This window comes from Pteronotus mesoamericanus, unplaced genomic scaffold (assembly GCF_021234165.1).
Source record: "Pteronotus mesoamericanus isolate MK-2021 breed Mesoamerican mustached bat unplaced genomic scaffold, CSHL_Meso_final scaffold_85, whole genome shotgun sequence".
NCBI lineage: Eukaryota > Metazoa > Chordata > Mammalia > Chiroptera > Mormoopidae > Pteronotus > Pteronotus mesoamericanus.
This window is the reverse complement of record NW_026555329.1, coordinates 19,477,788-19,549,876: the sequence shown is the minus strand read 5'-3', so window position 1 is coordinate 19,549,876 and position 72,089 is coordinate 19,477,788. Positions and strand designations below refer to the sequence as shown.

The 72,089-nt window shown below is 35.6% G+C and overlaps 1 protein-coding gene across 2 annotated transcripts; it reads left to right on the top strand.

Moving 5' to 3' along the window:
• The first annotated feature begins 27,113 nt into the window (after positions 1 to 27,113).
• Positions 27,114 to 71,795, top strand: CASD1 (CAS1 domain containing 1). Of its 2 annotated transcripts, none has more exons than XM_054564618.1 (18): positions 27,114 to 27,510; positions 34,880 to 34,976; positions 35,508 to 35,628; positions 43,158 to 43,202; positions 44,650 to 44,712; positions 49,479 to 49,523; positions 49,959 to 50,082; positions 51,236 to 51,450; positions 53,313 to 53,735; positions 54,787 to 54,876; positions 60,085 to 60,204; positions 61,198 to 61,354; positions 62,651 to 62,730; positions 64,920 to 65,021; positions 66,340 to 66,480; positions 66,994 to 67,071; positions 68,349 to 68,441; positions 70,190 to 71,795. In XM_054564618.1, exons 1-18 carry the CDS (start codon positions 27,378 to 27,380, stop codon positions 70,457 to 70,459), a joined length of 2,397 nt encoding a protein of 798 aa, XP_054420593.1. In that variant the 5' UTR covers positions 27,114 to 27,377; the 3' UTR covers positions 70,460 to 71,795. The 2 variants fall into 2 exon arrangements, with proteins under 2 accessions (XP_054420593.1, XP_054420594.1); XM_054564619.1 differs by lacking the exon at positions 27,114 to 27,510 and adding an exon at positions 27,809 to 27,876.
• Positions 71,796 to 72,089: the final 294 nt, after the last annotated feature.

Sequence of the window (72,089 nt, the reverse complement as noted above, 5' to 3'; positions counted from 1 at the left end):
AGGAAATCTCAGCAAAGATGTTGAAACTGTGCAAAAGAAACTAAAAAATCCTAAAACTGAAAAATGAAATCTCTGAAATTAAAAAAAAAATCCTTGGATAGGTGTAGCACAAAGTAGAGATAACAGAGGATACAATGAAATTGATGATATAAAAATAGAAAATATTGAATTGAGTGAAAGACCCCACCCCCAATATTAGAAGAAAATGAACAGGTTTCAACACTCTACTAGTCAGAATTTCTGATTAACCAGAACATCCATTCCCCAGCCTTGATGAATCATGTGTCATATAACTTCACCATGTTATGAAAGCTTCCATATTTTCAAAACATTTGTTCTATGTCCACAAATGAAAAACAAGATTGGCTCTACTATCCTATCAGATGAAGTAATTTCAACACAGACCAAGAATCCCTTTGGGGCTTGGTTGTTTTTTTTGTTTTTTGTTTTTTGTTTTCTCTTGATGTCTTTTAGAACACAACCTCTTGGATTTAAAAAAAATTGAAGATATCTTATGTAGCAACTTCAGGGTGGTTTGGCAGTAGCTGTTAATCACGCATATTAATATTTCTTCAATCATACATATGACTATTCACACAAAGAGGGATAAAGTATACAAATTGCCACAGATCAGTTCATGTCAGATCTTATCACTTAATGGGTTTGCTACAATATGTCACTTTTTCCCCAGCTTTTTAACTTTAGAATTGCAAATAAAGGGTTGGAGTGTGAACCCAGATAGCAAACACGTAAATTACATTTATCATAAGCCAGGCATGTTCTAAAAGCTTTACATATTAACATATTTGAATCACAAAAAGCCTAACAGGTAGACACTATGATTAGCCTCATTTTACAAATGAGGAGACTGAGGCACAAAGAGGTTACGTAATTTACCCAAAATTACATAATTAATGAAGATATAAAATCAGGATTCTGTTCCAGAGTCTATCCCTTAACCGTATTGCTATGCTGGCTGTCTGAAATCTCATTTAAATCCCAATTATCTGTAAAGCAACACTTTTAAAGGTTATCCTAAACAACAGTTTCTAAATTCAGCAGGATATCAGTCAGCTTCCGGCCAAAGGGACCATTAGGGCTGTAGGAGAACGCCCCTGCTCTGCTCAATGCGCGTTCTTGCACTTTGCACAGAAATAGAAAACCTTACTCTAAGCCCCAATATGTGCAATATCTACCAATATGTACCAATAACCACATTTTTTTTTCTCTGCTATGCCAGCAGTTGAAGAAATAGCAGGGAGTGAGAAACTGGTGGGGGAGGCAAGCAGAAGGGAAAATAACGTGTGAAAATCAATAGAATCCCAGTGGGTAGTCTTTTGTCATTCCCATGTGTTCATCCTTTCTCTTGAGAGAACAGCAGGGCAAGTTGTCTGGGCTTGACTAGAAGTCACATTTGCTTTGAGTCCCCTAGATCTCCTCGTGAGGGATTATATGAGTCACATTCGAATGCTGGTTATTGATTTAGAACATTTTTCTATTGCTCACTTACTCAATATATTAAATACAACTCAAAAATCTTCAGCAGAATTTTCTATAACTTAAATCCAACTACAATGACTTTTTGAGGTCTCTATAGTAACTATAGCAAATTGTTACCTTTTTCTGAAACTCAAAGGATGAGTTTTTACAAATTAGATTTCTTCATCATTATATAGTAACCATACTCTGTCCCAATATCTTCTGTTTAGGTGATTGGCTTTGCAATCTAGGACGTTAGTGTTGAAAATGTATTTTTTTAATGAAATGTTTTTATTTTTAGTCAAATAAACAAGGTATTCATTGTGTCCCTTGCCGTCCTGGGTACAATCAAATCTAGGCAGTGTCTGTAGGTTGAAAATCATCTTAATTATATGTCTATATTCCTGTTGGAAAACAATCTGCCTTATTTTATACCCTTGTTTTTCTATTCTGATTTCGTGCCCTGGGACCCCCAGGTAATCACAGTGTTGGCTCTTGGATCTGAAAAACAAGTTTAGTAAGATTAGATTTGATTCTCCTTGGTGAAAATGTTGGTCCACTTTAATGTTGTATTTATGGTATTCAGAGTACAGACAGAATGTAAAGGAGCCTAAGAATCAAAGGGTTCAAGAAGTTACATAGTTCTAAAGAAATGACAAACTAAGTTAGCTGGATTTATCGTGAAAGATCTGAAAAATAAATGAGGATATAACAGTAAATGAATGATCAGCAGACCACACAGCCTTGGATGCCATCAAGTAGTGTTTTTTCCCTAAATGAAAAATGGTTTATTTTACCAGAAGATTTTAATTAATAAAATCCAGTTAACTTATTCCTAAGTCTCAAACAGAATCTCCCAAATTCTCTTTTCTTTTCATCCAACGAGAATTTTTAATGTGTACAATACAATCACCACTCAAAACTAAATACAGATTATTCCCTCAATCCAAACCCATGTCTATGCATAGTTTCAGTCAATCCCTTCTCAAGTAGTATTTAAAAACAAACAAAAGCTTAAGATCAAATGGGCAGAAGTGGAAAAGGACCAAACTATACAGATGAAACTTTCAAATAGCTCAGTAGCCCGTATTATCTCTCCCCTGAGGGCAGAAGCACCATTACTGCTGTTGTGGGACAGTGAAATATTCTTCTCATTGCTGAACTGAACCAGTCTCCTCTCTAATGGGCCATCACCGCAAGGGTGAGGACACTAAGTGAATCAGGAGAAGAGATTGCCCATGGGCTGGGGTTGTCTGCACGAAGGCGGGAGGCTCTTCTCTGGGTTTTAGCACAGCAATCACATTAGGGGAAGAGAAACTTCAATCAACTAAGAGGGAAAGGTTATTATCCCTGAAGTCGCCTTTTTCATCTGGTTGCAATTAGACATCATGGGTTAAGAAGAAGAAAGAAACCAGCATTTGAACATCACACTGGTCTAGGCACCTTGATGGGGACTTTGTTCATGTAATCACATTTGATAGTATAATAAATTCTGTGACTTAGTTGTCTTCTTCCCTCACTATACTGATGAGACTAAAACAGAAGCTGGGTGACTTGTTCATCTGTGTATTAATAAATAAAATGGGATTCGAACATAGGTCTCCGTGACTCCGCAGCATGTGCTCTTCCCACTGCATTTGGTAAACTCTGCCTAGCAACAAGCAGCTTATCTCCTTGGCTCACTTCTCAGGAATGTAAGCTCATTCCTTTCTCCCTTATCTGAGGCAGGAATGCTCCTTCAGACTGTACTGTCCTTGCTTCCTCTCAAACAGAGACTCCTTGAAATCTTCAGGAATCCCATCCAAAATCCGGACAAAAGGACAAAATCTTTTTAAAATGTGTTTGTTGAAATGGAGGGAATGGACATTGTTTTTATTTCTGATATAAATAAATCCTGGCAGTTGGGTTTAGGTCTATTCTAGATCACCCCTCAAAATGGCACCCGTGTACCCAAGTGTCCGTGTTGGCCCAGGATACCTAGACTACAGACTCTCAGTGGGCACGTCCCACAAGGCTCTCTGCATTTGGGACGTGGAAGGTGGAGATGAACACTGAGAAATCTCCCAGTCCTTTGCTTTTTTCATTTATCTTCACACCCGATTTTACTGAACAGGTAAAGGGAAATTAAAGTGAGTGTGAGGAAAGGAATTTAAAACTGCCTACTAAATACAAGTTTTCTAACAGTCCAGAGGCCAACCAGACCTGACCTGTAGCATTTTACCTGCACATGAGTCCCATCATAGTCTGCACAATTCAGGTCCTCCTCTGCAGTGACTAAGACATGGGGGAGGGGCAGGACTGGACTCCAAAGAGGTCACATGGACAGTGTTTATGAATGTTTTGTCCAGCTTATATTGAAGCTTAACAAATTAGTCTCACCAGAGCCCTTCTTGAGAGACCAAAATTTTTCTGCCCTTCAGAGTGGGTATCTCCCTTCTGGTCCGACACTCCTGAGCAGTCTTAGCCATGGATAACAGACACTTTTCTTCCCCCTGAAATTCAGCATTACTCAAATTGATTAAACCCTCAGCCTTCTGAAAATACTTGTGACTTCTATGTGTTGCCTATACACATATTTTTAAAACTGCAGTCGTAATCTTAATTTACACATTATAAATGATAACCTATGAGAGTAAAAGTTAAAAGTAAAATTCTCCTTGGTGGCAGGTAAATGGAGATGAATGTATTGGAACAATAAACAAAAAAAAAAGCCAACTTGAGATTTCTTGGTTTTCTTCAGTTTGTATTCTGTGAAATGATAAAATATTAGAGCATCAGTCAGACGTGCCTGCCACAGGATTTTGTTCCTGTTGAGTAGTCACTCACTAATAGCATGTGATGTATTTTCTAATGGTATCCCTTTGGTTTTGAAATGCATCTTCACAGCTGATGGTGCCATAGGGAAGAATAAATAAACCTCTGTCCATGATCAGCAGAAAGGTCATGGGGAAGTGAAATAGTGGTTAAGGTCAAGGGTTTGACGTTGAATGGACATAACTTCAGATCCCAAGTTTTATTGTGTGACCCTGAGCAGGCTTTAGGAAAAAAAAAAAGGTAAAATTCTCCTGAAGTCAGTACATGAAGGGTTACAGTTCTCCCTAAAATTGGGCAATGAGGGAAGATAGACCTTAAAATGGTTAAGATTAGCACACAATGACTAATAACAAGAAACATAAAAGAGAAAAGAAAAACTCTCAGGCCAGTCCTGAATACATTAAGTGTTAAAGAATGTTTATTTAATCCATTCCCTTTGTACTGATCTCTCCTTCATCAAGTAAGCTTCAGGTTATAATTTTTTAAAAAGATTTTATTTATTCATCCTTAGAGGAAGAGGAAGGGAGGAAAAAAGAGAGGGAGAGAAACATCCATGTGCGGTTGCCTCTTGTGTGCCCCGCACTGGGGACCTGGCCTACAACCCAGGCATGTGTCCTGACTGGGAATCGAGCCAGTGACCCTTTGCTTTACAGGCCGGCACTCAGCCACACCAGCCAGGGCTTCAAGTTATAATTTGACATCTCATGTTCAACTATCTACGGAAAGAAAATGGACTGGTCATAGATTATAGTTTTCTAGTTGGTGTGACAACTACATTTCCCATTAAAAAAGTAATAAACTGGCACTCAATTTTGTATATCAACCTTGCGAGCATGGTTTACATGAAACTGTGACTGAGAAATGTATCCATTCTTATGAGTTGACTAAAATTTCAAGTCTTCAAGCCTAGACAAGCTTGGGGCCAGATCATGAGCTGTGCTAAATTCACCAAAAAAAGGCTCCTCACAGGGTTCTGTGAGGGGCCTAGAAAACCAGCTGCTGGCTTGGCTCCGACAACACACCTCCCAGACTGGGTCTGTCTTCACATTTCTATTACTTCTGTGCACCCGTGTTAACCAGAGCAGCTCAGCCATTGTTGGCATCCTAGTCAGCCTTACGCATGGGAATTCACCGCAAACAGAACATATTCTCCCCATCTAACAGGGGCGGGGGTGGGGGCGGAGTCGGTGTGCACTTTTGTTGTCTTCTCATCCACTTAGGTCAATTTTCAATTGTCACTTTTAGCAAAAAGAAAAATGAAATTAAAGAAGAGACAGTCAGTAATCACTGTCCTCCCCTCACCACTGAGAATACCAAGTTATACTTTAAAAAATAAATGCTGGACTTACAGGCTTTTTCCAATTTACTATACATGTTTACTTTCACCAGTTCTGATTTTTTAAAAAATACTCAAGTTTTTTCCTGTGCAATTTTTCTCTGTCTTGAACATCTGAAAGCAGACAGGTTTGTACATCCATCATCAAGGTAGGATACTATAAATGCATTTTATTCATGTTTACCCATGTTATCTAGAGAATTGTTTGCTTTTCCCACTGTTTCTGGGGAAAAGTGAGAGCTCTACTTTATAGGACTCCCACAAATAATAGTAATGTAATTTCATGGCAGAGCACATGAAGAAACATTTCTCTATCAATTTCCATGTGTATTTTGAATTAAATTGACCAATATTTAGGGTCCTTAATATGGGCATTCATCATAGGGGAATCCCCAAATTTATATTCATGAAAATGTTGTATTGAAATAGGTTTTATGTATTTATTTGAAATTGTGTTGAGACAGAGACAGGTGGGGTGGACTTCATTTGTTTTCACGCCACCATAACGAAAAACTTTCTTTCCTTTGAAAAATGAAATAAGATCTGCAAGCTTCAGCTATAACTATACATAGGCAGAGGAAAATTAAAATTAAACTTGAAAATCTCAGCCATGGATTTATTAGGCATAGTCCTGTTGATCACTAATAGCCTTTGAGACTGGCTGATCAAAGGTGGCTGTTGCCATGCACAGCCACCCAGTCCAGGGGGAAGACAGCACACTTCTCTGGCTGGAAATAATAAGTAATATCACAATATAAACCAACTTATTCCAATTCATCAATAGAACCCTGGTGAAAGGGAGAAGAAAACCATCCATAACAAAAGAACGATTTGTTACCTTTTATATTAGCTCTTTTTAAATATATTCCATGCTTACTGTTTTTATAATGTAGGGGATGATATATCAATATCTTCTGAATGGGTAGAGACAGTGAAGAACCATAAATTCCTCAGTGTCCTGGGAATGTGACTATGCATTTTCAGGATGACTTCAGAAAAAGAATAAGTGATTGTTGATAAGCAACTGCAATTTGCTTGGCTTAGAGCATAAACTATGCCAAGAGTTACATGTTCTCTTTCTCATGAGTGACCATAAAACCTTTCTGAGAATGAAAAGGTTCAGTGTAACTAGTTAGAAACAATAATGAAAAGTCCCACAGACTGAATTTTGGTGGCTTAGGTATTTAGTTAGTTAGTTAGTAAGTTAGTTTCCTTCTTTCTTTGCTGTAGCATTTTTAATCTTCCTTCATCAACCTCATCTCAACCCCTATTTATTCCATTTTTTTAATTTAAGTCTCTCAATAGTTCCAGTGAAAACCCAACTGGCTCCTCTAGCCTCCATTATGTACTATATAGTGGACATTTGTCATTAGCCATTCTATTTCTTAATAGCTCTAACGTCCTTTTAGGGAATGGTTTCACCCCTTTTCACATACAAAAGTTAGAGCCTCGTTAGAGAGTAATTGTAAGTGCCTGCCTTATTAGGCTCCCATCTTTAAATACAGCCAAAGGGGAGGCACAGGACGCAACATCAGCACACTGAAGGCTTTCATTCTACACCATGAATCTGAGCGAGTGAGGCAAAAACAAAATAAATGACCGACAGTCATCACAGCAGTGTCAGCAGAAGAGCAGAACCCTGGCCAGACTGTGCCGGCCATGCTATGGTGTCTGTGCTTCCTGCTTCTTTGCCCCTCCAAGCTCCCTGGAATCCCCATTCTCAAGTTTGGCCTCCTATGTAGAAGCCAGCTGGTTTTGAGAGCCCCTGACATCTTTTGAAATAACTTCATTTTTGCTTCATTTAGTCAGTGGATTTCTTTTGTTTGTAACCAATATCCCTTACCAACATACAAATAAGTCAGCACAGATGCTCATCAACTTATTATGGGGTTACATCCTGATAAACCTATTGTAAGTTGAAAATATCACAAATCAAAAATGCATTTAATACACCTAAGCTACTGAACATCATGGCTTAGCTTAGCCTATCTTTACCTTTCTCAGAACACTTTTATTAGCCTACATTTGGGTAAAATCATCTGACACAATGAAGTGTCGAATATCTTATGTAATTTACTGAATACCATACTGAAAGTGAAAAGCAGAATGGTTGTGTGGGTAATCACCGTTAACGTCCACAGCTAAAAGCACAGGGGGCCTGAAGAATGTTTGAGGCATTGAACTAAAATTAATTGCTGGATGATGCGGATGCTACAGCAACTGTTTCATCAATTTCTCTCTCTTCTAATGAGGCTTGAGAATAGCCAACAGAAAGCACTGGGGCATCAGCCCTTGTTGAAGGTTTAGCAGGCATGTGAGTGCTCTTCAGCAGATTGCTTTTGCAGAATCGTAAAGTCAAAAAGTCCTAAATCAAACCATTGTAGGTCAGGGACCGTCTGTACTTAATTATAAAATTTTCCATAATTTTCATACCTCGATTTTGTCTCCCCAACAGGATTTTAAGTTACAGAGTTAATTTTTACTAAATGCTGAAAACCTTAGGATAATAGAAAACATAAACTGAGGAGAGTTATTTTTAAAAATAAGTTACAGAAAATAGAAACAGACTGATAAATATAGAGAATAGTCTGATGGTTGCCAGAGGGAAGGAGGTTTGGGGGACGAGGTAAAAGAGGTGATGGGATTACGAAGTACAAATTAGTAGCTATAGAATGAATAGTCACAAAGATGTCAATTATAACATAGGCAACATAGTCAATAATATTGTAATAGCTACGTGTGGGACCAGGTGAGTACTTGAAATATTGGGGGAACTACTCTGTGAGGTACATGACTGTCTAACCACTATGCTGTACACCTAAAACCAATACAGAATAATATTGAATGCAAACTGTAATTTTTAAAAAAGATTCAATTTAACAGTGCTATTGCAGGTTTTTTCACATATGTGTACAGACACATATTAGAAATAATTATAAAATTCTAATAAAAGAGATAAAGGACTTAAATGTTTAAAAGAAGAAAAAAATAAGTTATAGTTGAAGAAACAGACACTACAGTTAAAGTAACTTGCCACAGGTCACATATTCAGCAGTGAAATCAGGATTACAACAAGAATTTCCTGCTCTGCTGTTTATTATTCTTTCTACTACAACAAGTTTCCTCCTTGTTCATTAAGTGATTTTTTTTGGGGGGGGGGGAATGTTAAGACTAAACTATGACTCACAATCTCAGATAATATTCAAAGAGAATATAATATGCATTCAAACAAGGGGCCTTAAGAGCAGTTACAGAGTACTCTTGCAAAACAACAGAGCTGCACTCGTCATTTTAGGATGTCGTCCGCAGAGCTAATGGCACACAGAAGCTAATTCCCAAGGATGTGCCACAAAATGTAATTTCCCATAAGAACCTAAGGAAATACACTGCTCTAATGATGACTGCAATAACTGATATACTTTTCATAGACCTTCATTCATCATGAGCTTAATAGAGTTATTTTCATACCAAACAGAAATTTCTCTCTGAACAGGGCTTCTGGAATTTGGAGTGAAAAAGAAAAAAAATGGGAGATAGCCAAGAGTTAACTGGCTGCCTGTTTATGGTTCCCTCTTGCTCATAGAAGCTTCTCTGGGTAACACCACCCAGCCTTAGATGGTCTCCTTGCAGCGAGCCTCCAGTGGCTGGTTCTTCAGAAAACCGTGTGGGATTGTCCCTGACGTAGACAACCCCACTCCAGCTGGCTCCTCCGAAGAACCCTTTCCACAGCAGCAGCCCTGTGGGCACATCACCATGCTCTTGGTGTTAAGACCTCAGGGGAGGTGCCAGGAGGTCAGCTCACATCCACCTACACTTTATAGTGTCTATTTGAATTGCAGAACTCTCACATCTTTGCCATGCAAAGGTTTGAGGACAGGACATCTCCTCTCTGTTCCACCATTTGTTTCTGACTACTTCCTCTATATTAAAACAGCAAAGAGGCAGATCAGAAAATATACCATGAGCAGGTGATCCAATAGAAAATGAGATGCAGTCTCATGTCTTTACACATACCCTCCATCTCTATGGAGGATTCTCTAGCCGTTCCCCTCACCTGGCTTTTGGGGTTAACAAACACTCCCTTGACTTTTAGTGGACACCTCCCCAACTCCACCAAGAAGATAGAGGAGAAGAAAATGCCAGGCACTCTCAACTGTAGATTGTTGTTTCTTTTTCTCCCTATCCCCTCTCTAATCTCTTCTAACAGAAACTGCAGGGGAATGAAGTCATTGAAAATGGCCTGAAGTATGGAAGAGCCAGTTAAAAAACCTGAAGCCTTGAGGGAGTGACTGTTTCCAGTTCTTTCCTGTTACCTTTAGAATCTGCAGCACCCAGCATATTTTTCACCACAGACTTTGGTTTCTAGTCATGAATTTACAAATAACAAAAAAAAATTTGTTTTGACTGATCACCCTGTATTAAATTTTATTTTATTTAAGTGTGTTTATATTTTAGCATGTCCACCAGAGCACAAGGTTAAAGAGGGCAACAATGCCTTAAGTCCCTACAACATCCCCAGCCTATAGTGTGAGGCTTGGCACATACAAGGTGCTGAATAATGTTTATTGATTGACGGTATTCTTGAAAGAATATGAAATTTAAGAAAAGTTGTAGTTTGAGGGGTGTACTACTACCCAGCATTCAGAACAAGAAATGGGGATCCCAGGCTTACAGTAGTGAACAGACTAACTCTTCTGTAACAAGCTACTGACCAAACTGGAACTTTCATTCTCTCTCTCCCTTCCCTTCTTCCTCCATTCCCACATTCCTCCCTTCTTTCTCCTTTCCTCTGCCCCCTTCCCCCCTTCCCTCTCCTCCTTTCTTGCATTCCTTCCTCCCTTTCTCCCTTCCTTGCCTCTTTTCTTTCTTAAACAAGGAACAAAAAAATGTAGTACTTTATATCCATATATGGAATAAACGGAGAAGATTATACTAATTTAAGGTGAAATGGTGAAATGTTGGGAAACCAGAACAGCAAGTTGACTAGTTCGGAGTAGATCCTCGATATAAAACTGAGTTTCAAAGGACCTTAAGCGAAGCAAACAGTAATATAGCTATAAACAAAGAGCCTAGTGTTCTTCGTATCTTTAATATGAAAAAGATCCCTCGTCCTATAATTGCCTTTTCACCCACACTTTTAGAAGAGCGAGTATTTCTTCAGTTCCTCCTCCTACTTTTTTTTTTAAACACAAGAATATTCTCATATCAAATTCACACTGGGAAAAGTACTGAGTAATGTCTACCTTGGTTCACTGCACAACTCTCTTAAATTCCCTCCAGAATTTTGTCTGTAGGTCCAAGAATGATCCCTGATCAAGTGCATCAAAAAAAGGTGACACATTCTAAGCCAATTTCAAAAGGGCAATTCAAAGGAACTTACCCAGGCGCTACCAAACAGTACAAACACACTGTTTCCCTTAGATTGCATGATTATTTGAGGTGGCTTCAAATTGGAGGGGTTAATGATAAAGGAGTGGATGGCAATCCTGCCCCCCTACCCTGTCCCAAAGGACCTCTTTTTACTGTCATAGAGCTTAAGTTTCTAAAATGATCCCTTCTTAATTGCTTCCTTGCTTTTCCCTTCGTTACCTCCACCACCTTGCAGGTCATTATCTGAGGCCACGTGAAGCAACCACTAAACACTTTGGCAATTGCCACACTTGCAGTGAATGATCTTTGAATCCTTCTTCCCACTTAATACATCTAAGTAATTACCGAAATCTGTACTTTCTACCCCTACAGCAATTTTCAAATCTATCCCAGCAGTTTCCTATTTGAGCAAGCCAAGCATTGTAAGGAAAAAATAATGCATCAATGTAAAAAGGTATGTATCATTTAGCTCACACCATTCTAGGTATCTGATTCTAGTCTTTCATTGGCCTTTGCATATTTTATAACTCCATAAATTTTAGATACCTGATAACAATGCAAAAAAAATTATTATCTATAATTGTGTAAATTCTTTCTGGTGAAGAGTCAATTAAATATCCTCTCTTTCTCTCCACTCTGATGAGGCCATTTTTACCTCCATTTGCACACTTACTTCAACATTCCAATGTATAAGTGTCCCTTTTTAAAATACTCCTTTGAGTTAAAGAAAATTATTAATCTCTATTTTTTGTTATAGTTTTCTTATAGAAGTACATTTTAACATAGTCAGCAATGATAGACTAACACTTCCTGACATTCAAGGTCATCAATAATATGGCCTTTGGCCAGCCTACCCCGCATAAAGTCTCTGACAATAAAGTCTCTGTACTGCATAGGAGCTTTTATTTCTTTTTTCTGGTTCTTGAACAAGACTGTTTATCTGTTCATGTCTTGTCTAACTCCACAGCTGGAACCATAGACCAGTGGGTACATTGGACCACTAGGACAGCCTTGATTTCATTGTCAAGAAAATGACCTATTCCCTGGCTGGTGTGGCTTGGTTGATCGGAGCGTCATCCTATAATCAAAAGGCTATGGGTTCGATCCCGGGTTAGGGCACATACCTAGGTTGTGGGTTCAATCCCCAGTCCTGGTGCATACTCTCCCCAGCCTAGACACATATAGGAGGCAATCAATCAATGTTTCTCTCTCTCCCTTTCTCTTTCCTGTTCTGTTTCTTTAAAAGCAATGAAAAAAAGTCCTCAGGTAAGGATTTTAAAAAAAGAAAAGAAAGAAAGCGCCCTATGTATATAGAAATTTGGTTGTGCATTGCCAAAAAGTTATTCTTCATTGGTAGCAGTATTTGAGAATCTGGGTTAATCCTTCAGTGATATCTGTCAGGATATAATGGGGGTCTGTTAGGTGAGAGATGATAAAGAATCTGGTTTGTTAGACTTTGTTGTTTTTCTGTTTACTATATGTAAAGTCAGCTCAGCCAAGAAAACATTATATGCTCACTGAAAGTAGAACATCGCTTTGAAATTTGCTTTTGTGAGTTTTTATGGTTCTGTGTCTACTATTAATCTGTGATTAAGGTTATAGAACTAGAGCTACAAGCTCTCAGCAAGTCTTTGTATCTGTAATTAAGGAAAACCTTTACCTCTCAATATGTGTTCGATGTTTTACTACCTCTGGAATATATAAGTAAATTAACTTATGAAGTATCTCAAATCCAAATACCTCCATTCTAATTGGTTCTTAAAGAAAAATAAGTAGTACTTATATAACTCCAATATTCTCAAATTTCTCAGGAAATAAAATCAGACATGTAAAATTAGGCTTAAAAAATTCTTAAACAAGTTCACATAATAAAATTGACTCTTTTACAAACTAGGCTGGTTTTTAACTTTTGATATGAATAACAACTATTCTCTCCTGGCTTTATTAATATGGTTGTATTGGTTTGCTAATGCTTCATAACAATATTACCACAAACCTCTTGGCTTAAAGCACATTTATTAACTCACAATTTTCATTGAGCAATCAAAGCTAAATTTATTGGGCCTACTGCGGTAAAGAATACAGCCACCTTATAAAATCCTAGTAACGTCTCAAAACGGGGAGCTTGGGGAAGGGTAATTACAAAGCGTGGGGATCTGGGATGAAGTGGTTGGAGGCAGATCTGTCAAGACAGAAAACTAACTGAGAGAGAGGAGAGAGAGAGACCTGGACATAATAACTTAGGGTCGAGGGACAAGTGAGCGATCTCTTATGTTGGTAGGAGATGGAGCTGTTTGGGCAGATCGAAAACCTATATGGAAAAATGCCTCTTCAGGAATTTCCTGAAGCGGATCGTGAAATCACTTATTGGCCTACCATTTTAGGCCAATAAATTCTGGGCAAGAATTTCCTGGAAAAAAATATTAAGTCAAATTGATAGAGGGGATCTTAGTTCTTAGTCACAATCACTAAACTATGTAAAGAGAAATAGTCTAAATTCTTAAGCTCTAATTTTGATAAATGATTTTTAAGTTATAGTATGTTAAAGTAACCAAGATCCTTATTTAACTCTAAAACCTTGGATTATACGTGATTAAAACTATTTAATACATAATGTTGGACACCAGATAATTTCTAAGGAAAATATAACACTGAAACGTGATCACCCAACATATGTTTAACATATATTCTTTTATCTCTTTTTTTAAAGATTGCATTTATTTTTTACTTTTAGAGAGAGGGGAAGAGAGGGAAAAAGAGGGAGAGAAACATTGATGTGCAAGAGAAACATCGATTGCTTGCCTCTCACATGCCCCCAACCAGGAACCTGGCCCACAACCCAGACAGACATGTACCCTGAGTGCGGACAGAACCAGTGGAAACCTTTCAGTTTGTGGGGCAAGGTCCTAACCATTAAGCCACACCATTCAGGGCTCTTTTACCTCTTATGGCTGATATATTTGTCGGTCAATTTAATGATTGTCTTGATTTTGCTAATTTAAAATGTGAAAAATGGATTGTATGACTCTAGAAGGTTTTATGTGTGTATTAGTGAATTAGTTAATTTGAATGGAAGTTATAATTTACATACGTAACCAAATGCTCCACTACAGGAATAGTAGGAGAAAACTATGACTGTGAATGCAAGGTAATGAAATGTATTTTTGTTTTTAAGAAAAGGAGAGTAGTTTTACCTTAAAGGAAAAAGTCACTCCCAGAATGTGAAAAAAAGGATTGTGTAAGACAAACTTTGAATGGCTATATAAAGTCATACTGGTAGGAAAAAATTGTATTTGTTTCAAACTGCAAATAATGAGCCTAAAAAAAGCATTAAACTGTATTCAAACTTTGACAAAGTTCACTCAGTTTCAATGGGTGTAATATAATTTAAAAAGTAAGAGAAGGAGCTTATAAATCTTTTACTGCTAAATATAATATTAAAGCAAAACTAGAATTTAGTTTTCTCTATCTTAAAATGACAGTTTATCTTGAACCATTTGGTCTTCCCTTACAAGAGTAGTGAAGGGGAGCAAAATGTGCCACTTCAAAATATCCCACTTTGGCATATTGATTATTTTGAATTAAAGTTACTTTAAAAAAAAAAAAAAAAAGCCAGTTCAAGACACTCTGACCCTTCTTTGTTGCCCTGAAGCAGAATATTAAACTCTCATATGAACAGTATCCTCCCTGTACCAGGAGGGTAAAAGGTCTTTACCTTCAAAAATAGGGAAGTCAGTCTGAGAAGGCTGCATAAACAGAACTTGTTACTTCCTCAGTAATTCACTACCCAAAACCCAAACTTGTTTTTCTTGTCAATTTTTCACGAATTTATTGTTTCTTTATCTGAACGGTAAAATAAACTGCCTGCTTGGGTCACTTCATTGAATCTCATTTTTATGGACGCCCGTATGTATGAAATTAAATCTGTTTCTCTCCTGTTAATCTACCTATATCAATTTAATTATTAGACCAGCTCCCCCATCCCCCCACCCCTCCCTCCGTCCCCGCCGCAAACCACAACCTTAGAAAAGAAGGGGAAAGTTTTTTCCTTACATATATAAATAGTTATTCTTTTACATTCTATGTGATCTGTCAGGTTGTCAAGAATTCCATATTCCATCAAAATAGTTTTCTTTATTTTGTACTGACTTTTCCAAGCCCTTGATTAAGTGTCCAGGTAAGAAAAGCCTAAACCTGTAAAGAATTTTTGTAAGAGTTTATTTGAGCGCAAACTGACAACAATTCCTGGGAAGCAAGATCTCAAATGCTCCAGAGAGTAACAATTTTGCAGTTTCTTGTATGCATTTGGAATTAAGGAGCGGATGGCCATTGGAAGATTACTTAACAAGATTATGTGCTCTTTAGAGGGTGGTTATTCTTCTGAAAAGGGTGTTTGAAAGTTGTGTTAACCCAGATGCACTGAAACAGTGGACAGGGCTTATTTAAGGCAAAAATAAACCTATTACTAAAAAAGTTATATACCTAGGTCCTAGGCCAAGGTTGCAGGTTTGATCGCCCATCAGGGGACTTACAAGAATCAACCACTGAATGCATAAATAAGTGGAACAAATTGATGTTGCTGTTTCTCTTCCTTCCTCTCTCTCAAAAAATACTTGGGTTGTGACTACCCACCCTGACTTGCCCACTTAGAAATTTATGATCAGATCACCTTGTGAGCTTCTTCCATGACCAGAACACCTTCTTCATCAGTATAAGCAATAAAATCATAAAGCTCTTCACTTCTGAGAGCTAAGATTCCTTTCAATTGTGATACCTTTTTGTTAGATTATTCTATTGTCATTTGATTAATAGGTAGCCAATGTATTGTTTCTCAGGCACACCTGATTTCTGTCTTAATAGGTGATCTACTGTACTCTCAAAACTCTTTTGATTTTGCTTTCCCACGATCATATTCTAGAATAAGAAAAATAAAATTTTGGGGTTTTTTTTTACAATAATGCTTCTTTGAAATTTGCCATAAAGCCTCTGGAAATGCATAAAGGTTTTTTTTCCCCCTCATAAAAGATTAACTAAAGTAATTGTTTCTTGATATCTTTATTTCTTAATTAGCTCAACGCTACTGTAAGAACTGATCAAAAGAATGGTCACACTGACAAGTAAATTTCTTAGAAAAAATATTACTTGTACATATGTTTCTGCAACTGTACACAGTATAGAGTGAATTGGAATATAGAGGCCCTGGAGAATTGTCAGTGGCCTGACTGTCCCTAACACAGAGGTCTCCTTTTTTCCATGGGAGATACATTCTAAGACCTTCCAGTGAATGCCTGGAACCTTAGATACTAACTAACCCTATATATTCTACATATTTCCTATCCATACATATTATGATAAAGTTGTTTATAAATTAGGCACAGTAAGAGATGAACAACAATAAGAATACAAGAGAAAAATTATAATAATACACTGTAATAAAAGTTTGTGAATGACTTTGGGGCCATTATTAAGTAAAATAAGGATTACTTGAACACAAGAATTGTGACAGTACAGCAGCTGATCTAATAACTGAGACAGCTAAGTGACTGATGGGTGGAAGGCGCATATGACATGAATATGCTAGAAAAAGGAATGATTCATATCCCAGGAGGGATAGCAAAAGATTTCATCACACTACTCAGAATGATGAGCAATTCAAGTCTTACAAATTGTTTATTTCTGGAATTTTCCATTTAATATTTTTGGAGCTCAAGTAACTGATGCCATAAAAAGCAAAACCTCAAAAAAAGTTGGGACTACTGTATGCTCTTCCTCCCTGGAAAAACTTTGATCACATTCCTACAGAAAACTATGTATAGCACTCAATAGAGAATTTTACTGTTTTCAGTTTTGATAAGGTTGCTTACAACAATAAATGAACCATAATCACTTAGTTTCATTGACAGAGGATCTGTTATCTTCTGATGCTCACCAAAAGGCTCAGAAGTTAACATTCTTATTTTCAATAAAGAAGGGCAATCTCAGAATTTCGTGGAAAAGACTACACTATGTACTCTGCTGATGATTCAGTGAATATGCTCATGTGTAACAACTTTGGAGCGGAAGATGACATTGCTTGCACAATTGTCAGACATACATGGAAACCAGTTGGGATTTCCAGGACTCTAGTTCAGAAGCAGATAACTTCATGAAAATAGCCCAATGACCCAAGATGCAGGAGAACAAGAAATAAATACATAAAACTAAATAAACTAATAAGAGAAATTTAATTATAATTATTTGGTTTGGAATACTCATGACATCTACTTGTTAATTGTCTGTTTTCTGATGCTGGCATAAGAAATCTTTTCTTTTACTTGGTAATTTATCTCTAACTCCCTCTCAACATCAAATGGAACATTTAAAAAATTACTTCTCTTAGTGCCTTCTTCAGAATTTAGAATCAAATACGTTTACTGAGTCTCCATATTGTACATGAAAATAAAGTTAGTCACATGAAATCAATAAGAAGCTATCTTCCTTTCCCCAGGTATCAAGAACTTATTTTAAATATTATGTATTGCACCCCAACAGAGATTTTTACTGTCTTCAGTGTTGGTATTATTATACAAGATCATACCTGACTGTCATATTTGAAAATATATGACACTTAATTAGATAAGGAAATACCGTCATTAGGGAGCAAGTGTTGTATTTTATATGGGAAAATAATGTCTACAAATCCCACCCAAGAAAACTAACATCGTACTAGTTTTATGGTAAAACTTCACAGGTTATAAGCATATTTGTGATTTCAAGTAGAAATGAATTCACCAGAATCTAAAAGCAGTGAAGGTAAAATCTTGGTGGGTAAATCTTCTTGGGCTTGGTTTCCTAATCTTGAGATAGGGGAAGAAAAAAAACAAAGAGGCTTTCAAATTATCGAGTCCTATATTACTTAATGAAATTATGCAGCAGAATTTAATTATGTGGCCTCTCTCGTTACTGAATGCTCAATGAGGCATATATAGTTAGTTAATACCTCTTGCTGAACTAGGTAAATAATCAGACCAAAACATGATGAAACCAGCCTTTTGTATGTGTGATCAACTATAATCTATAGAGGTTATGAATGATCAAAAGAATGGACTGTTAAGCTAAAGTATTTAAAACTTGAATAAACAAAGGTGATTGGCAGGACTTTTCAATATCATACTGGAGTATTGTTTAACAGACTAGACCAAGGATTATTTAATTATCTAAAGCAATGTATCTGTGCTTGATTTGGCTATTTTCTCTTAACTAAACACCCGGTCTTTATGTCCTATATATTACCTTGTAGATATTGACTGGCAGAGAGCAAATTTAAGAACAATTGCTGGTGAATTTACCAGTGACAAGGAACTTTGAAGAAAGAAAGAATATTTGATGGAGCATCACCAAAATGTCAAAAACCGTACATTACTCACACAGTCATAAAAACAACCTTGAGTGATAGGTGTTATTTTCATTTTACAAGGAAGATAGTTGAAGTTCAACAGGTAAAATGATTTGCCACATTATTTAGCCGGTAAATGCTGGAGCCAGGTATGAAACCCTGAATGTTCTTTTCAAAACCTACTCTCTTTTTGCTAGATCATTCTACCCCCGTAGCATAAACTTTTTCCTAATGACCACAAAGTTATACCCGCCACTTTTGCAAAGTGAAAATGATATCTAAATGTCACTCCCCCCGCTGCCCCCCACCCCACACAAAATATACTAGTTAGAAAGACGGAGTCTCATGATGGGAAATGTAAGTATGTGTTTCTTGTGCATAGAGCGAAAGATCTATGAGTCATCTCCTGAATCCCACTAAGTGTTTAGTTGAAGTTTGCTCTTTATCATTTAGTTAGATGGCCATTACAAGTGTGTGAGACAAACTACCCCTTAGGAAAATCTGGCTAAACGATAAATCATTTAAAGTGCTTTACAGACGGTAGCTAATACATTTTCACAGGTGCCTGTGAACTACACAGCCCTGCACAAAAAGATCCTAATTTGTTTACACATATTCAAAGGTGATATAGTGCGAAGTGGAAGGCTAAGATACTGCTAACAACATTAGGCTTACCTGAGGCCTAAGCAGTTTCAGGCCATTTCAGCTGAAACACCACTAAGTTAATTAACCTCTAGTGTTTTCCTTAACCTGTTTAATGAAAATGTCAGTATTATTTGAGCCAGAAGCCTGTGAAGCCAGGAGGGTCATTTAGAATTTTTTTTTCCAATTCTAGTTTTCCCACTCTGATCTGATCAATGCTTAACATCCTTCACCTTAGAAACAATGGGAGATTTTCATATTCATCTTCCCTAAGAGACATGGTACCTTTTAAAAAGCAGTGAACTGTGAATTGCCAGCTAATTTAAAACAACTGTTCTACAGAAAGGAGAATTTGTCTTAGCCCGTGAGGAAGACCCAGGGGAAAATGACTGTAATGCTACCATCCTCTCACCTTTTATTTCTTTAACTGATAGGAAATGTCAATTTCACCTAAAAAGAAAAAAAAAAGGTGCATAACGTGGGAATGGAATGGGAGGTGCAACTTTCTGGCCTACAAAGGGTATTGAAGGTGGTGAGGTGTGGCCGAATTTCACAAATGAAAATTTAGTATGTATTGTCTTGGGGGGGTTTTAATTTTTAAACATACTTCAATGTAAACAAAAAAGGAACTGAAAAAATGTTATGATACTCTTTCCCAAGCGTGTCCCCACTCCAGTCTTCCCCGGGTCAGCAAGTGGTCCCAAAGCCACCAGCTGCTCAAGCCAGAAACAGAAGTCGCCCTTGATTCTCCCTCTCCCTTATCTCCCACATGTAATCCATCAACAAGTTCTATCGATTTTATTTCTGAAATCTGTGTCCAATCTGTCCACTCTTTTCTCCTCTCCTCTTCTTTTACTTTGTCCAAATGAGTAAAGTGAATGACGTTACCAGGGTAGGAGTAAAGAGCTTGCTCTGAAGTACAGACATTTGGTAAACACTGCAATTGGTAACAGAAGGAAAGAAGATAGGAGAGCTGAAAGGGTAGGAGAAACAGAACACAACTGAGATAAACAGAGAATTTAGGCAGAAAGGATCAGAGGCCGAAGGCTGACTTTGAAGCACTTCTCAATCTGAAGGCAAGGGCAGGTATAAATATAAGGTGAATTCAGGATATGATTCTTACATTTAAGACATACTATGTATGCAATGTTTACTTTATAAAACTTCCAAGTGATAAGTTTTCTGTGTAATTTTTTTCAAGATTGAATCCTCCAGGTTAAAAAAATACTAAAAAATACAAAATAACTGAGTAATACTTTAGAATTTCTTATTCTTTTGATTCAGTTTTTGAATATTTAAGTAAATACAAATCAGGCATTTGGTTTTGTTTTGTTTTGTGTACACTCAACCTGATCAAAGAATCCAAAAGCCAATGTTCAAATTCACTGTGAGAAAAATAAGTTTTCAGTCTTTTACAGGAAATTGTTCACTTGTTCAGACAAGCCAAAATTCAACTTGAGAAATATTTCTCTACTCCATAATCTTAAAAATTCTAAGAAGAAAAGTATCTCAGTTTCATCCAGTGTTCTTCATTAAATGATATGTAATCTGAATTTAAATATTAACATTTACTAAGTTCGAGGAATAACATGTAGAAGAGATAATTTTTAGAAAAGGATACAGCATGACTTTCATACAGATATAAAATGAACATGTGTCAGAGCTTGTATTTAATTCATTAATTAGTGAGGAAACCAGTAAGATATTACAGTTGGTTCAAAGGAGAATTCAAAGAACCACACACACATGGATATTAAGAATGGTGAGAGAAATTTGCTGAACAAATATAAAATTTCAAAACTGGGCAATAGCCATAAGGTAATAATCAACTGAATCCCAGTGAGACACCATTTTCATTTCTACGGACAAGAATAATTTGCATTACTTTAAGTATTACATAATTTACAGCGATGTACAATAAAACATTCAGAGATCCCATAGAATTGGGTAATCTGGACAATGCCAAGTCTTCCATTGAAGACAACTATAATATCTTGGTCCATTTCCAAGTGCTTCACAAATTTTCCCCTACAAATAATATAAAAAGTACTGACTGTCTGTCACCCAATGCATACAATCTGGAGAGAGGATATTGAAGAAAAGGAAGATAGGCATAATAGTGGAATAGATTATAAGGCACACTGGGACTTAGCCCAAAAGACAAAACTGATAATTTCCCAATGCACACACGATGCACAAGGAAGATCTCTGCTCTGACTGGATGGTATGTGTGCTAAATGCACACTCAAGCATAGACAGAAACAAAGACCTATGACAAGTCAGAGGAGGGAAGGAACTATGTTTCATTAAAGAGCCATGGGGCTTACTTCATGGAAGAGAAAAAACAGGTCTTTAAAGGAGACATTTTTTCTGATTGCGGTAATCATTTCACAAAGTATGCGTGTATCAAATCACTACGTTGTGCACTATATATATAAACAACTTTGTCAGCTACACTTAAATAAAGCTGGAGGGGAAAAAGAAAGAAGAAAGGTTTTAAATAAGCAGAATGTGAATTGTAGGGGAAAAGTATCTCCAGCAAAGGAGAGAGTAAGAGAAAAGTGACATATATATGATGTTCCCGGCTTGTATTTCAGCATGGCTGGGTGGAATGAGAGTTAAACGGAAGAAATAGAGATTGAGGTCAAATCATGTTAGGAGGCTGGGAATTCATTTTGTTCCAAGAGGGAACCACCAAAGTTTTTAAGCCGGGAAATGACAAGATCAATAGAAGCCTGAGACAATTCTAGCAGCAACTAGGGAAAAAAAAGAGATTGAAAAGTGAAAAGCTGGAAGCAAGGCCAGTAGAAACCTGTTGCAAGGGACTGGTTGGAGGCTAAATCTGAGCATTGTGGGGAGAAGAGCTTCAAGGAAGGTGGAAAGGAAAGGATACAGTGGTGATTCCCCAAGTAAGTGATTTTAGATTTTTGACCATGCGCACGTATCAGTTAAAAATTTGAGCACGCACCCCTCCAACTTATGCACATATTTATTTAATTATAAAATATAGTACTTTACCAATAAACTCATATAAGTGCATGTAACTTGAAACATTTCATATGTGGGAAAGGGGAAAAATTACTCCTCTCCTTTGGTTCTTTTTGACTGGTCAAATAAATCAACAGGAGACAGATTTAATATCGAGCACACGTGAACCTCACATACATGAGAGAGTCAGATACAGAAAGGGGGACTGCGGTATGTAATAAACCGTTCTGAGCTAGAGATGAGGTAAGGTGCCTTTGGGGCTTCAAAAGGTCATTGCAAGACCATAAGAAGAACAGACCTTTAGTACAAAGAAATTTTCCATGACCTATAGATAAGTCAAAAGAAGTTATCTCTGATAATCTTATGGCCAAGGTCTCCAATTTAAATTCTTCTAGGTAGTTAAGGGTTGGGGGCAGAAGTCTGTCTGGAGCCTGAAGCCAAAATTGCCTTTAGCTCAAAATAATCTACATACCAGTAAGATACACCCTGGGGTGGCTCTTCTAGATCACACGTACACCCTCACAACACTTTTTTTTTTTTTTGGTCTCAAAGAGAGAGCTTTAATTCATGTTTGGATGCTTAATTTGTTAATTTTGATGACTTCATGTAAGCAATAACTCAAAGTACCACAAACTTACAGCAAAGGCCATGGTTTACAATGAGCGGATATAAATTCTTATTTCAAATAATTTGAAAATTTCAAAATTTTTTTCTGGTTTCTTGCAGATTTAAGTTATATAATATATATCAGGTGTATGTGTGTATATATATATATATATATATATATATATAACTTGTGTCTATATATAATATATATCTGATGTACCTATATACTTTTTTAAAACTATGCAATAGAGCTGATGAGGAGCTTGTATTTAGGGGGAAATTCTGTTCTGTATATTCTTGTTTGGTAGGATTTGTATAATTAGAATCACCTTCAATTCACATTCCCCGTAGGGATTTTTAAAGTCACTTTCCATTTGTGAGTTTAAGTGAAAATGGATAATATGATCTGTGAGTTCATTTGAGAGGCGCATAGGCACTATATGCTCTCCCCTCAGGATTCCTTTCCCAGTACACTTGACATGACTCAACAATAAAGACCAAATCAGAGTACCAGGGGAAGCCCTTCTATTAAATGTTAATGAAGCCTTATTTTATTGTACTTAGGAATGTTGAAAAACTTCCTAGGCCCAAGACGAAGCTGCTCCTTCTCCAGGGGGTCACATCAGGAAACCAACATTCAGATAACTTCCCTGTCCCTGTAAATATTCCACTTAATCAGAATGCAGTGTATTCAGTCAGTCAGTCCCCAAATGCCAAGCCTACTCTGGGCTCTATACTCATTTTCTTGTTTCTTCTTATCCCAAAGAAGTTTGAGTACGTGGCCTCAGTCAACCAGGTATTTTCTGTTTTTCTCTTCCTTATTGTTTATTCCATAAAAGCTTCTTGCCTTCACCTTATTTTGCAGTTCTCTGAAAAGTGATACAAACAAACTTTATTTTCTTCCATCATTTTAAACAGGAATTAACTGTAAATAGAAGTTTTAGTGCTTGGTTCTGACTACCTAACAATGCCTCATCTTGTAAACACACCCCATCCTCACTGAAAGCTATATTTTAAATAATGCAGAGGAAAAAGAAGGTAAGTCAAAGATTAGCAGGAACGACTCGAAAGATAGTGGTGTCAACAAACTAAATGGTAAACATAACAGCATGAATGGGTTTGGAAGGAAAATGAAGCTGGTTTCCAACGCACTGACTCTGAGGTACCATGAGATACCCAATGAAGTTGTCCCTGATGTATATAAAAGAGTTCTGGAGCAAATGAGAAGCATCCAGTTTACATGCTTGGACCCAGTGTGGTAATTGAGGCCAACTTGTAATGCAGGTTTCCCAAGGAGAAAAGCAGGCAAGCAAGAGAATTTTGAAAAGCACTCTCATATAGCAGGTTTGAAAAAGCAAGATGACTCTTCTTGGAGATTCACGGGACAGGACCTAAGAGAACCAGAAAGATGTAATGGTATGGAAGCCATAAAGAGGAGATTCTAAGAAAGCAAATATTTCAACCATGCTGCATAGTCAGGAAAGGTAAAGCTAAGATAAAGACATTAGATTTAGTAATTTAGGTTGTGGTTGACATCTGAAAGAGTGGTTTAAGTAAAGTAATAGGAGTAACAGCCAGTTGTCAAGTATTTAAAGAACCAATAAGTAGTCAAAAAAAAAAAAAAAGGGAACAGTAATCGTAGATAGCTAATGAACAAAATGAACTAACAAGGAAAATGGGGACAGACTCACAGATGGAGAACAAGATGACAGCTGTGGGGAGGGGGAAGGTTAGGGGGTGGAGGGACTGAACAAAAAGGAAAAAGGGCTCAATGACATGGACGATACCGTGGTGATTGCTGGGGGGTGGAGGGAAGGTGGTATAAGGGGACTAAGTGGTTATGTGAAAAATACAATAAAGATTAAATTAAAAAAGAAGTCTGATGTTTAAGGAAGAAGAGAATGTAATGAATTAAGGAAGGCGCTTTAAATATGAAGCATTTGAGCTTCTATGTAGGGCAAACAGTGAAAAGGGATAAATTGAAGGTAGAAATAAAGAAGTTTATGAAACTAAGTTCTCAAATGCAATGGTATTGATACAATGAAGGACACAGATAAAAGATAGCTTTGGGAAAGGGCAACTACAATTAATAATACAGTATTGCATATTACAAAGTTGCTAAGAGAGTAGATTTTAAAAGTTCTAATCACAAGAAAAAATGTGTAACTGTGTATTGTGATAAAAGTATTAACTAGACTTATGGTGGTGATCATTTTGCAAAATATACAAATATCAAATAATTACATCGTACACCTGAAACTAATGTTATGTCAATTATACTTAATTAAACAAAATCATATTGGTATAAAGAGTAATAAATGAACACAGTGGAGTGGGAATCTCAAAATTGTGTTAAAAAAAAGAAAAGAAACTACTGGTAATGTTTGTGCAAAAAGAAAACATGAAAAAACCTGTGCTCCTCCTAGTGCACTGGCTGCTCCATTTCAGTCTCCTTTTCCTGTCCTGGTTATTCTCACGACTTCCTGTGGTCCAATAGGAAATAAATATTTGGTTTAAGTAAAAAGAAAGGGATAAAGTGTGGTATTTTTTTTGTTTGGCTTTTTTAAATAATGCACATTGAAAAGACAGGATAAATTCAGGCAAGAAAATATGCCTTACCCAAGACAACAACAAAAGCAAGGGGATGAGAAGAGGTGACGTATCTGAGAGTTACTTAGAAAGAAGAATGGGAGTGGAGCAAGTGGACATGGCCGAGTCAACACGACTCTTTCCAGATACTTGTCCAAGAAGGAAAGACAGATGGAGAGGTAAACACACAGAAACACAGAGTCCATGGATGTGTTTCACTAAAAAGAGAAAACTTATTGGTGGAAAGGAAACAGCCAGGAGAGAGGGAGAGTTTAAAAAAGACACAGAGAGCAGATGAATGACATAGGGTAACTCATGGAATCATCAACACCCCCAAGAAAAGAGGGCAGGAAGAGATTCAGAGCTGAGGCAGGGATCAGCTTTAAACTAGAGGGAAAAAAGGAAGAGGTCCACAAGCTATTTACAATATTTCAGAAAGCCTTCTGGAAATCGCAGTTAAATAAATTGTCAAGTTTCTCTACTTTTGGCAGACATTAAATCAGCTCTGCAGGTTAACACACTGGTTATTGCACACTGATCAGAAATTCTAATTTGCTGTTGATGACATCGTAGAAGTTTCTAGAATGTGATTGGCAGACTATATATTGTTAGTAGAGTTATCTGATTTTTACAATATCTGATTTAATTCTTCTAGCATGTGATTATCTTTGGATTAGAAGAGTGACAACCAAAAATGAGCGAGCATTTCCAGGGAACAGTGCCTATTTGTACACTTATTTAACTTTATTGCTTATTAGCATTACACCTATGACAGTGATGTATGTGATTTCATTTAAGTGACAAAATCTTTCAAGATACGGGGTTCCTGGATGAAAACATAATAAAAAGGGTCCTTGGATGAAAGGAATTGGTATGACAAGATCTTCATTGTCCCTTCATATCTAACGTTCTATAATTTTGAGAGGGGCCTGTAAACACAAGTTCAGGAATGCCTAAATGGGAAAATTGTAAAGAATACCTGAAAACACCCAGCTAACCAATGACTCACGCTAAACGAGGCAAGGAGAAAGGAAAGCAATGTAAATAGCCATTCCCACCTGGAAGGCAGTACAGGCCGGGACCAAAAGGAAAAAAATAAAACAGGATAAAAGAAGGGCGAAGAATAGAACACAAGCGCTATTAAGGGCAAAGGAGTGCTCACTTTATTGATAACCACAAAGTATTAACCAGTTTTAGGAGAGGGAATGGTTATTAGCACACTTTAGGTTCGGCACATCCACCTAGCCAAACTTTGTGTAAAGAGTGGGGTTCTTTTCTCACCAACAACGACTAAGCTAGGCTCATTCTGTACCTTATACCCTGTACTTGGATGTATCTTCGCCCACTGGAACTGGGCAAACTGAGGCCTTTAAAAAAAGTTACAAGAGAAATGGGCCAAGGTGGTGAACTGAGAGTCAAGGCTGGTCTTACCCGTGGCCTCAGTACCAGAAACGTGTCTTGGGGTAGACAGGTCAAATAGCCTGAAAATAAGCACTGGTGACGTTGGGTGGCCTTGATTCCCTGCTGGTCAGGTTCCGGGAGTAGAAAGGTCAGAAAAATGTGTTGGGTATTGAGAGGGAATGGAACGATGTGTACTTTTCTTCTGGAACTGTACTTTTATTGCTCCAACCTGGGCTCAGGTAGAGGCCAATAAGCCAAGACAAAGACCCAGGAATCGCGTCCCAGCCAGGGTGGACCCCTGGTCCCCTCTCCTCTTCCCCCATGTCTGTGCCTCCACGGCCACCGCCCCCGCCCCCGCCCCCGCCTGCTGGCGCCCGTGACCCAGTGACCCTGGAGGGCCATCTGGGACCCGTGACCCCGGATCCCTGGGCATCCGGAGCCCCCTCGCAGGCGCAGCCGCTATTAAGGCAGGAGGCTAAAGGGGAGGAGGAGGAAGGGGAGGAGACAGGCGTCCAGGGCGCCTCGGGAACCGGTACGGCGGAGCAGCGGCGACGGGGCTGGGGGGAGGCCGCCCAGGCGGCTGGGGCCGAGGAGGGACAGGTGGAGGTCGAGGCCGCCGCGGCGGCGGGGTCAGGCTCCTCGGTGGGAGGTGCGGCTGGCGGCCGCGGAGACTGGCGGCGGCTCCTCGCCTGGCTGCGGCGGCGGCAGCCCCAGTGCTGCCCCTGTGCGGCGCCCCTTCCCCGCTCCGCCGCGCACTGTTGTCATGGAGGAACCAAGATGGCGGCTCTGGCCTACAACCTGGGCAAGCGAGAGATCAACCACTACTTCAGCGTGAGAAGCGCCAAGGTGCTGGCGCTGATGGCAGTGCTGCTGCTCGCAGTGTGCCACCTCGCCTCCCGCCGCTATCGAGGTGAGCGGGCCCTCCCCCCTGCCCGGCTAGGGGAGGAGGCGACGCGGCGGCAGGAGGCCGCCCCCTCGCCCAACACCCGCCCACGCTCACGCGGCAGCCCGCCCGCCCCCGCGCCCGGCCCGCGGGGGGAGGCGGTGCCCCCACGTTCCCCCAGGTGTCCCTTTCGGCGGGCCAGGCGCCCTAGGCCGAGCGAGTGGACCCCAGTGCGGGCCGCGACAGGAAGAGGCCCCGTGGTTCTGGGCCCCCCAGCCGCCTGCACTGGCGTCGGGGACGCCTACATGGGCCTGGCCCGAGGGGCTGCCGGGGTCCCTGCTCCGGCGTGAGCGGGGCCCGGGGAGACACGCCAGGCTGAGGGCTCGCGAGCAGGTGATCGGACTGGCGGCTTCGGGGCCAGCCCGGGGAGCATGAAGGCAAAGGCTGCCTGCATGGGGGCACTTTCGAATGCAGTGGGGTCGCCGTTTCTCCGTGCTAGGGGTCCAGCTCTTAGCCTTTGTTTAATCAGGTCTCTGCCCTGCAACAGCGGGACCAACCTGTTGTTGGACAGCGGCAAGAACTGCCCCATTTTCCTTTGCTACCGGAGGCAACAGCTGGCAAAAGATGCCCTTGGCCAAGTGGAGGAGGTGTCACCCAGACTCTGTGATTCAGAAACCTTTAAAGGGTTCTGGTTGCACACTTTTTACAAAGTAAAGGCACAGGCGTAGATACCTGAAAAGAAGTTAGGAGTTGACAGTAATCCAGGTGGGCAATGAAAGCAAGTTGGAAGCAGTTTGAAAGGAGGCCTCTGCTGTTGGTTCTCAAATAGGTGTAAATGGGGAAAGGAAACGACCTCCTTATTTCACGAGTTACCTTTCAGTGATCAAGGAGTATTTACTTATCTTTTGTTGGTTGATTTAAAAAAAAAATTTTTTTTTTCTCTGTAAAAATGCCTGACAGGCTAAGGGAAATTAATAATGATAGGGTCTTTTCTTTTTGGCCTTTAGAATTATGGAAGCCATTATCAGGACTGCTCTTGGTGACTGTGAGATTGGTCAACATGGAATGTGTAATGGGACAGGTGGACATTTGGCGCTATTGCCATGTGGGTAACTTCACACCCACTTTGGCAAAAATATCCAGTAAACTGCATTCTAGAATCAGCTGTCTTCTCATCCCAGGGAATCTTTCAAATGTAGAACGTTTTGATCAGTTTTGCTATTTTGTTTTCTCCAATGTTTGAGGATTAAAAAACTCTTACTCTAGTACCATCCTGGATGAATAGCTTTTTGTATAAACAAACTGAATTGATTTAAAAAGATAAATTTTTTTTATACCCTTTTGGCCTTTTCCCTCCAGCTTTCTGTAAGATCACAGCCACACGACTTGGGAGGGCTTTGGTTCATCTGCAGTTGCTGTAACAGATCATATGCAAAATAAAACTAGCAATGTTGATGCATTAATTTGTGGTACTTTTGAAGAAGATTCTTCTAACAACTGTTAATCATATGCCAGTTGGGTATAAGATGACAGTAATCGAACTCAGTTTTTTGTAACTTTGGTGTCCTATTCCTAAAGGTAAACATGTAGCCTTCCCCCTTCCACCCCCTCCTGTTTTTAATTGTGCTTTTATCATTTGATAAGCTTGGATGCTAATGACTATATTTAGATTATTTCATCTTTTCAAGATCTGTCATCAGCAAGGAAAACAGAATGTCAGATGGAACTTCGTGAGTCAGTGTAGCAATCTGGGGCTGTTTGTAAAGCCTCCTCCAGGAGCTAGTCATCAGCCTCCCTAGGTGCTTCAGTTCCCTGAGTGTGAAGCAGAGCACCTGGTGTGGGGACTTGCCCAGACTCAGTGTCAAGAACTTGAGCCAGAGACTGTTTGGGAAAAATAATCTTACCAGGAGCTTTTTAGCCATCCTTATGCGTTGGCAGTGTCAAATGCAGATGCAGTGCCCTTTGTACAACGATGACTCTACACTTGAATGACAGTATCATGTCTTTAGAATAAAAAAGGGCCTTATACTAGATATTGTGGTTTAGACTGTATATTAAAAAGGAAGGTCAAAACTCTGAACTGTGAAATGGCAAAAAATACATATCTATCAGCAATTGAATCTAAAACACAGGCTAAGCAAACAAGAAAAACAGACAGAATCATGGATACAGAGAACATTTTAATGGCTGCCAGATGGGAGAGGGGAGGAGAATGGGTGAAGAGGTGACGGGATTAAGAAGTTCAAATAGGTAGTTACTGAGTAGCCATGGGGATGTACAGTATAGGAGATGGAGTAGCTGAAGAACTTACACGCATGACCCATGGAATGAGCAGCGGTGTGGGATCGCTTGAGGGAGTGGGTGTTGCTGGCTGGAGGGGGGCAAAGGGGAAAATCAGGACATGTAATCAATAAAATATCATTTAAAAAATTAAATAAAAATAAAATCTCCAAGGTGTGGGTGTGAGTATGCCTCAGGCAAGGAGGAGTGAATGCAGTAGAATACACCTATTCCGTATCTCTTGCTTTCTTTACAAACAACAGGGAGTAAAAGAAAGAACTATACACTGCAGAAAGTAAAGCTTGGCAAACAGTGCAGACTAACACTGAACCGTTACTATATGCCAGGTACTGTTCCAACGGTTTTACATTTTAATTCATTTTTGTATTTATACCATTCTGTAAGGTAGATATAATTTACCACATTTCATCTTCCTCCCGGCCTGTTTTTAACATTTCTGTAATCAGGATGAGCTTTTAAATTTTTGATTGTATGTCAAAGTTTAATTGATAACATTTTCTCCTACTGTTACATAAAATAATGATGTGTCTTTTAATCAGTGCTCTTAGATTCTTTGAATTACAGCATTATTTACATTTTAAAGATGAGTCATGAGAGGTTATGTTGCTTAAGGATATAAATTAGACAGTGGCTGAGGTAGGATGTAGAACCCAGTTAGTCAGCCTCGTGCCGTTCTGTTACAGCCTGGTGGGCCTTTCTCTGAGCTCCTTACCTGGTGGTGATGTACGTAGAATAGGGACTGGGAAAGCATTTTCCAGAGGGACATGGATGAAACCATTTAGAAACATGAATTCAGCCTCACAATACCAGCCAAGAGTTTTCCTATTCTTTTTCCAGTAAAGTGACTTTTTAAAAGTTTCATGTGTAGAACTTCCAGATCTAACCAGCTTACTTTTTATTACCTGTTGTTATTTTTTTCTTCTTCCCAAACTCCAGTCTCACAGTCTAACTATGGTTTGCCTTTTTACATATCTCATAAATATTTTTCTATGCCTGCCTTGGTCTTTCAATCTTCTATAGGTTTTTCCTTCAAGGCCTGGTTCAAATGTCACCACCACAGAAGTAGGAATTAGGAATTCCGTGTTTTTACAGCAATTAGTACATACTTATCACGTTGTATTATAATAATTTGTATCTGTCTTCCCCACACAAAACCCCTTGAGTCTCCAAGGGTATTTTATTTATCTTTAATTATCAAAGCTTAACACACAGAGCTTTAATTCATAAATAATTATTGTATAAGTAGGTTTTTAAAGTCTTTATTTCCTTCTGTTTTCCTCCCTGCATTTGGTTATTTTGTTTTTAATTGAATTTCATGCTCCAATAGTATGTTCAGATGTCAAATTTAGGACGTAGGTTTTTGTTGCATTATTATTATTTTCGCATAATATAGTAGAATGGCATTTTTTAAATTAAGCTTTTAACTACATTTTTAAAAAAATTATCAGTCTCTAACATTACTGAATCATAAAATGTCCATTAATATTGTGGTTACAAATTTAAAACATTTCTGTGACAAGAGGCCAGTAGCTATTGCCTGGAGGGTAGTTCCAATCTGGATATATTTCAGTTTTTTAATTGATAAAGTTAACTTGCTACAAATGCTTTACTTTTGTTGAAATGTAACTCCTTCCTGTCAGGAGGCATATTAAATGCCAGTGTTAGAATTTGTATGTTTTGGAGAATAGTGAGTTCAAAGCTTCAGATATTAAAGCAAGAAAAAGTAGCTCCAGGTCTCTTAGACTTTTCTTTATTTGACTGCTAGAAAAATCCTGATCAATGCGACACCACATGTAATGAGGCACACAGAGCTTGTCTAAAGAAAAACGAAAATGGTGATTTTCAGCACAGACTAAAGTAAAACTTGCTGAATTTTAGGCAAACCAAATATACTACAGATCATACTGTAAACTCTGTGAGCTGGTATTTTCACAGCTTGGGGAGGGAGATCCATCTAAATGTGCAGTGTGCCAAGGTAGTAGTCTATTCGGAAAATAATGAGCTACACTTTATTTAGCACAACAGATGTTTTCTTCATTTGTTACATAGTTTTCAGCTTTTAAAAAACTTGTCCTTCTATTTATTTTGTTTGCTTTTAGTATCTTTCTATTATAGAAAAATCATGCATTAAAACCTGAGACTTTAGGTTGGCAAACCAGAATGCTTATGCTGAAGATAACAATGAAGAGGAAGACAGCCATTCATCTAAATAATATTATTATTGGAGATAGCTGAAGTAGATAATTCTATACCTTTCTTTGCCGTGTGTGTGTGTGTCCTGATTTATATGAGAACTTGGCAACTGATTTCATGCTGGTTGTATTCAAGTAGCTATCAAAATTATATAAGGCAATTGAAAATAATGACTGGTTTTGTTGTGTTCTTTTGTTTGGGATTTTTCTGGGTAAATTTTCAAAGGAAAATATGCAGCAGCGTATATTACATATAGTTAATATACATAATAAAAATAGGACACATTAACTTATCTTAACATCTAGGTTTATATTTATTGATTGGATCCAAAAAAATATTTTTCCCAGGAAAAGAGGACTTTTAGAGTATGGAATTTTGTGGAGTTTTCTAGATCAGGTTAATTCATTTTGCTGACAAATATAAAAAGCCAGTTTCTTTTTATCTTCTCAGTTGTCTAGTTAATAATTCTATTACTTTTCTAACAACGTTTTTTACTAGATTCTGTCATAACAGCTGATACAGTTTCTGTCTTCTGACAGGAACTTAGCTGATGTACAGAAACTATTGAGTTCAGAGACAGGCTTATAAAAACACCTTTGCACCATAAAATATTTTAAAACTCATCATCACCTAGCATTCATTAGCAAATTAAGAATTTCTTCCCTGGGAAGGTCAGTAGCCTCAAAATCCTGTGTTTGCAGTGTTTTTGGTTAGTGGCAACTTCAAATCTGTTTTGTTGTGGGGTTTTTCTAATATGGGTTCATCAGACTAGACTGTTGTTTTCTACTCCCTGAACTACTGAAAACACAACCTGTGAGTAAAAGTGTTGAGGAAGAAAATAAGAACTTTGCATTTTATAACACATATTCTGGTGAAGAAAAGACTTTTTTAAAAAGATGTTGACATGGTACATCCATCTGCAGAAAATCATGTTGATAACCCATATAAATCGTTAACAGATAACACAATCCCACACACTGAATATTGATCAAGGTGTGTTTCTGTTTGGCCTTATGTTATAAACAAAAATCAGATAACTTTTTAAAAAAGGAGAAAGAAAGAAAAACTCCACAGAATTAATATCCAGTTATTTGCAACTTCTTACTCACTTTAATAGATGTATTAAAAGAGGTAGACATGCGATAAATATAGAATTTTTCTAATTTTAGACATTATTTACTAGAAATTTAGTAATAGGATTTTGCTACATTGCCATAATAAAAGAATGCAGCAGGAGTACTGTCTTTAAGAAAATAATTATGTGATCCTAAGTTCGTTCTTTATTCTTCCTTGATTATTTATGTAGCTTAAATTTGTTTTTGGTTTTTTTTGTTTGTTTGCTTGTTTTGGAACCAGAACTAGTTTTTAATAATTGAAAAGAATTAAGAACTGATTATTTATAGCTTCCTTAGATGTTATTAAAAAATCTTTGAAATACAGAAAACCTACCCAGACTACATATATAATTGCAAAAATTTAATAATTAATACTTTTGCTCTTCTCACCCAGTTTTCCATCAATGTAATAATGCAGTATTGTTATTTTTCCTTTCTGTTCTGTTTTAGAATTTATGACACTGAAGCAACTGTACTTTCACTATTTATACATAACTGTCTTGTGTTTGTATTACCTTTTATCTGTATGTTGACCAGATAGATAGATACCTGGATCGAAAGAAAAAAAAAAGATGTGTCCTACTTTAAATATCTGTAGGTCTCCCAATCTCCAGCCTGAATGATTCAGTGCAATTCTTGTTCTGTAATATTCTTCTTATCTGACTCCCTGTCCTGACCTTAACTATTTGTAAGACAAATAGAGTGCACTGTTGACTATAAATAAAGAACTGAAAGATTAAATTAAATAATACATGTATTTTATTGTAACCCCATGGTTAATCTGAACATCTTATTTTTCCCTCATTCATTTGACATATTTAAGCTTTTTAAATGCTTCCAACCCCCTTTTTAACTCATTCAAGTCATTTAAGATACTGTGCAGCAAAATGGCCAAAAGAAGAAGGGTGACCACCTGTCCCAGTTGTGGAACTTTCTGTGTAAAACTGACTGTCTCCACCCAACTGGGAGGAGTTGGTTGGTCATCCTACAGCAGGGAAAGAGAAATCAAGGAAAACTAAGAAAATCAAGAAATCAAGGAAATTAAGAGAAAGTAAGGAAAGTAGAGAGGCTGATTGTTAATAACTGTGAAATCTGCAGTTTGTTACTGACACTGATTATGTGTATCTTTGGCTACCATAACATAGGTTTAAGTCTTACCTTTGTAACATTCTGAAAGAATGAAATTTTGTTAAGCTTCTTAAGAGGTTTTGAGTAAGTCCTTTTCGCTGTTCACACATTTACAGAAAAGGGATAGCATGCTCCCAGGGAAGTTATGAAAATCAGGGAGAGGGTTATAAAATATTTCAATATTAACTAGGTTTCCAAATATGCTAATGTACTATGCATTATAATAGTTGAGTAGGAAGAAGTCCTTTCCAAAGTCTTTTAGCCCTTAAACTTTTCTTTCCCAAGCTAGAAATAGGAGCGATAGTTCTAAAGACCCGTTTGTGATTGAGATGATGTCCCCAGAAAGAAAACCTGAAGTAGAAGGAACTGCCAAAAACCTGAAGTAGAAGGAACTGCCAAAGCAGCGAATGTAGCATTGAGAGGTTAGGGATTCTCTTCTAGTGTGAAGTATCTGTTACTAGTGGCTCTTTTCCCCCTGAATAGTAAAGTATTGATATTTACGTTTCTCACAGATGAGTAATTTAATATGCACCTAGAAGATATGACTTTGTAAAGAATAAAGACTACTTTCTCACCTCAAAGAGCTTACATAGGGTCAGATAACCAACATATAAAGATTTAACTATTGTTTGTAACACTGCTGTGTTTAACTGTTATAGGCAGTGATTCATGTGAATACCTTCTTTCAAGTGGCAGATTTCTTGGAGAGAAAGTTTGGCAACCTCATAGTTGCATGATGCATAAATACAAAATCAGGTAAGTCTTCTCCATTTTGGTGTTTCGTTTTCTTTCCCTATGATGGGTTGTAATATCTAATTGAGAAGGGTTGGTGAAACAAAGAAAGTATTCTGTGGTACTTTTATATATGATGGTAGAGAATTGCTGAAGGAGGAAAGAGGTGGAGGGGGGTCCAAATGAAGATTTCTGCCCAAGAGCATTAGGAAAGAGTCCTGGTTTTATCTCAGGTGAAAAACAACAGGCCCTGAATGAAGGACTCTTGCTTTGGGACTTAGATAGTTACCTCATAGACTTATTCTGAAATAATGGATGTAAAGCTCTTCATATGGTTAGAGTACATCTTAAAGACTTAATAAATGGGAGCTGTTATTATTGAGGTTAGTTGATCATACAGGAGCTGGTAGGTTAAGCAAACATGGCCACCTGTTTTAAAGCAGTGTAGTTACTATATATATAATAGTCCTATACTACTTTCTTCACAAACTGTGCTTTGAAACACCAGTATGCTGTTTTTATTTATTTTCATTAATGTGTCTTTGTTGATTTCAGCGAAGCAAAGAACTGCCTTGTAGATAAACATATTGCATTTATTGGAGATTCCAGAATTCGTCAATTATTTTATTCATTTGTAAAAATAATTAATCCTCAGTTCAAAGAAGAAGGAAATAAGGTAAAATTTGTCTATTCTCTTTAGAAGTTAACCAACAGAGTAGTTTTGGAAGGAATGTGCCTCTTCACATTAAGGCAAGGAACTATAGATGTTGTGCTTTGGTTTGGGAAAGGTACAGTAGGGAAAGGGATGATTTACTATAATGGGAAATATAAGAAAAAGAAGCAGTGGGTATTGTCAAGCCTTTTATTAACTTAAAGCTTTAGTTTTTAGAAATAATAAATTCTTTTCATGGAAAAACTTTTAAAAATTCCTTAAAAAGAAAACAAAGAAAATATTCTTATCCTCCTTTTAATATTTGCCATACACCTTTTGTCTCTTTTTTAAAAAGTATAATTGTAATCTTTTAGGACATATATTTTTATGTCTCACTTATTTCTCCACCACTTATCATAATTCAACATGTTATTACATAATCAACATAAGTGTTTTCATAATGCCAACATATTATTGAGTGAATATAATGTAACTTTATATAATCCTCCCATTTCTTAACTTTTTGTAGTTTTTTATTTTTTCACTTTGCTATTTTAAATTACATATTTGTTTGAAAACTTTGCTTTTTAAAGTATTTCCTTAGGATGGAATCTCTGCCATGTAAATATTAGGTATATAAATGTAGAAATACTTCAAAAATCATTAATTATATTGTTAAAATGTTTCAATTTATATTGTAAGTAATGTATGCCAGGCCCTAATTTCCTGTAACCTTGCTGGTACTGGGCACTCATGCTGTAAAATTAAACCAACAGTATAACAACAAATGTATACTCTTTTTAGAAAATATTTCTTATTTTAAAAATATATCTTTCTTCTAAATAGCCATTCTTCTGGGAGGAAAAAAGAAACCGAGAGAGAGAGAGAGAGAGAGAGAGTGTGTGTGTGTGTGTGTCTTTGACTATAACAAGTATGATCATTTCTCTGTATGTTTGATAATAATTATTTTTTGTGAACTATCCCATCGTATTTTCCTGTTTATCCATTTTGAAGTGATCCAGATTTCTAATCTCTATCTTCAGCTGCATATGATTGGGAGTGAGGAATGTCAAGGAGAGAAAAGTGAAGTACAAGAAAATTCAGAATTATAGGTGAAATATCTTGTGAATTCATGATGAAAATCTGCCTGTACACATTCAGTTTGCCCTGTAGTAAGGAGTTGAAAAATTAGGCACTTTATAACTAAGACTTCATAAGTAGCTAGGCACGTAATGATGATGATAGTAGTGGATACTAAATTTTTTGGACCTATTTCTTGTGAGAAGAGCCCTTAGGTTATTAGAGGTTTTGTCCACTAGGAAAGACTAGTAGAAATTTTAAAATTGAATAATGGAAAACTATAAAGTCAGCTTTTCACTTTATTTTTTTTATCACAATTGTCAAGCAGGATACATCTAAATTTATATGCATTTAAAAACACAGTTTGTCAGTCTTAGGGAGACAGTTGTTGAGAAACTGTTTAGGTCAAACTGCTAAAGGAGCATTTACTAAATTTTGTGTTACTTAGTTCTCTTGTCTCCAAACAACTTGAGGACAGAGCTTTTTTTTTTTTTTTTTTTTTTTTTTTTTTTTAATTCGTGTGCCTAGCACAGTCTGGCATGTTATAAAAGCTGCTGTTCCTGCTGCTGATGATAATGATCTTTTAGCCTTGATATGGGTTTGTTTGGGTAGAATAGAAGTTTTGAAGATAATTCTTTGTCTGAATATGTTTCTTTTCTGTGTTGAGGGGAAAAAATGTTTTAAAAGAAGCTTTAGAGCAGGACTTTTTTCAAATGATATTTTGTGGAAGACTGATTCTATGAGAGGCTCTGGTCAAATAAGTTTGGGCAGAGCTGAATATCATATCCCCCTCTTAGTTAGTTTTAATCTACGTTAGGATATTAAACACTTGAAGTCTTGCAGTAAGAAATCTGTTTGTGTTGCTTCCAGCTGGTGGGGAAGCTACATACTCTGGGGCCCATTCTACCTCAAATTAACCAAATCCCAGATTAAAAAAAATACTTGGTGATGTATTTCTAGACTTTGAATAAGTGGAAGACACTCCCCAAAATGAACAACAGTGAGGCAAAACCAGATATGGGAACAATAACAGTGGGCACACAGTAGATACTCAGGTTGCCCTGACGACAGATGCCTACAGCTGCCATGCCCACTATGCAGAAAACTAAGCTTTGGGCCAGTGTATTTCTCAGTAGTAATATTGGAAGTCAGAGGACAGTAGAATAATATCTTTAACATTCTGAAAGAAAATACGTTTCAGCCTAGAATTGTATACCAGGGACACAAATTTCTGTGTTCTTGAAATATGGAACATTTTCAGATAACTAACACCTGTGAGCCCTGGCTGGTGTGGTTCAGTGGATTGAGTGCCAGCCTGCAAACCAAAGGGTTGCCTGTTCGATTCCCAGTGAGGGCACGTGCCTGGGTTGTGGGCCAGGTACCCAGTTGGGGGCACGCGAGAGGCAACCACATATTGCTTATTTCTCTCCCTCTCTCCTTCCCTTCCCCTCTCTCAGGAAATAAGTACATAATATCTTTTTTAATTAAAAAACATTTTTTTAAAACTGAGGGTTTTTCTAACAATTTTCTAAAGGATAAACTTCAGGGAGGAGGGAAATAATTCAGAAAAAGTTCTGAAGTATAAGAAACAGTTGTGAAAATAGTAAATGTGCATGTATATCTAAACAAATGGCACCTTTATAAAATAATAATGTCTTTTTATACTTTATTAAAAGAAGGTACTAAAGAACTATCCAATAATATTTGCAAGAAAGTCAGAGGGAAATTATCACAAGTATCCTAATAGCCTCTTCACTCTTTAAGGTATTATCTTACGGTAGAGCTTAAAGATGCATAGTAAAACTTCAAGCATAAGGATTAAAAGGATAGAATTAGAATGTATAAATTCCAAACCAGCAGAAGAAAAAAATGAAACAAAACCACACTTGTCTAATGCCAAATATGTTTTTTACATACATACATATATACCCTACATGCATATATAAAAACATATATACATGCAAAAATTGTTACATATATGTATATGAAAATTACATATATGTGAAGGAGCTAGAAATCAAAAAAGATAGTGGAAACATTTATAATCAAAATAAGTGCAAGTAGTATAAACTTGTCAGCTAAACACAGATTATCAGGTTGGTTTAAAAAAGAACTTTCTTCTGCTTAAAAAACATACCTAAAACAAAAGGATATGGGATAGTTTTAATTAAAAATAAGGAAAGGTTTATCAAATACTTACTAAAGAAAAATAAGTCATTAATATAAGGCAAAGTAAATTTTAAGGGATTAAATATTATCAAGGATACAGATTTTAATTAATGAAAAGTTCAAATCACTATGATATGAAACTTGTAGACATTTAATAAATTAGTCTTAAAATGTATAAAACAAAAAATTAATAAGATTATAGTGGGAAATTGACAAATTCTCCATCATAGTGGGTTAACTGCTCCCTGCTCATGCAAATAATTACAGAAAAAGCAAATAAAGTTAGTGAACCCATAGGAGAATATTAATAAGGTGATTTCATATACTTATAGCTCAATACTTAAAGAATATACTGAAAATTCAGACACTATATTTTTTTCAAAGCACACCTGGAGCCTTTTTTTTTACCATCTATTGGGCTATTTAAAAAGTTCCAAAGATATCAGAGAACTGATATTATTGTTTCTCTACTAGTTAAGTTCCTATATTCTAATCTAACCTGATAAAATTTCTAGAAGTCTACAATAAATGGTAAAATGTTAGACACATTTCTGTTAAACTCAAAAGACAAGAGTGCCCATTATTGCTGCTTATATTTGACATCATATTATAAGTTCTTAGCCAAAGAATGATAATTTAAAGACATAAGGGTCAGAAAGAAATAAAGTCAGGATTTCATCTGATATAATTACCTATATAGAAATCTCTAAAGAATCTATAGGAAATTTATTAGATGTAGTACAATTTTTAATAAGGTAGCTGATTATAAGATGCACATACAAAAATTAATTAGAATAACTCATTGAAGCTGTTAATTAATTTCATATCAACATGTCAGAAATATAGAGTTCAAAAATATTATTTAAAATATACTGTATGCAATAGTTACAAAAACTATATAGTGTGTAAAAATAGAATAGCATATATGGAAGATCTCTATGTAGAAAAAAATCATGAAATTTTATTTAAAGATAATTTAAAGTGATATGATTAAATGGAAGATATATGCTATATTCTGGAATGGGTAGACTCAATATTGTAAATATGTCAGTTATTCCCAAATTGATCTGTAAGTTCAACATAATTAAAATAAAATCTAGTAGAATTTGTTGTGAAACTTAACTAGTAGATTCTAAACTTTATATGGAAAGGTAGTAGGCAAACAATAACCACAACAGAGCTGAAGAACAAGGTAAGAAAGGACCTGTTCTCCAATACCAAGACTTACTTTAACTCTGTATTAATATATTTCAGTTTTGGTAGAGCTAAACAAAGAAACCAATGGAACAAAATAGAGAGCTCTAAAGTAGACACATGCATAATAGACTTAATAAGTAACAGATATGCCAAAACTATGAAACCTTTAAAAACAAATGTAGGAGAATATCTTTATCACCTCAAGTAGAGAAAAGTTCCTTATGTAAGAAGCAAAAGTATTAACCATAAAATAAAAGATAAGTTTACATATTTAAGATTAAGAGTATCTGTTCATCAGAAGATACCTTAAAGAAAAAAGACTAGCTATAAACTGGGAGAAGATATTTATAATATGTAGTCGAGAGATATAAAGAACCACAAAGTAATAAAAATGATGACCCAACAGAAAACAAAGGGGAAAGGTATGACCACACATTTCACAGAGGAGGAAAACAAGTCCCAGCGTCAATCTGAAAGATACTTAACCAAGGGAATGCAAATCAAGACCATAGTGAGATACCATTTTACACCCATTTTTGTGGCAGAAACTAAATTCGACAAGGGCAAAAAACATGAAGTCTGACAAGATGTATTTAGAGAATCTGTCTCTCATAGACTGTTGGTGAGAATAGAAACTGTTAGAAACACTTCAGGAAATAATTTGTCTTACCAAATGTGAGGGTGAACATTTGTATAGCCCATGAACCTTTAGAACAGCGATTTTGAACCAGTGTACTGCAAGAATTTTTAAAACGTGCAGTACCTAACTATTTAGTCAGGGACACTGACCTCTTTTCCCTTAGACTGTCAAATAAAATAATGAAAGCAGCCAACACAATAGTTGTATGATGTGAATGAATCAAAATTACACCTATTTTTCTCATAGCAGCAACAAATATATTTGCTTGTGTGTGTGCCCCAACTTTAGCAATTACTTTATGTGTGCCATGAGATGAAAAACGACGAAAATTGCTGCTTTAGAACTATTGTGAGGGGAACTCTACCTATGTATTAAGAGACATATACATGAAGGTAACTCTCAGTGTTGTTTGTAATGTGGACTTGGTCCATTGTATTAACTGATCTAGACTCTATAAAAATAATAAATATATTTGATATATATTGATAAAATAAATTGATATATATGTTTCTAAAGACCAGGGAATGTTCTAGATTACAGGAGGCTAAAAAAACACCTGACAATTAAATGTAATACCTGATTTTAATTGAGTTCTAGATTAAAATATAAAAACTATAGAAGGACATTGGGAAATTAGGGAAATCTGAACATGAGCTGTATATTAAATTATATTATTTTATCAATGTCAAATTTCTTGGGTGGTATTATAGTTTTATAACTATGTAAGAGAAAGTCCATGTTCTTAGGAGACATTATACTTAAGTATTTAAGGATGAAATGTTTTATCTGCAATTTACTTTCATATGGTTCAACAAAAGAGAAAAACTATATGTGTGTACAGAGTGAGACATGAAGCTGGTGTGGAAAATGTTAGTTGGTAAAGGGCATTTGGATGTTCATTATAGTTTTGTCAACTTTGCCAACTTTGCATAAGTTTGAAATTTTCAAAATTGAAACACAGGAAGTTAACAATACTAAACAATATAGTATTTAAGGATGCACATACTGGTAAAAAAATATATAATAAAAATAAATAAAATCCAAGGTAGCTCTTTCCTTTGGGTAAAAGGCAAGGAAAAGAGGGAGCGGCCCACACATGCCGTTCTGTATGTTGGTCGTGCTCTGATTTGTGCTATGGAGTCATAAGTGCTTATGTATTTTTACTGTGCTTTGTGACTTACATATCATTTTCCTGTATATATCAAATGTTATATTAAAATAATAAAGGAAAAGGAGAGACTGAGTTGAATTAATTGAGCTATGCAAAAGGAGGATAAAGAAAAGTGCATGACGTTATTTCTCTGAGGAAAATTTTTACAAGGCAAAGATGGGGTAGGAGGAGAAGAACAGAATACCTGTGTGATTTTGTCTGAGCTAGTATTTCCCACACTTGTTTGGCCAAGAAAACTCTTTCATGTAACACACCTAAAGGTTCCATTGGGTTAATTGTCCCAGGAGTCCATCCAGAAAATGATGCTTGAGCTAACAAGAATGTTAAAAGTTAGCTGGTTAATAAAAGCCAACTTTATTTCACAAAGATAAAATAAATGCTATCTGTATGGTTAGATTAATGAACACACTTCAACCTTGGCTTTAGGAAGAGAATTAGCTTTTATCCCCGACTCCACCCTGGGTTTCTAACTCTGAAAGGATTTCTGTTTTTTATATGGAACACGTGATTACAAGAAGTTGTCTCCAGATTTTAATTTTTTCTACAACTAGACTATTTGCTGCCTTCAAATGTGAAACCTGTAATAACTTAGAGTCATATGTGTTAATTCTGGCTCAGCTAGGTCTGTACTTGTATATTGGTGAGAATGGATTAGCTGTTGCTGCAGCAGTGAAGCACCCTAGAATTTTAACGCAGCAGACGTTCATGTCTCCCCCAGCACTGTGCGTCCCAGGAGAGGCCTTGCTCCAGGCAATCGTTCGGGGAGTCCCCCTGTGGAGTTTTCCCCTTTTTTAGTCATACCGCTTGGAACACTTAGCTGCCTCAGTCTCCACGTCAGGTGAAGCCAGAGACTAAAGAGTTGCCCTGGGAAGCTCAGCTGGGAAGTGACCCACATCACAGCTGTCGATACATCACAAATGGGTCGTGTTGTCCTGTCCAATTGGAAGGGACTCAGGAGATAGAGGGGAGCAGCTATTCTCTGCCATAGATAATAGTACTGGGACTAAATTGAAATCATGGCAAGCTTGGCAAAAAGATATTTTATATAGGCATATTCATATTTCTGTTTGTTTTGATGAGGTTTTGTCTTTGAACTACATCTTTGATGTGGAAAAGCGCATATAAACAATTTAACTAGTGTCACTTTTTGGTGTTCTATGCAGTTCTTTCCCTCTTCAGGTTGCCTATAGATCATTGAGATATGATACATAAATAAATTAACAAAGCAGCTAAAGGGAGAACTATTTACATAAAATTTATACATTACTATTTCTGGTGTCTCGTTTTTTATGGCAGCATGAAAACATTCCTTTTGAAGACAAGATTGCATCAGTTAAAGTGGTAAGTTCACATAATAGTAAGCAAATTGTTAAAATGTTGAAACTATATTCATTGGTTAATTTACAGAACAGCTAATGCTTTGTGCATATTAAATATATTTCAGTGTACTGAGAGTAGATAAGAATAGTAAAATAATTGAATAAATGTTTGTGTGTACTGTTTTGTGCAATAAAATAGAAAATTTTGACTCTCAGGTTTTTAATCCAGGAAAAAATATGTGTTAATTTGAAACCAGTGTGTGTGCAAATTCACTGTTCGTAAAAGAATATATGTGAATTTTCTGAATTTATAGTCACAGAGACCTCTCCTAGATACTGAGAATACAGTAGGGATCCACTATCCTAGACTTAATGGAGCTTGCAAATCATTATAGTCCTTTACATATAAATAAATGGGGAATAAGGATGGCAAAAAAAGAAAAAGTGGGGCATTAGGCATGTACAGAGCAAGAAATTAAAAGTAATTATCCTCCTTGAGGAAGTGATGCTTTAAAGGCCTCAGAGATTGGTACAGAGCTCGTCAGGCTTGGTGGAGAGGTTTATGAGCCTTTCAGGCAGAAGGAACAGTCAGTGCAAAGTGATGGAGAAGATGCGCATATAGAGCATTCCAGAAGCTGACTGAAAACTGAAAGGGTATGTAGAGCAAAGGGAAGGAGGCAAGAGAAAAGGCAGAAAGTCTAGGCCAACGCCAGATCCTGCACCTTCTTAGCAACTTTAAGGACTTGATCTTATTCTGAGGGCAATTGAAATTCCTTGAATATTTAAGCAGAGATGTGAGAAGATCAGATTTTAAATTTTTAAAAGATTACTTTGACTAAAATGTGGACACCAAGAAAACTATTGTGCAACTATTGCCAAATTGAGATGGGAGATGAGGAATGCGTAGACAAGGTGGTAGTCTTTTATTTCTTTCGTGGGATTTTTTTTTTTTTTTTTTTTTTTGGTAGCTTGAGATAGATTTAATAAGGGAATTATTATATAAGTTGTTCAGATCTTTTAAAGTGCATTTGGCTTTAGTTTTTGATTTTTATCTTACTGTTAGATTTATTTTAATACAAGTTTCAAGTTTTTAGTAATGCTTTTTTTTCAGTTAGAATTTTCAGTATTATTTTTTATTGGTTTCAGGTATACCGCATAGTGGTTAGGCAGTCACATACTTTACAAAGTATTTCTTCTGGTATTTCCAGTACCCCCCTGGTACCATAGCTATTGACTCTATGTCGTATCCCCTGACTATTTTGTACTGCTTAATCCCTTCACCTCTTCTACCCAGTTCCTATGTTCCCATTCCCACCCCCATGACAACCAGCAAAGTGATGTTTCACTTTTAAGTACTATGTAGGAAATATGTTAATGTTTAAGTACTAGGTAGGAAATAGGTTAATGTTTATTTCCAATGGTGGATGTAACAGCTTCTTTGATTTTTTCTTTTCTTACATGTTTCTTAGGATTTTCTGTGGCATCCAGAAGTCAATGGTTCTATGAAACAGTGTATCAAAGTGTGGACTGAGGTCTGTATTTGAAAATATAGGTCTCTCTGGTTTAACAGCTCATGAGCATTCATTGTTTTTCTCTTACTCAGCTATTCCATTTTCGTGTACTTTACACAACCCTCTTGATAGCAACTAAGCTATGCTGGATTGATTCTGTCACTTTACTGAGAAGAGAAAGTGTGTTGATGCAATATCTCCATTATCACCCTTCCAACCCTAAGGCGATTATGCTGATACCATACTTTCCAGATTTAAAATTTTCTGTCACTGCTTATAGCTCAGTTAATTCAGACACCGGTAATCTTTCTATCACAATACACATTCCTTGGAGTGTTTTTCTACTTTGTCCTTCAAACTTATGCCCAAATAGTTCAGGAAACTTTTGGTTTTTTGGTAGCCTTTTTTTTCCCTTTTATCATTATATTTGTGACCCAAAAGTCAAGCCTATTGTATTTTGGCTCACAACATTCAGAGATGAATAGTATATAAAGACAAGCATGTTATTAAGGTCAGAAAACCCCTCAGTTCCCACAAGTCCACTTCAGAACCTCCATGGTAGGCTTTATATAGCTCCTCATCAGTCTTTTCATTAAAATTGTATTCTTTCCCAGAGGGATTTGCATTTGGGATGGATAAAACAATATTCAATTTTGTTGACCTTATTTTACGTAATTACTTGTGCTGCTATGGTATCTTTCTTTGCTTCTTTCTACAGTAAATGTTTAGTATTGCAACCACTTCATACAACCAAATAAGCTTTTATACAATCTGTTGGGAACCTAGTCAACATTTCTAATTTTGTTTCTTTGAGAAAATGTGTTTAAGTTTTCAAAAAACAAACATGCAGACAACTAGAATTCAGCTTTCTGGTAAATTGGGGTCTCACATAATTGTGTTTTGTTTTTATCGATAGGGTTTTAAATGTCCAGGAGTGTAGAATGTTACGCGTATATTTCCAACAGCTTAACAATTTGTTTCATATTTGTTCTGGACCTGAAAGTATATCCATTAAAGTAGTAGAAATTCACAATTAAGGAAACATCAGTGCAGTATAATTTATAAGTTCTGCAAGTTTACAGAAAATCATTGTTATTTATTAACCTGGAGATACATTGCATTTCCAGATTTTAAATCTTTATAATTTGCTAAAACTAGTTTTTGGAGCTTTAGATTCTGTTACAAAATTTCGTATTATTACGGGGAAAGGGAGAGTTTCAACTTAATTAGGCAGATGGTCATGTAATTACCTAAGATTTGTTGGTTGATTGGCTTTATTTCTTTAAAGACTATATATGTACTTACGTATTTATTTTTTACTATTTCCATAGTAAACTGCTAGATCCTAAGAATACAGAGGTTCACAGTTTTACTATTTATGTGCTATTGCTAGCGTTATGCTGGTTGTCAGGCACGTGGCAGGGAATAAACCGCACTCGGCCCTCGGGGAATTTGCAGTCTGGTGTTTAGAGACTTTCTGATGAATGACGTGGTAAGATGAAGGGCAGCAGCACAGTGAACACAGAGGACGGATGAAAGCGCCGTGGATGGAGGCGCTTGGGATAGGGGCTGGTTAAATCTAGGTGATGATCCAAGAAAGCTTTTTGGAGGAGTTGGTATTTCCTGAAGAGCTGTAGGTTACAAAGATAAAGTTATATGCCATATAGAAGCTTATAGGCATAAAAACAAAGTTGAATGTAGACAACTCTACTTTTATTCGACAGATGTTTATAAATCACCTGCCATATTTTTGGCACTAGGCTAGACACTGTTGATACCCTGAGTAGCATAATAGAGTTCCTCTCCTCAAAGAGCTTGTAGATGACTGGCAAATATTGGGAATTAAGGAAACAATGTGACAGGTACCAGATAGGGTATCTATGGGGTAGAAGAGCATTACAGAGGATAGGCACTAAATGTACTTTTTTAAGTTTTCAAAACTAATTTTCAGAAAAAGTAATCTTAAAGGTGAGGGTCTGGAGTGAGAAAGGTAGATTATCCTAAGCAAAAGAAATAACATGTGCAAAGGTGCTAAAGATGCAGTGCAGCCTGTTCAGGGACCCACCAGCAGTCTGAGTGTGGTTGGGGCTGGGCTTCAGAGCGCTCCTTTAGTTGTCTTTGGTTTTGGTGGTTAATATCATGAGCTTCATTTTGGAAGAGAGTTGGTAAGAGATGAGTTAAGCAGATACTATGAATAATACCCTAAGCAATATTTGGTGTGGTATAGATTTACTGTATCTGTTTTTGATTAATTCTACATACTTCAGCCTGTATTTTCTAAAAATAAGGATATTAGGTTGAATTTATTTTAAGGGTAGTGAAGAACCATTGAAAGTTTTAAACGGGAACAGTGGGAAATTAGACTAAATTGTGAAGAAAACAGCAATTTAGGGTTTTGTCTTTTTTTTTAAGATTCATTCATTTATTTTTAGAGCGAGGGGATGGGAGGGAGAAAGAGAGGAAGAGAAACATCAGTGTGCAGGAGATACATGGATCAGTTGCCTCTTGCACACCCCCAGCCAGCAACTTGGCCTGCAACCTAGATATGTTTCCTGACTGGGAATCAAACCAGTGATCTTTTGGTTTGCAGGCCGGCGCTCAATCTGTGGAGCCTCACCAGCCGGGGAAGCAATTTATATTTCATTCTGTAGGTGAATGGTAGTCATTAAGAAATGTGAGCTACTTAGGTTGATTTAGGGAGTCTTGCTGTGGAGTGGGATGGTATTTGAAGTTACTTGAATGGAAGAAATTGAATAGGCAGAGAATTTAGAAATTAAAGAAAGTTTAGGAACGGAACTACCCAAAAGATCTGAGAAGGGGCAGTGAAAAGGATAAGAGGAAGGCAGGGGGAGAATAACTCACGTGCCACAGGAAAGAGTTTTAAGAAGTGGATAGTCAGTGCTGTCACATTAGGAACTAGATAAGGTAGCATACAGCTTACAGGCCTGGGCGGTCCAGAGTTCATTAGTGGACTCTGAGAGCAGTTTTAATGGATGTTGAAGCCCTAAATCAAAACATGATCAATGTTTTTGAGAGAGAAAGAAATTGGCATAGTGAAGGCAAAATGCCCTTTCAGGTAATCTGTTGGTTAAATGTGTAAAACAAAAGAATCTGAGTGTGAGAAAAAGTCGAAGGAATATTTTTTGAAGAGAAAGATGATTCAACACTTGTAGATTGAGGAATATTCAACACTTGTAGATAGATTGTAGAAATATAAATTGCTTCCCCGGCTGGTGAGGCTCCGCAGATTGAGCGCCGGCCTGCAAACCAAAAGATCACTGGTTTGATTCCCAGTCAGGAAACATATCTAGGTTGCAGGCAGATGTGAAGGGGGATAAAACTGATAACAGGAGTAAAACGGAAGGGGACGTAGACTCAGGGTAAAGGGTTCCCCATTAGAAGGAATAGGGACATACTTCACTGACCTGTCAGAGGAAGGTGGGCTGGGTGAGCGTATGGCGAAGTTGAGAGAACGGAGGAAGGCAAGAACATATAGCTAGATGCATCCTATTTCCTCTTTGAAAGGTGAGAATTAGGCCTTACGTGGAAAGTGAGGAGGAGGACAAGAGGGACCAGAGTAAGGAAAACAAGATTTCAGCAACCACTGTGAACAGTGAAAAAAAACCCGCCTCGGGATGCGGAAAAGTTTCAGTATGAAATAATGTAAAATGAAGCAGGGAGTACTTTTCCATTAAATTCTTGCCACCTGTGAGACAGGCAGGACGATATTATACGTATCTTACAAAGCAAAGACACAGGCTTAGAAAGATTGGTTAACGGTGCTGGACTGGAAACAGAGGTACCTCTGAAGGGAAATAGGTTAATTTTGTTATTTTTTTCTAAGTGTATAGTTTTCTTTGAAAGTATGTATCACCTTTATAATGAGAGACTAACACACTTTTATATATGGGTCAGATGTTTTTCTAACTTCTTATTTTTAATTATTTCTTGTGCACACAATTATAATGTCGAGTCTTCTATGTTGTGCAAAGTACATTGAACTCAGGAGTCAGAAGACTTGGGTTCTGGCTTTGTCCCTGCCAAGCGTCCACAATACCCTGTAACCTTTCTGAGTCTGTACCCTTGTTTCATAAGATACGTATAACATCTTCCTGCATTATATCATAGGTGGCAAGAATCAATATTAAAATGAGCTGTATTAAAATTTAAGAGAAAATAGTATTGGTAGTGTTATTAATAGTACAATTTGCATTTGGTGGGGATTTCTACCAAATTTCTCCTTTTTTTCCCCCACACTGTGGTTTATAATTATCAGTTTATTTTGTTATATACATATTGGATTTAGCTTTCCATAAAAGTTGCTTCTTCGGGGCACTAATGTTATATTTTATTTAACATTTAAACTGTGTGTTCCATGAATACTTTTTAATTGGCTGACATATTGTACTAGAGTTTTACTATTAAGCGATTCACTCACAATTTAGAATACTACGCAGCCCCTATTAGATTTCAGTAGTGGTTTTGTTGTCTGTTTGGGGTTTTTTTGTTGTTTTTTTTTTTTTATAAAGCTCACCAAAGAATTAACCATACAGACCTCATGCCATCCTGTGTAACCATGTAACCATGTAAGGATTTTTAGGCATTCGTTACCTGTATCTGTCTTTGTTTCTTTAAGAGTACCATCTTATTATAACAGAAATTCAGTAAGAAACTGTAGAAAATTAAAATACATTTTGAAGAATTTAAATTTAAGGAAAAGAATTGTGATGTTAATTGTATTAATTCCCTGAACTACATGTAACACTATTATATTTTTCTTTCTTTAGGATTCTGTTGCAAAGCCCCATGTGATTGTAGCAGGAGCTGCCACAGTAAGTTCTTATCTGCATTTTTATACAATGATTTTCGTTTTGTACTTAAGGACATGCTAAGAAAAAGTTAACTTATGTTAAATAGAATTCTTGATTGTCCTTACGTTTTAATTTCTATTTCTATTATAATTAATGAGACTAATGAATTTTAATCAAAAGATATGAATGAACTTCGAAAATTTGGTGTTAAATGTCAATATTTTATACCTAAAATTATATTCTTCTTGAATATTATACATTGAAAGTCTAATTTTATGTTAGCTTTTTCTAACTGCCTTCATACATATTTCATGAAATAATGTGACGATAATTTATTCTAATATTAAAGAAAAATGGGACTTATCTTAATAACTTTTGTTACAATAGAGTTAATTATATACGTTAACTTTTCTGTGATAAATAATGAATTAATGCTTGGTTTTTCCTCCTTCATAGTGGTCTATCAAGATTCACAATGGCAGCAGTGAAGCACTTTCTCAATATAAAATGAACATCACTTCCATAGCACCACTTTTAGAGAAATTGGCAAAGACTAGTGATGTTTATTGGGTCTTACAAGGTAATGGATGAGTAATGAAAAAATGTCATTTTGTATATATTTTGAGTCAGGTTTTTATTATCTCCTATTTCAAGAAATAAAATTGCTGCTTTATGAGAATAAATTTTGAAATAAGGTTTGCAAAATTAGAATAAATTTGAGTTATTTGCTTTCTTCTTTCAAACTTAAGGAAAAGACACTAATAAATACCATAAGTGAAAAATAAATAAGAAATAAAAAAATACTCTCCAAGGAGCCTCAGCAGGCAGAATGGCTGCAGTATATAACAAAAGAGAATATGTTCTATAGGCAAATGAGACGTTTACCTCTGATTTTTTTACTTCTTATAAAGTATATTTACTGTGATTGAGAAATATAGGAAAAAATTACTAAGTCTGTTTCATAATATTAGAGTCACTGAAGGTAAACATTCTTTGGAATTGACAGAATGTATTTAAATTTATGCCATCTAGTTTATATATGGTAATGAAATTCTTTAAGAGAAAGTTGACATTAGATCAACTCATTTCAAGAGTTTATTGAATGTCCGTTATTTAATGCTAGCACAATATGAAATGCCTTGGGTTTTTTTAGCAATTCAAGTTGTTTGTCAGAAACTCTTATGATTATTTCCAAGTTGAATGTCATGCTGAGAGGAATAAAAGAGCTGGTGATAATGTGTTCCATGATCTCTATTTACAGACTCCTTGTTAACCTTTCTCTTACTAAAATGAGAAAAAGTTAAATTTAAATTATTTATCAGACCTTGATCCTCAATAATATAACCTCTTAATTGTGTGAACAGATTTTGCAAAATTAAGCAGTGACAGGAAGAAAAAAAAGACTTGCTACTCTTTTTTCATTAGGCGTTCTTCTACAATCCAGTTTTAAATTCCCACCATCCAGTATCAGCCAGCATCCAAAAACTTTAAACTCTTAGGACATGCTAGAACATAAAAATGAAGATGGTACTGATTGATTAATTCAAATTGAATATAAGATAAATCTATTGCAAATCTTGGCCAGCTTTACTTTAAAATGAATTACTAAGTGCCCGGAATCCTCTGACTTGAACAACAAAATCGGAAATGGAATCAACTAAATTGGACGATCACAATTTCTACCAATAGGAATTTTTTTCAACTGTGTTTTCAATAATGTGTTTCATGTACAGATCCTGTTTATGAAGATCTATTAAGTGAAAACAGGAAAATGATCACGAATGAGAAGATAGATGCCTACAATGAAGCTGCAGTCAGTATTTTGAATAGTAGCACCAGAAATTCTAAGTCAAATGTTAAGATGTTCAGTGTTTCCAAATTAATTGCTCAAGAAACCATCATGGAATCTTTGGATGGCTTACATCTTCCGGAGTCAAGCAGAGAAACTGTAAGAATTTTTGTATCTGTCTGCAGATAGAGACTATAATAATCTAATTGTTTATAGTTATGCCATTATAAATGGTAATAAGTGATTTATTTTATTGCATTCTTAATTACTTGTAGTTATTATATCTAAACATAAATCTAGACATAATTTTGCTTTCATCACCTAACTGAATATGTAAGTCAGGGTTTTCTTATACTTTGAGAAAGAAGTTATGGAAAGGAGGAAATGAAGCTTTATTTATTGAGTACTAGTCACTCTTATTATCCCTTGTCTAATCAAGACTCTTACTATACCTTGTCTAATCAAGACACTTATAAGTTCTCAGCCCATTCATGTTTGAAAACTACTGCTTTATGTTCTGTCTTTAAACTGGCAAGGTTAATCTTCTATGATAAGCACATTTTTAATAGGTAGAATAATTTTTTATTTTTATAGTTTTTATACCCTAAACATTATTCAAGGTACATGGTAGATACTGCAAAAAAACCCAAATTGACAGATGGAAAAGGATGTTAGGTTAAGTATGAAAGAGAACTGCATAATTATGAATTTTCACATATAGTAAAACATATGTAGAGTCATTTTCTTAAAGAGCAGTGATTCTTAATCTTTTAAAGGACCACATAATCCTTTTGAGTGTTCAGCAAAAAACAATGGTTCCATTCCTCTCCTGGAGAAAAATGCACACACATACATACACATGGTTCTTCATATACTTTAAGGGACTTTCTGGAGCCCCTGGAACTGGTTAAGAACTTTGGGATGTGGCTTGTAGGCTAGTACCTACAAGAGTGCCAGGCACAGAACCCAGGGCCAAAAGGGTGAGATTTCCTAAATAATTGAGTACTTTGAATGCTTAGGCTTAAATAATATAATCATCTTAGAGTTCCAAATATGCCTAACCTATAAAGTTTTAATAAAACTAGATCTGACTGAATCTTCAACTAGACAGAATCTCGACAGCTTGCTTAGAATGATTTTGCTATAATGAAACCATGTTGAAGATTCTGTATTTTATTTAACATTAGAAATATTAAAAGTATAGTATCCTGAGTGGTCCATAAACTATAAACCAAATGAAAGGCATAGTACAAATATTTTTAGCTAAGAATTATTTTTTGTGGCAGTTGTTTTGCATTCTTTTTTTTTAATTCCTACTCTAGGACATGCTTTCTTACTTTTAGAGAGCGGTTAAGGGAGAGAGAGGGAGAGAAACATCCATGTGAGAGAGAAACATTGATTGGTTGCCTCTTGCACATGCTCTGTCCAGGGACCAAACCCATACCCAGGCATGTGCTCTGACTTGGAATCGAAACCAAAACTCTTTGGTTTACTGGATGATGCTGAACCAACTGAGCCAAACCGGCCAGGGCTACATTTTTTTTTTTATATTTAAAAACTGAGACTCTATCTTAAGTATCCTGGTATCTTCCATATTGAAAATCTGCTAATTAAAATTATTTGTTCTTTGACATCTGTCACTAATTTTTTAATCTGAGGCCATGGCCTATTAGCAGCCATGAAATTAGTGTGTTTTCTAAAAAAAAGAGAAAGAATAGAAAAATGTTAGTGTGCATTATAAGTAGTAAGGATAGGTATTGTTTCCCATATATGTGTCTGAGTCACATTAGAAAATAGGTTTTTCATTATGGATCATGGCCCAAGAAGTTTGAAAAGCCCTGAATTAGCTATTACAGATTGAAGAAATACCATTATTTGCATGAGTGTTTGGGAAATGGTAGCAAAAAGTACAAAAGCATTTTGTTTTCACTGTTGAAAAGTCAGTAGTATTCTCAGGAGAAAATCTAAAGTGAACTACATTACTGACAAGATAATAACCAAATAACTTGATTTGTTCACAGAGTGCAATGATTCTTATGAACGTGTATTGCAATAAGATACTGAAGCCTGTGGATGGTTCTTGTTGTCAGCCCCGGGCCCCTCTGACGCTAATACAGAAGCTGGCTGCTTGTTTTTTCACCTTATCTATTATCGGATATTTAATTTTTTATATAATTCATCGTAATTCTCATCGGAAGAGTAAGCCATGTACTGATTTGGAAAGTGGAGAGGAAAAGAAAAATATTATCAATACCCCTGTGTCTCCATTAGAAATACTTTTACAGTCTTTCTGCAAACTTGGCCTGATTATGGCTTATTTCTACATGTGTGACCGTGCAAATCTGTTTATGAAGGAAAACAAATTTTATACACATTCAACTTTCTTTATTCCAATTATTTACATCTTGGTTTTGGGAGTATTTTACAATGAAAATACTAAAGAGGTAAGAGTCATTTTCTTTTTAGCTCATGTTATCCTTTTTATCTCATTACAAAGTCTAGATTTTAAAAAATACATCATTTATCATGCCAGAATATACAAGCATCAGTGTAGAAGAGAACAAATGAATATTGTGATTGTACTTCTCTCCGTGGATTCTGTTGCTTTTTAAAAACAATTCGGAGGAAGTGCAGAGTGTTTCATGAAGATTATTGGAAAGTTAGAAAACAATGACCTGTAAAAAAGATGTCATGACTTAGTGTTTTTTTCCTGCATGGGGATGGAGAAAGTAGAGGGGCTTCCGATTTTATGATGGTCTTCAAACATGATATACTACTGTCTTTTATAAAGCAAAAGTATATAATTATATTAATAAATGCCTATATGCACAAGCATATTTTATATTTATATATTTATAGTCAGGCACATGTACACACAAATTAGAACTTATATAATAGTAAGGTCACTTTTCATAATATTCTGAATTTCCGATTTTAGCATTGCTGTAATTGCTCAGAATATTGGTGTACCACCTTTGTAAGGCACGATTTATTTGAATTAATAAATTCTATTGTAAGAAATAACTCATATGAGAATGATTAATCAGTTCTTTATCTCCAGTGAGAAAATCCTACGTAAAATAAGCTACGATAATAGAGCTTTTTTTCATAACAAAGTGTAACAGAACTATAAAATCTTTTCTAACTGAAATCCTGAGATTTTCTTAACAGTATAAAATGCCATTTTTTAGATTTATAAACATATCTGTCGTAGTTTAAATGTAATCTTAATATAAAACTAAGTATCAACTTAAATACTATTTAAAATCTTAGTTTATATTAGTTTTCAAATTCATATTATACTTTAAATAGTTTTATTATATCTTTTATCAAGAAATAAAATGACCATCTTTAACTGTTCCCTGCCCCCTGCCTCAGGTTCTCTTTAGCACTACTTTTATATCCCACAAGAACAATTTTAACATACTTAAATATATACTGTCCAAATAATAGCTTCATGATGAATTTTAAAACAGACTTTGGTTCTTTACACAGACTAAAGTATTAAATAGAGAACAAACAGATGAATGGAAAGGCTGGATGCAACTTGTGATTTTGATTTATCATATCTCTGGAGCAAGTACTGTAAGTATTTTGAAGTTCAGAAAATACAGGAAATAATGTCATTTTTATGTTCTTTAAGGGTACCAACGCTTTTGTTTTATATTCTCTACCCTTTAGAGACTCTTCTAATTTCCAGTCCAATCTTTCTGCCTACCCATTCTTCCCCTACCACTGGACTCTTGGAGAATATATAGTTTCAGAAGCAAAATTAATTTTTTAAAAAAGAGAAGGCAATAATTTATTTATATTTACTTGGCTTTAATTTTAATGTAGTAGAAACAGCTGATAATCTAAGGGTATTATTTCATGTCATCCTGTTGAACAACTAATTTAAAGTTATCAAGGACCTTTGTAAATGTAGATTGTAGATGATAAGTAAATTGCAAAGGATTTGGAATAGGCAAGTTACCATCAAAAGAAATCTAATTAGATAGTTGTCTATTAAAGTCTACCCTCCACCGTATGTCAGGGAGTTTAACCCACTATTTTTACACTTTTAAAGTTTGAAAACCCTGGCATCCCCTTGCCCCGTGTACCGAGAACTCAGACGCTGCCGGGGCCGTGGGAGGCCAGCTGGCGTAGGCTGTGCCCTGAGGGTGACTTTCTCCGTGAGATGGGGGTTCTTTCTTTGCTCAGCCAGTGCCTTCTGTACCTAAACACAGTCATTTTTTCCTTCTCCCTGAGTGTCTTAAAAGGCTTAGGATTCTCATGGTCTGGGGACATCTCGGATTTGGCCAGGGTAGGAAAAAAATGTATCAGAGTTGTCACATTTTAGCTATATTACAGTTAAAACAAGCTTTTGAGAGAGAACCTAGGTGTCTGATAACCACTTTTTACATAAGTTTTTATAGCGAAGATACAAACTGATTTCTATAAAATATGTTTTAAAAATTTAAGAAACTCATTCATAACTTGGGAGCTACTGACCTGTTTTCTTATTGCATTATTTGTTTATGTAAAGCACGCATCTTTAAACGGCATTTGAATCAGTGATGAATTGAGGTGACAGGGGACTGCTGCCCAGACAGGAGTATTTTAAAATTTTCATAGCAGCAGTTAAGAAGGTAAAATAATACTGGGGTTTTTCAGATATCTCAAACAAGTTGAAAACAATGTTCTTTATTGAGTCTTGTCTTTTTTTTTTTTTTTAATTAGTGATTTTATGGATGGTTTGTTCGAAGGGCAAAAGGCAGAGGAATGAAGTATAATTTCTTACTGAAATTACATGACTATGATACATATATTTGTGGCAGCAGTGAAATTCCTGTGACATAACAGCCGGAGGGACCTACTGGATTTAAGTGGCTGTGGGAGAAAACCCACAGTGAAAGATCCAAGGCGGGGGGGGGCGGGATGAGGAGAGTGAGACTTAGTGTGTAAGCCCAGTTCACAGTGTATAGGAATCACTTGGCCAATTTTCTAAAAAGTAAGTAGAGATGCATATTGAATCCTAGAATATCTCAGACATATGAATGAAGATTAAATTAATTTGGGAGGGGGGAAAAAAGGTTTTAAGAAAATACCACCTGGAGCATAATTAATTGCTGACATATTAAAGGGTGATAATAATGTAAAAAAAAAAAAAATCAGATAGAGGGAATTAATGGCAGATTAAGTTCCTCAACTCAGTGATTCCAGAAAGGATTTGGATCATAAATGGATACAGACAATTTGCCATTCTATTATAATTATTTGCCAAACTAGCATTCTAATACATCTTAGACTACATCCCAATACATCCTAAGTGACAATTTAAAAAAAAAAAAATCTGTTCTAGAAGGACATACTTTTCATTAACAGATCATTTGTTTTGATTAATTAACATATCCCTGTTCTTTTATACTGTAAGATGTTTTGGTTAGAAATTACCTGTTTCTACCTCAGCCAAGCATTATTAGTGTGGGTTATAACAGATTTTGGGACTTGATTCTTGGCCATTTGAGGGATTGCCTTACTTAAAAACTCTTTTTACTGCCATGATTATTCTAATTACTTAATATTATTTATTTCAAGTAAAATATATTAAACTTTAGTTATGCTGTGTTTTTATACTAAAATAGAATCTATATCAAAGATTACAGAGAATTCTTAATACAGATGGTTGGGCAGATCGCAATTCTTGGTATAAACATTCTTTTAAAACAATTTATATCCAATATGGATAGAATACTACAAATTTAATATGGAAAGTACAGCAAGATAGTTTGTATACAGTATGTGATTTTGTGTTCCATTGTGGGTGTTTTCCATTGAGGGTTTGTAAATAACTTTAACTTTCATGAAGGGACCTGAAGACCTTGAAGGAAATTTCATGGGACTAGAAAAACAACAGAACCAGAAGTCAGCCTAGCTGTTAATTTTGATGAAGTTGGAATTTTAAATATATTTTCATAACTAAAACTTTATTGTTAATAATACTTGGCTCATGAAAGACAAAAAGAAAAGCAGTTTAAATTAAAGGAGACTAAAGAGGAATGACAAGTAAATGCTATGTATGATCATTGACTCAAGGTTCCTAAATCAAAAACAAAATATTTTTAAACCATAAAGAATATTATTGGGACAATCAGAGAAATTTAAGTATGCATTGTACAGTAGATACCATTATATTTATGTTAAATTCCTTGGGTATGATGATAATATGATTGGGGATTTTTACTGCTTAGAAGATACCTTCTGACATATTTAGGGATGATGTCATGTGGTTTGCAACATACTTTTAAATGGTTCCATATAATATGTATGTAGATATCCATTGTACTGTTATTGCAACTTTTCTGTTGGTTGAAAATATCTTAAAATTAAAAAGTTGATAAAATTATTACATGAAATTTGTAATAAACATTGTCAGAAACTTGGCAAATTGTTGTGATAGTGTTTAATTCCATTTAAACCTATTGTTTTTACTGTTTAAACAGAACCAAGTTCCAACCTTGTAGGCCTAGCCCCAGTCTTGAAAGGACTTGAAAGGAGATTGGTTAAAGTGACTAGTAATGGTTAGCTTAGGTTTGACATCTGTTTTTCAAATACTTGTAGAACTATTAGATGTAAGATTGATTAAGCCTGTGCATATGGCTTTAGAGCTACTCTTCATTAGGGTAACCACTTGCCACAGGTGACTATTGAGCACTTGGAATGTAGCCAGTCGGAATTAAGGCGTGCTATACTATATACAGTAAAACACAAACCAGATTAAGTATGATTAATTATAATCAATACATACTAACTTGAAAAACTATTTAACAAATGATATTAAATATCTAATTGCATGTTGGAACAATATTTTAGATATATTGACCTAAACTAATTTTTAGTTTCACTTGTTTCTTTTAACTTTTTAAAAATTCACTGTGTGGCTCACTTATTTCTCCTGCACAGCAGTGCCCTAGAGAGCTGAAGTTGGTGATAGTTTATGTGAGTTACATTTCAACTTTTCATGAAAAGCAACTTCATAGCAGTTTAGGCCCATCTGAAAATGGAATGGATTGCCTTTGGAATTTGTATGTTTTCGCCTTCTAAAAAGTGCTTAGATACTTGAAGGGAATATTTTAGAGAACATTCAAGAATTGAGTAAGGGCACAGGTTTAGAATAGGTAAACCCTGAGCTATTTATATACTGCATTTTCCACTTTCATCCCTGTGATTTTAATATGTTACACCTTCATTGAAACTTTCTGATCTAATGATGAGATCAGACATTTAAAAAAAACTAATGATAAAGAACAATAAATAAAAAATCTGGTATATAAATTGTTGATAGTCTAGCAACTCAGAGAAAGGAGAAACAACTTTCATCTGAGAGTAAAGATTGGAAATTTTGAACAGGGCTCTAAAGAAGAATAGAATTTGAATAAGCAAAAAAGCGTTCAGGAAAAGAACATTCCAGGATAGAATAAACAGGTAACAAAGAAGAGGTCAAAAGCAAGCACAAAGAGGGCCAGTTCAGGAGACAGGAAATCTAGCAGTTTGGCTAGAGTGTGGCTATGTTAAAGAATTTGTGAAATATTATAGACTGAGAGTTGTTTCCCTTCAAGAAAAAAAATACTGTCCCTCAGAAAAGAAAAAGGTGTGTTCAAGGATACATTCAAGGATATATACAAAAGATGCATACATTCCAGGCCTCATAAAGTCTATTTAAGGTGTCTGCTTAATTATTTTATTTTATCCTACAAAGCTTCACTTGGGAAAGACACATTAACCAAAGTGGCAAATAAGCGGTGGTAATGCTGGTTGACTACGAAGGTGATCAGAGGAGTCTATAAAATAGAAGCCAAGAATATCTATGTAAATTTGGTAATTATCCCTTAAAGAATGGCCTTATAAATGCAAGGGCTGGATGGCATCGAACAGTTCTTTAAAAGATAATTTTTAAAAACAGTGTACTAGTTATATTATAGAGATCATGAATATGCATCTAAAGGACCAGTGGTTGGTGGACGGGTGGAATGACTGTTCTAAGGTTGTGAGAATTAGGACTTGGAAATGAGATAGTATTTCTAGTGACTCCCATAAAATATGTATTAGAAATATGGTGTACCCCTTTTTCATTTAACCTCAAAGTGAAGAAGTAATACTTTGAGAAGCCATGGCAAGTGATAAAGATCTTGGTCATAATGAAACATTTGTGTAGGAGTGTAAAATAAAATTATTCTATAAAATAAGAGTGGGAGGGAAATGTTTCTAAATTATGTCTGCATGTTTTTAAATATGTATGTTTTGCTAAATTAATATATTAAGTAGTCATGTGACCATTTTATTTATAAGCTTAATGTCTATATATTTAACAGGGCTAAAAATGTAGAGTTTTTTTCTTGTTTTTTATCTTCTCACTGGGTAAATGTGAAAACCAGAGTGCTGGTTAATGATTATAGATTTCATACATTTAGTTCTGACTGGAAGAAATACACAGTGTGCTTTATATTAACTCATGCATTTCTCACAAGAACCCTTTGAGGAAAGAGATGATAGTCTCATTTTGCAGTTCAGAGAACTCAGACTTAAAATCACATAGCTAGTAAGTGGCAGAACCAGAATTGAAATCTAGGTCTGATTCCAAAATCTACATTTTTATCCCCTACTATAATGCCTAACTTTTGAGAATAAATCTTTTCATTGAGCTAATGCCAAATGACAATGATGATTCATTATCTTGGTTAAAAGTACTGGTTTTGATAATTCAAGGTATAGTTAGTGCCAGCATATGTTTTACCTATTTATTTTTGTCAACAGTTTTTGCCTGTGTACATGCACATTCGGGTTCTGGTTGCCGCATATCTATTTCAGACGGGGTATGGACATTTCTCTTACTTTTGGATCAAAGGAGACTTTGGAATCCATAGAGTATGTCAGGTAGGAAACACATTCAGTTATTTTCTTTTTCTTTCAGATCAACATGCTTTCATGCCTAACCTGATAAAATATAAATATTGTCATTATAAGACCATGAGTAATTTGAATTTATGAAATAGCACTTTAAAGTTGTGTTGTTTCTGCATTCTCTGGTTAATAATTCGAGATAAATTATTACTGAGGGAAGGGAACATACAATGGAGATGAATGTATAATGAAAGCACTGGTACACAAGGGACAATGTTGCTGATTCACGTTAGCTTTGTAGAAATGTGAGGTCACCTGGAATAATTATGCAGTAATATCCTACATTTTCTCTCTGTAAGAAGAAGAAGAATATTTATTAAGTTTCTACCTTGTTCTAGGTGATTTCTGAACATTATTTTACTTTCCCCTCATTACAGTCCTGCGTTGTGATCTTCACGTATGCAGACAAGGACAGTGAGGCTCAGAGAGGTTAAATAATTTGCCTGTGGTCACATAGTAAGTGGCGCAGCTCCGATTCCAGTTCCTCAAATTCTTTGTTCTTTGAATGACATCACACTGTCTGAAATGACAGTTGCATAAGTCTCAAAGATTCTGTTTAATTTGAGTAATATCATTTTGTACATATGACAACTTTCAATTTAATCCCAAATGGGGTAAATCAACGTTAATTAGAGATGAAATGGATACCTTTGCTCGAGGTAATCTAATCTCCGCTTATAAACTGGAGCCCTAGGAAGGAGATTTATAATTCTTTGCCTACATTTAACATGATAGAACTTGTAGCCAGAGGACAGCTCAGGCTGGTGCTTTGCTGGGACTTAGTTAATATAATGATGCATAAATATTTTATATTCAGCTCTTTCCAGGGATTGTAGAACAAATATAATTTTAGGGATCAGTTGTTATTTTTGTTTTAAATAAACATTTATAATTTGTCAGAGATAATCTGTCTTTGCTCTTCGTGAATATGTGGAATGAAAACCATTTTCTTCTCCTTTTTAATAGGTCTTATTTCGTCTCAATTTCCTGGTAGTGGTGTTATGTATAGTAATGGATCGGCCTTATCAATTCTATTACTTTGTCCCCTTGGTCACTGTATGGTTCATAGTCATATATGTTACTTTAGCACTTTGGCCTCAAATAATCCAAAAAAAAGCAAACGGTAAATATACTCTCTTACTTATGTTAATAAATATATTCTTTCAATGTACTAAATTTCTTTTTAGTTGCTAAAGGCTATTATTTTTATTGAGACATGTAAACAGCTACTTACTTATGTGTGGTTTTGACATTTTGAAAATTGGTTCTTCAAAATTGTTTCTAAACTTTTGCAGCTAAGTACATAACACAACAGTACAGAATACTTATCTATATTATATGTTTTCTTAATTTAAATTTTTCAAAGCCATTTTACCTGTTGACAAATGCAAGTTATCAGATGGTCTTGTACAGAGCCTGAATGGAGAAAGCTAGAGGAGGAGGGAAAGCCGGACAGGGCTCTCGTCTCCTACATGCTGCTTCAGTCTTAACAACTCTGCTTTATTTAATTTCTTATATATATTGAGATTTTGAATAAACATTCATTTGCAAAAAGGCTTTTCATGTCAAACAAGTATAAAAACCACTAATGTACTTTATCTTCAAGGCAACCCTTTAAACAGTTATCATAAGGAAACCTAAGTGTCCCGAAAGCTGTCATCTTCAAATTTTCACATAGCCAGTTACTGACAGTGTTCAGAGTGAGGCTGTCGGTGCTTACCTTAATGCTACCCGCCACCGCAAGATCGTGTCTTTGTTAAAATCGTTTTCATAATGTATTTAACTTATCCAAATATTGTGTATCAAAAAATGTTTTCTGTTGACTTTCATTATAATAGGAAGGAGTTGAGTTTCCAGTCTTTAATAAAGTCCATTAGTGTCTTTGGACAGTCTCTGTAGTTTAATTCCTTGACATAAACCAAAATATTAACCAAATGAATAATCAATGTGTACACTGAACACGTAACTTAAAACACGTATATGTTAAAATATCGTTAAATTCTAGTCTATTAGGTAGTTCTTAAGCTCTCTTTTCAGAACTTTAATGTTTAAGCAGTCTCACCTAAGTTATATTCACCACGAGTGTCTGTTAGAATTATTTCGAACCTATTGTTCCAAATTTTGTTGTAACTTTCAATAATAAATAGGTGTAATTGAATCCAGGAGGTGTTTTCAAATATATTTATAGTGGATGAACAGCAGGTATCAGATACGTGTTGTAGCCCCATTCCTAACAAGGACCTTCCACCTTCTTTCTTTTTTTGTCCTACTTGTAACTTGAACTACTTAGGTAGATTTTGTCACCAATAAGCAGCTGTAAATTATATTAAAAACTATGCAGTATATTAATATGAAATAGTACTTAATGTTTTTAATGTAAATTTACATTTTTTAGTAAATTAAATATTCTCTCTCTTAGGAAATTGTTTCTGGCATTTTGGCTTACTGTTGAAACTAGCCTTCTTGCTGTTATGTATATGTTTTTTGGCATATTCTCAGGTTTGTACAATCTTTTTAGTTTATATTTTGTTCTACTTTATTTTAGTGTTCAAGTCTATTAAGGTATGTGAGAAGAGTTAGAGCTTCTTTTTAGCTTCATTTTCTAATGACTGTAATAAAAGTGTCATTCTGTAGTTGACTACTCAGTGTAGTTCTTTTGAGACCTACTTTTGTTACCCCTGTTTTTGTTGTAAGAGCAATTTAAAGCTCTTCCTCTGGCAATTGTTCAAAACCCATTTTACTTGATCAATCAAACGTTTATTGAATGCCTCTTATAAGACACTACTCTAAGTGGAGATCAAAATTCTCTTGACAGATTTCGCAGCTTGGTTTGTGCATTATTCATTGTGGCAAAGTGTTACTTGATTTTTCCATAACTGCATAGAGTAAAATTTTGGCAGTTAATAAAACCAACTTAAGAGCAAAGGGATTTGTATATATGTAGTATGTTTAATGTCATTAAAGTTTTGGTGATTTCCTTACCTCTAACCTTCTATGGTGATTGAGATTTTCTCAGCTGCTTTAGGAGGGTGGCAGCCTGCTGCTACCCGCTGGCTTCGCCCGTCAGGCAGGCATCATTTGGGCAGCATGATATTTAAACAAAATATTTTAATTTGAATGCCTAGAGTGGTGACATATCCTGCAGTTTGCTTCTGTCTCCCACACTGTCTTAACTACCTGGCTCCATCAGGTGCAAATGCCATCTAAGGCGGGTGGGGGGAGTAGTTCTGTACAGCTGGTTTTTTGCTTGTTTTGTAGGCTTTCATATATATTTTCATACTTAAAAATAAAGCATTTATATTTCTGCCTGACCTCTAAGGGTTTTTTGCAGCAGCCATATGAAATAATAAGGAAACGGTAGGCAAATGTAGAAAGAAATAGCCAGGTAACTGTAACAACTGCTTAACAGTCATTCATTAAAGTTCCCAACACTCTGCGGTGCATCTGAGCGGGGAAAAGGAAGGTGGACCAGAGGTTCAGTGAGGGCTCAGGAGGGTTCCCTGCCCCGGCTTAGTGTCGGCCATTGGACAAGAGAGAACCTAGCTAAGAGTTATTGATAAGAAACAAATTTTAAATCAGAAATAAAGTGGTACCATATAAATACATCACGTATAAGTGATACATAAGATCAAATCTAATAGTTATATACCTACTGGATCATATTTCTGTATTTCATATCGTATGCATATATGGTTTATAAGTATGTCATATTGCAAATTTTTTAAAGAATCATCCTTAATATTCTGAGGGATAGCTAGGACCTATTTTTAATAAGCTATAAGCATTTTAAATTCTGTGGTGAAATGGGGAATATTATATTTTATTAAAATAATATTTTTATGACCTTATGATTCATCATATCTAAAATAATACCGTTTTCATATTTTTCCTAAATTATCAGCCTTTTAAAAAGTTGTAATGTTACATTTTTTTAATGCTGTGGCATTAGGTCTAATAATGGAGCTTTCCTTAATAGAGTTTGTCGTCATTCTTTAGTCTGGAAATTGAGGTTTTTGTTCTCTTTGAAAGACTTCATTAATGTGCAGGAATGTACCCAAGACTTCTGCCTCTTCATTCTCAGATTTTCCAGGCTGTCAGATTAATAAAAGGGTACAATTCACTAACTTCACCAGAGTAAAACTGTAAACTTTGTTTCAAAAGCCAGTAATGGCACTTGGGAATGGTTGATTGATTAAGGTGACTAATTCAGAGGATTCTTTTAACTCATATGGTTAATTATAGACTATTAAGGACATTTAGAGAAAGAAAAACTATTTTTTAACTTTAACCATCATTTTTTAGGTTATTTATACCATATTGACTGAAGTCTTGTGTTTTTGTATTTTCATCAATAAATATTAGCTGTTTGTGTACCAGATTTAAAATATTAAATGGAATAATTTTCCAGTTACCAGCTTGTTCTTTTTAAATTTTTCAGTCTTGGTAGCCTTTCATGTGCAATGAAAGTAAGTTAACAGGAATGTTTTAAGTCGTCTATATTAGCTATTAGTAAAATAAATTTATTTTCAGATGAATTTCAAATGAAGTGGTATTTTTAAATGAAATAAATAGAATATAAACACTGTGGGTGATCCTTATGTAATCCTAACTGTAGAACACTATAGATTATTATAGTACAAGTATTGACTTGGACCATCTTAACTTATTTTCTGGATTCCTTTTTTCAGGGTGCATTTGAGAAGATCTTTTCTCTTTGGCCATTGTCCAAGTGTTTTGAACTGAAAGGGAATGTATATGAATGGTGGTTCAGATGGAGGTTAGACCGTTACGTATGTATTTACCTTGTGATCTTTGGCCATTTCAAACTGTACTTTAAAAAAATTCTTTGGAAAAATTAAATATTTTGTATTTAGTTTTGGAATAGGGAAACATGTTGATTTGGTAAATCAAAGCAGCCCTGTCCCTTTACTTTTTTATAGCAGAGAAAGAGTGTGTGTGTGTGTGTGTGTGTGTGTGTGTGTGTGTGTGTGTATCAGCAGAAAAATACTATAAAAAGTGTCTGTAATATGGTCTTTGTTTGAGTCATAATTTTGACCTACAGGTGATAGATACTTCATGTATATGCTTCAGCCACACAACACAATATACATTGGGCCCCAATATATGCTCTCGTGTTCGTGTTGGTCTATTAGAGAAAGAAGACATTCCTCCATGCTTCTAAACCTTACAACTTAGTTTAAAATCCAGGAATACTACTTATAATTGGGTGCTAAAATGTGGAGTAGGAATTTGGAAGTTTGCAAAGAAGGAGAGAGAAGTGTCATGGAGGCTTCCGTGAATTTAATCTTGAAGGATGGTTATGATTCAGTTGGCCAGCAGAATGTAAAACATCTAGCACAGCATTTGGAAAATAATAGACACTGAATAAATATCGATTACTCCTCTTTACTTTTTTCCCTTTTTCTCCCGTCTTTTACTTATTCCAGTTTTCATTCAACAAATGTTTTCTTGGTGCCTGTTTCTGTGCCTTTCCCTGGTTTCCAACACCTGTGCATTTTCCACTGAACTACATTGTTTCAGAACCAGGCATTAATAAAGAGCTTTGCTAAGGTCATACCACGTAATTTTAAATCTTCAGCTTTCTCATTAGAGCAGTCTGCTATGAGATGCTAGTCTTTTTTAAAAAAAAGAAAGCTTTCTAGTCCACCATATTTTTTCACTCTAAAGTGCATATACTCCTATTTAAAAGTATAAATTTGCTATTGTTATTGTTTTATTTAACTGAGAGAAGTGCCAATATGAAATGTTTTACCTTGGTTTAATACAATTAAATTTTATCATTTGCCTTCAGAATAAGTTTTTATTATTTTTAAGTTGTATTTTTTCACTTGCTGCTGAAACTGCTCAGAACGAGCCATTTTATCTCCTGTTACAAGAGATGTTTGCTTGCCTCTTGCTTATAGTTTGTAACAATCATGGGGTTTATTTCATTGCTTAGAGTTTTACTCTTGAAGTTTAAGTCCTAGAAACTCTGAAACTTTAAGCTTTTAACCTACCTACTTTATACATGTTCTTCTCATTACCAGATATTTTGCTATTTGTCTGAAGGTAGCTGTTTAAAACAAATTTTGTCTCCTTATTTTTCAGGTAGTCTTTCATGGAATGTTGTTTGCTTTCATTTATCTGGCGTTACAGAAGCGTCAAGTACTTTCAGAAGGAAAGGGTGAACCTCTCTTTTCAAACAAAATCTCAAATATTCTATTGTTTATTTCAGTAGTTTCTTTCCTGGTAAGTTTCAAAATGGAATCTTCTGATCTTCCAACATCCTAATTTGTATAGAAAATTAATTTTGAGAGAGAAGAATTTATTCAATTACTTTTTAGTAAATAAAATCTTTACAATTCTTTTTCCCTCTATTTTCCATTTGAACATAAATTCTGAAGTGAATACATATACAAATTAAATATGAAGACTAACTGAGAGTGAGGTGGAATTTTAGAAATTGTAATAAACTGGGGGAAAAATGTAAATGTGAGGTGTGTGACGCGAAAAGCCATCCTGCCTCGCGATCGCGATTTCCAGGGAAGTGCAGGCCTGCGCCCCTCTCTGCACGCTTGTGTTTCGGGCGTTCAGACCCGAAACAAGTGAAGAGCAAAACTGTGGGAAGTTTTCATTGAAGCTTTTTAAATAACATAATGAAGTGTACTCTTATAAATAAAAACAATTTTAACATTTTCTGGGAGTGCTACCTCTGTAAGGCCTCGCTGTTTTTGTAAACTGATTCGTGTATTTTTGTTTTAGACCTATTCCATCTGGGCGAGCAGTTGTAAAAACAAAGCAGAGTGCAATGAACTCCACCCATGTGTTTCTGTTGTACAGGTAATTATCTTGATGTAGAGAAATTGTGATTTCTTAATCTTGATAAGAATGCAGTCTTAAGAGGCAAAAATACTGGAGATCAACTTTTTAAAATGTAGGTGTATTAATCTTTCTAAGCCCTACTTTCCTCTATCATAACAGGGAAATTAAAATCTCTTTTAAAGGGTTGTTATATTAAATGTATGGAAATGATCAGTATTTGTCACTTAATCGGCACTTAGAAAATGTTCATTGTAATTGTTATATTTGCTTTTAACAATTTTTTAAATTTATGTAACAGATATTTGATTCCAAGTGTGTGCTAGATACTATGATGAAAGATACAATGGTGACCGTATCAGACATACTTCCTACCCTTATAGTGCCTACATTCTATTACAGATAATAATCACATAATTACCATGTAATTATAAAAAGAAGTACATGATGCAATAAGAGAACGTCATGAGGAGATGCAACCTAGTTGGAGCTGGAGTGATTTGGAGGGGTGAAGGCACAGCGACAGCAGGAACTCAGGCCTGTGGTGGGAAGGAGCATAGCTCACTCAAGGGACTTACTGCAGAAGGCCATCGGGGTGGGCGCTTGAAGAGCCCAGGACCAGAGAAGGATGCGGTAGTGACTGGGGAGGTGGGCAGAGGCTAGAGGCAGCTCAAAGCAGATTTACATTTTTACAGAGATAGTACGTTGTGACTAGTGCAGTGGTGATTAAGTATAGGGTGCTTTAGAAACACATGGGAATTCTTCCGAACCCGGCAAGGTTCTTGGAGACAATAGTGTCTAAGCTGAGGCCTGAAAAAATGAGTAGCCCAGAAAAGAGGAGCAGGGAGAATTTCTGCAGGATCTTTATGGAAGAATCAAAATTATATCGGGACTTTATGAATTTTGCCACATAAATGTGTTATCTCTTTCTAAACAAAGGTCTTCAAAGAGGGTTCATAGTTTTTCCAAAACATAAAACTGTTCAGCCATGCACCACCTAGGATCTGCAATAGTATGCAATATACAGACCCCATGTTTGAGAAATCCAGTTTGGATGGATGCTAGAACAAAAATAACTTGCTAATACTTGCTAATAATCTGTTTGGGGGGGAAATCCAGTTTGGATGGATGCTAGAACAAAAATAACTTGCTAATACTTGCTAATAATCTGTTTGGGGGGGGAAAACATGTACTTGTCAAATTTAAGAATATAAAGAATAAAGTTATGACTTGAAGGAAAGCAAAAATGCTTTTAATGAACAGATTATTAATATTTATATTTATGGTTTTTTCTTTAGATTTTAGCCTTTATTCTCATAAGGAACATCCCTGGATATGCCCGTTCTGTTTACAGTTCATTTTTTGCTTGGTTTGGGAAAATTTCTTTAGAGGTTGGTACATTAATATTTTGCTCTACCTTACACAACCAAGTGTTATTTATATGTGCTTGTGTGCATGTATGTGTGTATATGTGCCTATGTGTGACTCTTAACATTTTTTTAACCAAAGCTGTGTTATTTATGGAATTATAGGGGGAAAAGTTCAGTACCTTCAAAAGTAGTAATGTAGAATTTCTTAAAGCTTTATTTAAATGACTAGAGATAGATGACTTTCATGGTGTTCTTCATGTTGTTTTAAGCTTTGAAGCACACTCAGGATGCTGAGATTGGAAGAAAGAAAATGAAATAGATATAAATGAAATTTATGAATAGACACAAATGAAATCAAGCTGAGGGGTCTTTGATTTTGTTTTTCATCTCCATAATTAAATATGATATTACTGGAATTTACATTATAATGCTTACAATAAAATTTATCCTTATGATTGGAAATTTGGGGAAAATTTTAAAACTCATTATATTATATGTCTAATACCTAACATGAAGTTACCTACAAAATCAGTTTATAGTAGGTTTTAAAATACATTCTGAACTTTCTGAGCTTTTTTTGAAACAGTATATTTTAAAACAAAATTCATATTGTAATTAGAAAGAATTTTTAGAGCACAGGATTTATTTAAAAGATACATTTTTTAGTGTAAGATTTATTAAGTTTTCTTTAAAATGGGGAAGTAAGTTTCTGAGGTCTTGAACAGATGTTCTATTATTTTTAAGGCACATTTGTAAGAGAGATTACGTAGAATTTAGATGCTTGGTCATGAATGGCTTACCAAGTCATTCAGCGGACTAAAGAATATTTATTTTGCAAGCCCCTTAATATTTAAAGCATGAGAGTTTTTTAATCAACTTTAATGGAATTAATTTACTATTTAATGTTTCTGTTAAAAATACAGGAATGCCATAGTCCTCATTTGTTGAAGTAACTGAAGCATATTTCTACTCTGATATTTTGAAGCAGTGTGATGAAAGAACCACATTTGTAATCACAATCAAAAGAAATAGTGTAATTATCCTATATGTATACTCATAGAACTTGAAATATACTTTAAAAACATGTGAATATAGTTCAGAACACTAGCTTGGCCATTCATAGCAAACATGAAGGGATCTTAAATATCCTGCCATTTCCCACTCAAATATATAGATACATAAACGTATTCACAAATACAGTGTCTGTCACAAATAATGATCCTTTTTTATTACAAAATCATAAGTATATAATTCTGTAACATAACAGTATCACACTCAAACACACATATGACATTTTAGGTGAAGTGTTCAAATTAAAACTATAAATTATTACACCCTTATTATATTACTCTGCCAACACACTCAAGCATGCGTTACTTCTGCCGGATCCTGTATATACATACATAAATACGTTGTACACACACTGGTATGCATGTAGGTTTATAGCTAGATACACAGTCCTTCTTTATTTGATGTCTGAATACAAGAGTCCAGACATCGTTTTGTCACTTCTATGTCATGCAAAGAAATGTTTATCAATTTAGAGGGTTCCTGTTGCTCATTTCTTGAGTATTTTGAAGCAGTGCTTCAGCACGAAGGAGTTCTGGAGAGTAGACTCAGCAATGGACTTTTCAAGACCAGCAGGGAAACAGAACTAAAAGACCTTGGAAAAGCCTACTAACATAATTATGCTATCAAAAGTTTAGGAAAAATGTTATATATTCATGGCCCCCCTGTATGTATCTAACTTTAAATATCTTTCCTCCTAGCTATTTATTTGCCAATATCACATATGGCTGGCAGCGGACACCAGGGGAATCTTGGTGCTCATACCCGGAAACCCTATGCTCAACATCATCGTCAGCACTTTCATATTTGTTTGTGTGGCACATGAAATTTCTCAGATCACTAATGATCTTGCACAGATCATTATTCCTAAAGATAACTCTTCTCTGATGAAAAGGTTGGCATGTATAGCTGCATTTTTTTGCGGACTTCTCATTTTATCATCCATTCAGGATAAGACATTAAGTTCCTAAAATTCTATAAAACTTAAACTCTTCAAGCTAACTTTGTGTCTGCCTAGAGGAGAAAAGCGTCTATCTGGAGATGTAATTGTATATGTAAATAACAGTTTGTGTGGTCTGAGGACAGCTCAGCGGTGTCTGTTGAACACGTGTGGTTGTATATATTGGAAATGTACATATCCCGTGTGAAATAAAAAAAATTGATGAAACAGACTGCATTGTATAAGATTGCATGTGAAAAGTCTTTTCTACTGGATCTGTATTTCCATTTATAAATGATTTTAAGTTAACATATGAAGGCAGGGAAATAATTACCTTTCCAGTAAAAAGTACAGATAATTTAATTAGCTTAGTGTCACACTGTTTTGATATTTACTAAATTTGTGGTAAAAAGATTGTCTACACCTGTATTCATCATGGAAATTCCTAGTTCACTGAAAACTTCTCACTCAAGAATAACTACAGTATTGTTTTCTTATCCTATGTGCAATGATGTGGAGTGATAAACAGTATGCCTTTAATTTATATGTGTTCTTTTTCTGCTGTTAGGTGTTTTCTGACATGATGTTTTTTTTTTCTAACTGTGGTTTTCAGGTATATGAGCCTAAATCTTTGTACACTTTGTCTCACAGAGTTGGTCTAGGCTCCATGACAGGGTTTTGTCATTGTTGATGTTGCTTTTTTTTTATAAAAAGGCCAAATTTTCTTTCTAATTCAAACATTCACCTGTTTTCTTTTCTTAAGCTACGCCAGTGTACTATCAGTTACCCTGTGGATCCATTTAATATGTTTTCCCCTGAATAATTTTTATATATTATTTCCAATGTTTGGAAAACTCTTTATAACCATTTTGTTATTTCTTATTACGCCCTCCTATTTTTTTAAAAAATATTTATCAATCTAAACTTGTATAGTCCAGTAAAGATTCAAGTTGTTATGAGTGAGATATATGACCATCGGTAGAATTTTATGTAAACCAGTGACTTTGGGCAATATATGTTTTTTGGTTTGGTTTGGTTTGTTTTGGTGTTGTTAAAAGCTAACTATTAGAGGTATAAATTTATTTATCTGTTGTACAGATTTTATTATGACTTTTAATGTTTGAAAGATTGCACTTGTTTGCTCTTAATATGTGTGGGGTAAAATATATTTTCTGTTTGTGGTATATGAAAATATGGAGTAATTTAAACAGTAAATAAACATTCTGTGGATGCTTATTTTTGTATTGGCAAAGTATCAATTAAACTATATGTGTTCTTTTTTTAAAAAGCTTGATCCATTAATGGTTTGTTTAAATGTCTAATTAATTTCCTCAGCTTAAATTTACTTTTTCAAACTCTTGGTATATAGGGGTAGAGCATGGTGATAGTTGAAAAAGGAATAATTTACTTATCAGAGCTTTGGAGAATAATCTGCCTGTCAACCCAGAAAATTTAAGCGTTATGTTTTATTAGTAGTCTTATTTGCAGATTTTTAAAATTTGTTATTTCTTTAGCACTATATTTATGTATTAATGGTATCTTCTCACTAATTGAGGACTATTTCTTGGACAGAAATGTGTGTTCTTTCCTTTTCTCTCTTCTTCTGCCCTTACTTAATCTTTTGACATTTCTCAGATAGACAATTGTAATGATTCATTGCT

What these genes read in the sequence shown, in the direction of transcription:
- CASD1 (XM_054564618.1), top strand. Translation starts at nt 27,378, where the DNA reads ATGGCGGCTCTGGCCTACAACCTGGGCAAGCGAGAGATCAACCACTAC. An exon ending in GTATCAAAGTGTGGACTGAG is followed by an intron (nt 44,713 to 49,478) that starts GTCTGTATTTGA and finishes TTCTTTCTTTAG; the next exon opens with GATTCTGTTGCAAAGCCCCA. An exon ending in TTTCAGTAGTTTCTTTCCTG is followed by an intron (nt 66,481 to 66,993) that starts GTAAGTTTCAAA and finishes TTTTTGTTTTAG; the next exon opens with ACCTATTCCATCTGGGCGAG.